The sequence below is a fragment of the Lygodium microphyllum genome, chromosome 15, assembly GCF_053477565.2.
Source record: "Lygodium microphyllum isolate KBCC chromosome 15, Lygodium_microphyllum_v1.1.10, whole genome shotgun sequence".
Taxonomy (NCBI): Eukaryota; Viridiplantae; Streptophyta; class Polypodiopsida; order Schizaeales; family Lygodiaceae; genus Lygodium; species Lygodium microphyllum.
This window is the reverse complement of record NC_141149.1, coordinates 109,900,079-109,972,167: the sequence shown is the minus strand read 5'-3', so window position 1 is coordinate 109,972,167 and position 72,089 is coordinate 109,900,079. Positions and strand designations below refer to the sequence as shown.

General features: G+C 40.9%; 1 protein-coding gene across 1 annotated transcript; it reads right to left on the bottom strand.

Annotated features, from left to right (window-relative positions):
• Positions 1–15,405: 15,405 nt before the first annotated feature.
• LOC148024903 (protein TUNICAMYCIN INDUCED 1-like) lies at positions 15,406–61,153 on the bottom strand. Its single transcript, XM_087694575.1, has 3 exons — positions 60,831–61,153; positions 60,365–60,679; positions 15,406–16,386 (listed from the first exon to the last, which is right to left on the bottom strand). The coding sequence occupies exons 1-3, from the start codon at positions 60,957–60,959 to the stop codon at positions 15,589–15,591; spliced, it is 1,242 nt and encodes a 413-aa protein (XP_087550701.1). The 5' UTR covers positions 60,960–61,153; the 3' UTR covers positions 15,406–15,588.
• Between the last annotated feature and the right edge of the window lie 10,936 nt (positions 61,154–72,089).

Here is a 72,089-nt window from a genome sequence, read left to right as displayed (position 1 = left end):
ACTAGTATAAAATGTGCAAGGATGTGTATGTGCACACATTTAAGGGTATTGTTCCTTGTTGCAAACAAGATGACTTAATCTAAAGTCTTGAAACCAATCTTTTATAGGCCGTGGTTAAGTTGGTAATGGTTTATATATTTCTTTAAATTCCAAGTTATATTTGGATTTAAGTGCAATTGGTATAAAATGTGATCATATATGTGTGTGCACGAGTGTGTTGTGTGTGTTGTTTCTTGCAAACAAGTTGTTTTAATCTAAAAGCTTAAAACCAATCTTTTGTGAGTCGTAGTTAAGTGGTAATTGTTTGTATGTTTCTTTGATTTTCAAGTTATATTTGGATTTATGTGCAATTGGTATTCTTTAGAAGTTGATAAAATTTTGTAGTAGCATTGTGAAGAAACAAAATCTTAGGTATTGTTTTGTGTGTTTTTTTGCGGGTATGGGTAGATTAAAGAAACAAAAAATTTGTGAGGTTTCAAAGGGGGATATTGTAGTATTTTTCGACCATCCAATAAATACCCCTACAACCACAAATGTTATTAATGATTTGCATACATCAACAAATCAACCAGGTACATCTATTCTTGGAAATAAAGCAAATAATGAAACTAAAACACCATATCAAATAGCAAGAGATCAACAAATTTGTGCCACTACTAGTGTTGGAGTAGTTGAAATACAAGTTACACCAACTGTACAAAATGCTCCATGTCAACCTATACAAACAAATGAAGGAGAGATGTCAAGTTCCTTGAAAAGCACACAAGCTAGTGAGAAGAAAAATAAAAGAATTTGGAGCATTGCAAAGCATACATTTTAGCTAGATTGGGTTAGTAAATTTCCATTCATTGAGCCAGTTATACCAGCTGATGACTCTACTCCAAAAAAGGCTCGATGTATTAATTGCTCATGGAAAAAGGGAGTTGATTACACACTTCAGCTCAAAATCAATACCATAAAGAAGCATGTAGGCAAGGTATATGAAAAATCTATTATTCATGGGCAAGAAGTAAGTCAAGTAAGATGGAAGTCTAGTGAGGAGTGTCTACATCTAAAGAATGCAGGACTATATAAGAAACATTTGCTTGAGCAAGCACAACGTGAGAAGTTATCAATTAACAACATGTTTAAAAAAATGCAAGATAAGACCTTGCAAATTAAAATCCTACAATTGAAGGTATCTTTTATCATTTATAATTATTAATATATTCATAACATGTTTTATATTGTGTGTAATATCAAATTGTAATGGTTTTTTTTACGTGCAAACTGTTTTTTATATCTTAAGGCGAGGAAGACCAATGGTGGACTATCCCGAGTATAAGGAATTCTTGTCGCAATTTCCTATTGATAATTTTCCACAATCGCATTGGTCACGAGTAGTGGATGGGATTTGGTGGAAGCATTAAATGAGGTTGTTAAGCAAGATTTGAGAGAAAAATCAAATCTTCTCAATTTTTTGTTCTCTCGCTAGATGAGGCCACATCTAGAGATAATGCTAGTTGTGTTTGCATGATTGTTTATATTATGGAAAATCGTGTTCGTCATGCATATTTTCTTACAATTAAAAAATGCAAAAAGATGCCACAAGAGAGAACCTATTCTTGTTACTTAAGAAATCTTGATGAGTATGTTGCAATTAGCAAGGGTGAGATTGCAAAAAAACTAATTTGTGTGGGAGTTGATAGAGCAACAATTATGCGCAAGGCCATCGCTCAAGATTTTGTGTCTACCTAGCACATTTCATGTTAGGAATTCATTATATGGCACATAGAATGAACTTGGCCTCTAAAATAGTTGATGAGTTTAATATTGTTGCAAAGATGGAGCAATTGGTCAATACATCTAGTAGTTTTTTTTGTAGGAGTTCCAAATTATATTTAAAGTTCTAAGAGATGGCAAACGGTTTAACATAGGGTAGAAAATGGTCTATGTCATAGGAAATAAGAGAACGGTTTCCAAGAGATGAACTATTGGAGGCAATGTCAATAGTTTATCCACAATTTTGAAACCATCAGCAAGACATGTGTGCTCTTCAAGTAGATTTCAAGAAAAGAGTTCATATTCTTAAAGATCACTTTGGGAAAATGTCACAATTGCAAGGGTCTAATGCAACCTTCTCGGTAATAGATGGAGATGCACTTTTGCAACAATCACAATGCTTTGGAGATACCATGTGGCATCAATTTACAGAACTTGTAGAGCCTACAAAATCCGATGCAATTACTTGATTATGGAATAGGTTGAGCATGAGTCAAGTTCTCCAAGATCGTATGCCTGAATATTTTTGACTTGTTGACTTGGCTCAAACAATGATTTAGGATCCGTGGAGGATGAAAAGTGTTATGGCGTTTTTAAAAAATAAAGTGCGCAACAAGTTAAGTACAAACTTGAATACTTGCATGAGATTGTATGTTTCCCATCAGCACTCAGTAGAGAACTTTCCCTATGACCGAGCTTTGGCATATTGGATATCAGTCAATACTCGACGAAATCAATTGGATATCAACACAGGGTCGACATCAGTACCATCTTCAGCATCAACAAAACTACATGAAAATGATGAAGTTCCTAATATTGATGGATGGCAAGCCTAAGATAATCAAGTTGCTCTTTGTGTAATCAACCTGAATGGTGAAGCTTTTGTATAGACAATCCAAGTGAATGTTGCACTGTGGCTCACCAATACATTATTTATAGGTATTTTCTCATAGGAAAGTTGAGCTTTAATCAATGTGTATTGACTTGATTTACCTTACTTTAGTTGTACTATTTTCTTTGCAATAACACGATCATTTATTGAATTATCTTTCATTCAATGTTTTTTCTACGTTATTATTAAGAAAACTTTACCATCTTGAGTTCAAAAATAATACTTTAAAACTTTTATTACTTTATTATTTTCATAAGAAATATTTTCCAACCAATTATAGGATATATATGGTTTAGAAAAACAAATCGCCACACTTTCGAAAGTCTAAAATACAAGTTTCGCCACATATTCTATAACATGAAAGTATACAATGGCTCTTAAAATCATCTATGTTCTTTATTGTTAGACAACGCATCCTAGGGTCAATCCTTGGGATGTAGGAGAGTTGTAGGGGTTATAGCATTCAATTGGGGGGTGCCCTCTATGTGTGTAGATCAAGGTGAAGTAGTCACATATGTATGGGAAGCTCCTTGTGCTTGGAGTTGGGATGGGCAAACCATTGGACTACAGTTTGAAACTTATGTCTACAAATGCATTAGTCAAATAAACCATTTTGTATTATCCAGACGCTCTTGGCCGTGAGGCCATGAGGATTGTATGGCATATGTATGATCTCGACTAGAGATAATAGAGTCAATGTGTCGGGTCCATTTTTGGTCCCGATAGGTGATGTGTTTGCCATGCGCTATTAACAAGTGGCAGTTTTCGAACCTTGGCTAATAGGTATCTAGTTAGTATATATCAAGAGCATCAAGATAGATCCAATAAGTCATGATAGAAACTATTAAGTCAAGATTCAATGTCAGGAAAGAGCCAAAATGGCTAGACAAAGAGCAGAGATCCTTAGGAGGTATTCTCCTAGGCGTAGCAGTCCAATATCGCTAAGACTCATAGGTCTTATTGACCCTACTACCCTAATTAGTCCATTAGGGAGAGGAGGAAGCTCTAGATTTCCTCTTTCCTTGAAAATTCAATCTACTTCGAGTGGAAGTGTAACCCCCCCCCCCCCCCCCGGCCCGATACAAACCCCTAAATCAAACCCGGTCATTATTATGGTACAACCAAGTGTGATACGTATAGGAATGGTGAATTTGCCAATGTTTAGTCTTTTCCTACCCATTTCTAATGGGTTAGCAAAGGAGGATGTGAAGTTCCATATTAGTGAGTTTCAAAAGTTAGTGTTTAATTGCTAGATTTAGAACAAAGAACATCTCATGATGTTCTAACTACAATAGGTCTATTTTATGATGCCTTTTGAAGAGAGTTTGCCCCTGAGAGAGGTGGTTAATATTGGCTACGTGTTTTGAATGTAACACATCAAGAGCCTCATGAGAATGCTTGATCTTATGCTAAGAAATTGAAGGAGGTGTTCCAAAAATTGCAAGCCTCTATTCCTATTCCACCTCTTGTCCAACTATAGTACTTCTGAGATGGATTGGATTTTAACATCCAAGTGCAGTTGAATAGTGTTCCTCTTCCTAATATAGATATTGCTATTACATGAGTGGAGGAGATATGTATTATCCAAGAAAAATTCTATGGCTAAGGGTTGAGAAAGGACCCAATTTGGTGGGCACTATGCAAGTGGATATAGTGGTAATGGCTATAGTTATAGAGGTGGTTCACCACCTAGATGTCATCTCTTTACTATGGAGCATGTACTTGGTAGTATGACACATCCCCCTAGAGAGGATGACTAGTTTTTGGATTCATGAGCAACAAAACATATGACACATCATGCAAAATATTTTTATAGAAAGCAATAATTACAAAGTGAAAAGTATGTGGCTAATGGACATGATACATTACATAAGATTGTTCATATTGATAGTGTTTCTTTGGTGATTAAAGATGGGATCAAAAATAAGCTTGGAGATATCTTGTATATGTCTATCGTCCACTAAAAATTTGGCTTCAATTGGACAAAAGGCTCTTGATCACGAGCTGCAAGTAAGGTTCAACAATAAAGATATGGCAAAAAAGCTATTTGGGAGTTACATAAAGTAGTTGAGATCAAATAATAGAGATGAATATATGTCAAATGATTTCTCTGACTATTTGAGAGATCATGGGATTAAAAGGAAAGTTACATACATATATACACCACAGCAAAATGGTGTTGCAAAAAAAAAAAAGCATGAGTAATGTTGTGGAAGTTACAAGGGCTATAATGAACCAAATGCATATGCCTTTGACTTATTATGCTAAGATACTATATACTACAATCCATATTATGAACAAGACATCTACAACATTGACTTATCATATGTATCTTCATAAAAAGATGTGCAGAAGAACACCTATAGTTGCATACTTCAAGTTGTTTGGTTGTGTATGCTATGTTCATGTGCCTAATGGAACCAATGGCTCTCAAGTGTATTTTCTTTGGCTATCCAAGTGACAATAAGGGTTAAAAATACTCTAATCCTATCACTAGATAGGTATATATAAGTAGAGATGTAAGGTTCAATGAATATGAGAGCAATGGTGATGATGGTTATGCGAAAATTTGGAGCCTTGGCATCATCTACTAATGTGCCATGTAATATGTGCCTTTGTTGTGTTATTATTCTACCATCTTTAACTATTTCAAGCTCGTATTTCATTTTTAATGGATTTTTCTAAATATCTATACCTTGCATTTTACACTTTGATTGAATGACCAAAGGTTCATCTATAGAACCAATTGAACATTTTGTGAGTTTCTTTTTCTGCGATCATCTCCATGGCAAGTGTTCTTGAAATATGCACCACAATCTCGATCATGTGACTTCTCCATACCTTGTGTGCTTCACATTTTTAAGGACCCGTACTTTTCCAAAAGTATGATCCCTATATAATCTTTTATACAAAAATATAAGCTATTGATATTAGATTTTCAATGGTGAATAGAAAATAAAACATACGAACGGAAGTTAAAATAGTACCATATACTGGGTGATGTTGGTTTCTACATGTGCATTGACAACTAAGTCTATACGATCTTCAACTACTTTATGGAATTTATCTTGAGTTAAAGGATTTGTTTAGAGTTTTAACATTATACGAACCAACTTATCGAAAGAAAACAAGCATTCTTAATGTTAGGATTTCTTTCCATATCCATATTGTATTTTCCTATATCTTTTCAATGCTCTTAATTTAACTTTGAGAACTTGTTGATCATGCTGCCTAAGCATCTCTCAACCTTTGTCCCACTCGTTGATATTTTTTGGACTACATCATGAGTTAGCCTTGATATCTTTTGGTCTTTTTGAATCTTAATCTTTTCTTCATGCACACCTATGGAATTTAATAACTCCTCAATTTTCTCTGTAGCTTCTTGGCACCTAGAGGAAGGTTTTTATGTGTACACATAATTGATATACCAACTTTAAAAGCTTGTCAAATATGTACATGATGCAATGTGGAGTGAAAAAATGAATATTGTCAATGTCAATTGAACATATGGATTTTCAATTCTTGTCAAGATGCAATCTATTAGGTGGCTACTTTCTATTCTAGATCAATGCTCCTCCATCCACATGATATGTTCTAGGGAGTTAACACAATTGTTTGTTTTTATGCAATATAGACCAAGTTGCAACACCAATGCATTAGTGTCACAATTCAACATATACTTGAGTATTTTAGGATCATCACCCAAGTGCCAATTAATATTAAATTCTTTAAATCCTTCTACACAAGGCTTCTCACTACTTGTATGTATGGAAATTTTGTCATGAGTTCATTAAAGGACCCATGACAACACATTGTGCATCTCCTCACTAGCATAGAGGAATGAATGTTAATATCTTAAGCATACGCCATTGCATAATTCATTAGTGTAAGACCTAGTCTCTCTAGCTACATCCCTTAATGATTTGGTATTCATCCAACTTCACAATAAACTGTCAAAATTATGATTGTGATAAATCTACTTTGCATAAACATATTAGAATAATTACATTGTATTAGGTTATCAATTTTAGGCAATACCTTCTCTACATTACATCTTGTAGAAACTCGCCAATGTGTACTGTAATGTGATTGAGAATGTAATTAGGTCAAAAAAACATTGTTGAACTCATTATATTCACATGAAAAAAAATTTGTAGGTTCAATTACTTTGGATTCCACATTCTCTTTGATGAAAATGTATTTTCCTATTGCTTCTCCAATTGATAAATACTTGATTTGTCACATAGATCCAAGTCCAAATGGATGAGGCAAAATGATTTGTGTTGTCTTATTACAAGATAGTGCATTTGCTTTAAGGACATCCATAAGAACCTTATTCAATAAGCTGGAGTACTCAATGTCATGTATCTCTAAAAATTGCAACTAGATGCTTGTATTTTAAGAAGATGTTTAGAAGCTTGCCCTTGCCTTGGCTTCTAATATCATTTTTAAACATTCAAAAAATATATATACACACTATCATGGCATGTAATTATTTTGTATTAATGGAGGATTACTAGTATCAATGCTTGCACACGTCTTTTTTGTGCTCCACCATTTATGGATAGTGATAGCATTGGTAGTAGTCCACATTCTTTCCTTGTAGACCATGGGAGTTTGCTTGCGCCTTTACGAATTCAACTCTACAATGTTCTTATCCTTCTCCATATTCTCAAGAATGGTCTTCAATGAATCATTCTTCTTCTTTAGCGAATTTCTTTATGCATTCTCTACCATCATGTGTTCCATATCTTTGTACAACTTTAGCTCTTTTTCAAGTTTATGTATTCTATTTTCTTGGAACTTTTTACCAAAATGCATTTCTTTGAATATCTTTGACAACTTTCCTTATGCCATCAGTGTATTGGGAATTCTATGCCACAATCTACTTGCAGTGGCCTCTTGAAGCACATCCTTTACCTCTTTCAATCTACAAAGGAACAAATAAGTGATAGCACACTACATGGCACAAAATATCATTAAACATTTAGCAAAGTATTGTCAAAATAATGCACATGTACATTGTTATTAAACATCACAATGATCCAACAAGGTAGGTTGAATGAATGCCAACTTTTCCACATCTTTCAACAATAAACTAAGAGTGTGAGCTCCACAATGAATGCAAGTAATCTCTGAATACTTAGCCATTATGTTTTTACTTGCACTCTAATAATCAAAAGCATTATATGATACAACAGTAGTGGCACTCTTTGGAACTCCCAATTTTGCTTTGCATTGCTCGAAGGTATTTTCAATGAAGCAATAAATATTTTCCTAAATAGATTTATATCTAGTGCAATTGTACATATATATAGATGCAAAGAATCAAATACTTGGTGCTTAAATGTGTCACTAACTCCATATTAATTCAAAGTATTCAATGTCCATTTTATTATAATCTAGCAAAGTGAATCCCCCCTCCTTGATATGCAATGTCCATTTGATGGTGGTGGATTTATGCAAGTAGCTAATATTCTGTGGTATATTTAAGTGATGCTCCTTGATATGCAATGCTCCACCTTTAAATTCATTTCCCATGTAAAACACAGCCCATTTGGGAGTTAGTGGGAACTCAATATAGCCCCTTTACATATTTCCACTCAATCCACATCTTGTCATCTTGGGACTTATTTGCTTTTTGAGTCCAACCTTATTGTTTGCTAATATACCAGGTATTATCTATGCATTGCACAATAGCTTAATGTTAGTTCCACATGTAAAGTTAGTATACCAAGTTTTAAACCAAAAAATCAAAATACTATTTGCACAAGTATACTAAAAAATCATATGATTTCAATAAAGTCAATATTTTCTTCATAATTCTTGTAACTAGTCATGCATGTTTACTTAAGTCAGACTACCTAATTCATTAAGTAGAGGTGCTAAAGTTCATCCCATTCTAAACAAGCCTACTTGAAGAAAAAATTCATCAAGTAAAATTGTTAAGAGCCTCTAAGTCTTATTTACTCCTAAGTAGGTCTACTTGAATAGTAACTTTATCAAGTAAATGTATACAATTTTCTAAGTTTTCCTTTAGTTCTAAACAACTTTGTCTAAAGAATATATTTGCTGAGTGAAGTTGTTACTATCTTCTAAGTCCTAACTCCTAAACATGTCTATTAAAAGGATAATTTCATCAAGTAAAGTTGTTACTATCATCAAGTTCCCATTTAAACCCAAAGGAGGTCTACTTGAATAATATATCCATCAAATAAAGTTGTCACTATTCTCTATTCTCCATTTGTAAGTATTTTGACTTGTTTAGTTTATTAAAAATATACATTTAAAATTAAAATAATTATTCTCAACTCTTTATGAAGCAACAAGATATGTCTTTTGGATCCTTGTTTAATTTCCTACCTTGTTCCCCTTTGAGCATGGAGATATCAACAATATGTAAGGATTTTTTGTTTTTGGGTTTTAGCATAGCTTCATTCCATACATGGTCTCAAGGGCTTAGAGAGGATCTTGAACAATCAAATCAACAAGTTTAAAAGAAAACCCATACTTCATTATCTAATAGGAGGTTGAATAGTATGGATGATTTATATTTATAACAGTATAGATTATGTATATATTTATGAGCAATTCCATGACAAAATTTGTGCTTTGTGCATAGACAAAAGAGCCTATAAATGTTTGTGACATATATAAATACTTAAGTTAGTATGCATGACAAGGTCTTCCAATTTCTTAACACACAATACAATAACTACAAATTATTATAGTTATATTAAACAGGTGCAAGAATTTACTTCTTAGAGCTAAAATGGATCTATAAATTTTTACTTTTCACGAGAATAACTTATAGTATTCTCATGTGTATATGCACATGCATGTTTGCTTCATTTGTATTGAACATTAACTAACAATAGCTAAATAAAAAAATATTTAGCTAGGGTTCAAGAGGAATATTTCCAATTAGTGAAACATCATCTAACTATGAAAATTCCTCAAAATACCTAAGTTATCAAATAGCATAGCATAATAAACTTCTACCATCATCATAATGCTTTGAATAAAAAGAGATTAATCTTTACACTGTCAATATAAATGAGGATCCACCCAAAAGATATTAGAATCATCACCTTAATCATGCAATCTTGGACTACTAGTCATGAAACCCCTATATACATCTTCAACACCCAAGGGTATAGATATTTAATCAAATGTGGACCCAAGAAGTGACTTTTCTTTTGCTACTTCTTAGAACATGAAGGGAAGATGGCCTCAATGAGTGCTAATACCAAATTAAAAAATGATTCTCAATTCCACCTAAATTTACTTAACCTCAATATAGTTATACTAATTAAATTGGATGCACATTCTTACCCCCTCCCAAAGTTAAGATTGACAAGGTAGGGAGAAGAACCCGTTAAAACACAAGCCAATTAAATACCATTCAGAGAAATAAGTAAGCATGGTAGAGGCTTTATAGTAAAAGAGTGGAAAACACATTCACATCATCAAAGGGGGAAAGCATGCAACCTAGGAGGAGTTTATATTCTAGATGAAGGAACAAAATCATTGGTGCACATGAAAATTTGGTAGATCAACAAGATTTCTAGGAGAGATGGGGTGCAAGATCTTGTTTCTTCTCCATGATTGACATATTCCATGTAGATGACTAGGCTTATGACAAAAGAGGTCTGATGGGATATTAATTATGTACTAATTTTGGGTCATTCTTTTGTCTAATTGATTCTTCTTGAGAAAAACAAAGGGCCCTAGTCAAGATTCTTGATCCACCTTTCTTATGATGATGACCTTAAAATTCCATTGCACATATTTGGTTTGACAATGGACTTTTAAGCAATTATCTACAACACTTCAAAGGATGCAAGAGAGAAGTCCAAGGTGCAAATGGGTGATGAAAAGAATGCATGCCACCAAAGCAAAAATAAATGTGATGAAGTACAAATTTCATGTGAGAGCCCCCTAATGAACTCACATATGAGACAAGGTTTATGAAAACTTATTTCGTGTGGCATGTCCTAGACACTTTGAGAAATGGGCCCAAGAGTCTTGAGAGGAAGAATGGATCCTCCCACTAACTACATCATGTTGCCCATTTGACACACTTGATATATAAAGTCAATAAAGTCAGGAGGGCAGATGGACCCCAATGACTAGAATTGACTATAATCATGTTGCTTCCTTCTTTTTCATTTCTAAGTGGAGGGCATTAGTTCTTATATGATCCACATATATGGGAGGATGATATTTCCCATTGTAAAGTTTAATGAGTTCCTAGATGTGAAGTTCAGATATGAGATAAAGATATACTTGGAGATGGGAGCAACATCAAGGCTTTCGTATTAGCAAGATCATAATATTTTGGGTATACAATACTCTATAGCTAGATTAGAGGTAGATTAGAGAATGAGCTCCTTGTAGAACTTTAATGATATAACTTGAATGTCATTTAGGGGTCAATATCACTTTAGAGTAGCAACCAGTACCATTACTTTTGAGCATTAGACAAAAGCTCCTCTATTAAAGTGCAATGAGGCACAATGTTGTAGGGTGAGTAGTAGATAAGACACTCAAAACAAGTGGTGCTAAAAAAATCTAGATGCTTGTACTAGGGAGGGTAGCAAACAAGACACTTGCAAGAAGGGTGGTAGTGGGTAATCAAATCCTTCTAGAAACTATGTGTTATAGCACTTCTTGCTAGGATTTCCCTCACCTCATCAAGAATCTCATTTTTTCATGATGAGGTGCAAGTGTCATGACAAGATGGGAGTGCAACTAGGGTAAAGGTAACTTGGAAATTCATCATTAAGCTCAAACTCAAAGGAGGTGTGGGAACAAAATAGAAGCAACCCCTATCTCCACAACTCAATGCTCCACCACACCAAAAAAAAAAAATACCGAGAATCGTGCAAATAAACTCTTCAAGGATTGAGCAATCCTTTTACCATGAATAAAAACACCAAACACTACAAATAAAATCCAATTTTTTTCAATCACTCCATTACTTTGTACTTGAATTACTAGTCACTCAACTTTTAACATTCAATCTCTTAGTGCAAGTAAGGCCTCAAATTTACAACCTTTATGGCCCAAAGCCCAAGGTTTTCCACTTGATTCAACTTCTTTGGCAAGTTTACAACGAACCCTCTCAGAACTTTTCATAAGTTATGTTATTGAAACTCTAAGGCTCTTGTAAACCAAAAACGAGTAAAAAAGAGCAAACGCAAACAATAAGCCTTAAAGGAAAATCACAAACTTTTGTCATTTAAACATTAAGCTAAAAAGCTCAAATATTGAAGTTTAAAGCTAAAAGAAGCCGTGATTCTCCAAAAGCTCCTCACAAGCAAGATTGCAAGTCAACACCATACTTCCTTGCCATGAAAACCCCACATCTATTGCAATCTAACATGTCCTCAAACCCCATACATTAGCCATGTTGATTGAATATCTACCATAATCACCAATAGCCTAGATAATTATTCCATGCAACACTTAATGTTATTTGCCAATATGTCAGCCATAAAATTCCACTTAGCAACTCCACCTTAGGATATCATTGTCAGTCTAAAGTCCATATGAAATACCAAAGCCATTTTATTGTCCAATGTAGGATTATATGTATAGTTCAAGGAAAATGATCTTTTAAACATGAGTTGCAACTACATCTACTAAAAATCCTTGTATCCAAACTAGAGCCATTAAGCATACACAAAGACCCCATGATACAGTGAATGTACACATACATAGACAAACTAACCCAAATTGGTGATATAGTCATAATCATATAGCCTTCTTCTTATGGAATCCACACTAATGACACACTTGCTCCTAAACAAAAGATATCGATCCTCAAACCTTCATATTGACAATAGTCAATGCACAAAGTCCCAAAACCCTAGAACATATTTGCAAACAGCTAAAGCTCCATGTAAAACCTTGCTAGTCATGGAAACACCCTAAAACAAGATCCCTAGGATAACAACAAGGATTCAAGCAAAGTCCTCTTTCAAACTTGATGAATCAAAAATGTGTCTATATACAATCTATATAAAATCCATAAATGTAAAGTATAATCTATAAATCATTTTTTAAACTCGATGAATCACAAAAATATCTATATAAAATCTACTAATATAATTTGGAAGTTCATGATACAATTAGTATAAACATCCTTGAAGAAAATAATATGAACCGGCCATTTAACCTTCTTGCAATGAAATCCAAGTCAATTTTCCTTATATCACTAGAATTTACAATGTTTTTCATGACTCCCAACCAAAGAAGTATGTGGGTCTTGATGTTAAAGTACTAAGTTGAGGAATTGCCTCGTATGGATGAAGATAGTTTGATAGTCTATGAATCAGAGAATGGCATTGGTAAAAGAGAGAAGATTTTAAGAAATTGTATAGTGTTATTGTATAGTGTTAGAATACCTTATTAAATGGTGTAGCCTATCCATGAAAGGGTCTACTTGGTAGCCATCCTCATATCTTAACTCTTTTCCATGGCTTTTGCAAGAAGATAACTGAAATTCACTATGTAGAACAACTTCATGTATTATAATTTGTAATGAATTAAAATGCCATCTCCATTAGATTTAGATTTTAATACTTTGGAAAGTTTTCTTATAGTGTCTACTAGCAGCAACATTTATTATAAATTTGAGAAATACAAGTTATCTTACAATCTTGGATAGTGGACACCCTGTTGGCCCCAAAACTGACACCCCTTTCGATATTTCTTTAACTTAATTAAAGAAAAAGAAGATGTACAATGAAGTTTTCCCAATCCCTTTTGATATTCCAACTCCCCTTCTTGTCCAAAATGACCAGCAAGTCTTTAATTTGATTTGCCCCTTGATTCGCGCAATCAATTGACATTCACCTACTTTGATGCATATAGAAAAATGCACCAAATTCATTGATTTGCTAGGCTCTCCACTTGAATTTGATTGAAAATAGCTTCAACCTTGTTGAATCCAAGTCTTGAAGCTTCCAATTTTTGGCATGTTTCCCGAAGCTGATGCTAAACCCTAATTTTTGCTACAGGTTAGGGTTTATAGTAGAGAAATCCAAAATTTCTTAAAAACTTATTCAATCCATCCTTGTCTCAACTTACACACGTGTCATTGCACATCCATCAACTCCTTTCCACATTTTCCAAAAATCCTTCACAACTATTAAGCTATTTTCAAGCCTAATTAGCCACGTGACACAAAACCTATTTGATCCATCCTCTTCCATGCTCACATGTCATTGCATTTTCCTTAGCTTCTTTTCTATTTTGCCAAAAATACTTCACAACTTGGGGATTGTAGACCTAGATTGTCAAAGGAGTCTTATGAGTGAAGTTCATTGTTAGGCACACATGTTTTAGTATACACATTGTGTTACAACCAGGTCTTATTATCAAAGAACCATAATGGCTTTGCAATATTGTCCTCTCCATATATATAGCTACACATAAACAATAAAATAAGTGATTGAAATGCATAAACATGTAATTAAAGGGTCTAGAGAGACACCATCTTTTTTCTAATTGGATACGTTTAGCTAATGATATAACAACATTGCCAAGAAGAATTTGTTGCAATAAAATTGCTTATGCACTTAACACAATGCAAGTGTACAAGTAGATAGCCAAGAGGTGCAAAGATAGTCATACATAAACAAGAAAAAACATGTTCAAGAGGGAAGGGTATCGCCTATTACTTGCAAAATTAAACAGGTAGTTTATTAGTAAGAATTAGGTAAACATACATGTGTTGTAGGTGTTAATGACAATACCCAATTGCTATCCTTGTCACCCACATAAAACATGATTTACCTTGTTAATATCAATGAGGCAAAAAAGCCATAACGAAAGGAATTATCATCCTTTTGACTTCGAAGTATGCAAGAAGATGAATTGTTGAAGGTGTTTTGTTTTGCTACATGCCTCAAGTATATATAGGCCAAGAGCATGAGGTAGAAAGAGTGGTAAATTTCTTCACCACAAGAACCAATAACTAAGAAAGAGTATATACAATTACTCTTTGTTGAATAGGCTAGCATGGTAGAATATAGTTATCCCATTGATCATAAGTGGCCATCCATTAGATGGTTCAATCATCCAAATTGGGGGATTTTTATATATGGTGTTTTTCCCAATAGAGTTATTCGTGAAGACTTGATTTGGGGGTCAAATACTAGAAGGGCACCGAGGTAAATTTGTGCCCATAACGAGTCCACATTAACCCGTGGTAGTTTAAGAACGACTAGTAAGGGGTGAAGTATTTATTTTTCGATTTTTGATTAACTTTATTGTGTGCATGTGCCCGCACGTGTGTATGTGTGGGGGCGCATATATATATATATATATATATATATATATATATATATATAAGCTTAGGCTAGAATAGGGATCAAAGTGCATGACTGAATTGAATAAGGAAGGTTTAGAGGTTCTGGTACGCACTAGAGGATAGCAAGAGGTGTTCTTCAACATATATATGGTAGCAGGTGTATGATAATCTTACCACTTCTAGGCATGTGCTCACGTGCAAGTGCATGTGCAGTTTTGATAGTTTCATACTGTGTTTTATAAATGCTTCTACCACAATGATGACCCTCCTTGTGATTAATCAAAACATTTGTTTCATACAAAAAAAAGAGTTATGCCATTTGAATATGAGAGAGAGAGAGAGAGAGACACACACGCACACACAAAGATTTGTCATGGCTTTTTTCCCACATCTTTTATTTGACCTTTTTGTTTTAAAGAAACAAGCACCCTTGATTGAATGTCTACTGAGAATTATTGAAGTATCTGGCCTGTTTTTTTGGCAGGTCAAAAAAGAATTCACTTACTATACATGAATGCAGTATCAGTGGCAAGGCCCTTCTCTTAGTAGAGATCCAGTGTCAAAGGGCTGGAAGGCACAAGAAAAGGATGCAGTATCAGGCAAGGCCCCTCTCTTAGTAGAGATCAAGTGTCATAGGGCTAGAAGGCACAAGAAAGGAATGAAGACTTGAGAATGATACATTGGAGGTGAAGTCCCTCCAGGTGAATGTTTCAACATTATGGTAGTGCCTTTTTGCAGGTCGCACACTGATTGGAACAAGCCTTCTGTCCCACACTTTAGCTAAGACTTGGAACTTGTATGTTTGGACTGAGGGCCGCGTCTGCCATTCTGGCCATAAATCCAAGTCGAAGTTCTCCTCTCTCAGTTCTCTCTCTATTTCAAGGTCAAACCGAACAAGCGTCAACACAGCTACCTTTGCATGTGACACTGTAAACCTTCTGCTTTTCCTGAGTAGGCTGGAGCCTAGGTACAGCTTCATTACCTCCTCCAGCATTCTGAATTGAACATCAGAGCTGCTTAAATTCGGGAATGGCCAGGATGAGGATACGTCGGAGGCCTCTCTGGTATCTGACTCAGATTGCTTCCCAGATTTGAATGAATCCCAAGCCCCAAACTGAACTTCCTCTGTCTCTATCCCTTCAGAAGATGCATCAGGCATTGTGATACGAACTGCCAAAGCACGGCCAACTATATGTAACGAAAGCTTAGGAGCATCCTCGCCTTTCATAGCATAGTTTTTACCTGCAGTTATTAATGATATACTGGCTGCAAGGCCACTAATTAACGAGCTCCTATTTACAGGTAATGGCAATTCCACTGGATAAGCAAGCCTTACTTCCTTTGCTCCCTCAACTCTTACTGAGCTTCCAATTTCCAACTTTACTCTTCTCAAATCTGCATCTTGTGTCCCCTGGAAAATATACAAGTTTGCAGATTCAGGCCTCTTCATCGACACAGAAACGCATGCAGTTCGAACACAGCCATAATGGGAGTACTTAATATTATAGAAATCGACAGCTTGAAACACATACTAAAAGAAAACTAAACTAACAGATTCCTGGTTTTCACTTCCTAATCAACCGCACATGGAAAGCATGCAATAATCAATTTCCATAAGCCTTAATAAATTTGGCTGAATAAAAGATATGGTAGTGCTGTCAAAAGTGACAAAATAATATTAAATTTACACTTACCATCATCATCTATATTGAACGTTCAATTATATGAAATTATCTACTATGGTCCTGCTAAACTGAATTTAAAAATCAAACTGCATCATCATTTTCTTCATGCCTGAATAGAACTTTGAAAAAGAAACCTTTCAACCAAAGATTGCCAAGAATTAAAATTCTTCAACCGCATTTATTTGTAGATAAAGCAACCAAAAATAGCCAGATCATTGATTTAAATAATTTTACATCACAGCATTGGCTTAATACCAAACCTGTGGTGTCTATAATCTTGGCCTTTTAGCAACTATGAAAGTGACTGCTAAGTTGTTTTTGACCCAAAATAGATTGCTGTCATTCATGGCAGCTGCTTCAACATCATCCAATAGACAAGCTATCAAGATGATGGTAGAAACTTGCTGCTGTAACTGTCAGTTCCTTATATTGTTTACCCTGGTGGTATCTTCAACATAGTCAGAGAGGAAGGAGCAGGGCATTCACCTTAAGAGAGGAAGAAGCCCCTTGAAATGGGAGTGGGAACACAAGCATATAGTGTATATGATATAATGTAACAAAACAATAAGAGTAGCAGCACCCTTTGACTTCCTATGGACAGGGACAAGATAACTTGAGATGCAAGACACAAGCAATATTTGTTCAGAAAACACAGGTACACACACACACACACATCTATGTATGTATGTTTATTAGGTCCTTTTTATGTTTTTCCTATAAGGCAACTGAAAGGAAATCCAGAACCTATAAAGCACCACCTAACTATATGACCAACAAAAATGTGCTTCTTCGACTTGGTTGGAGCTTACCCCTATGTTTCTTGTGTGCATGGACATAGAAGATGCAGAAATGGGAAAAAGAGGTTACTTCCAAAGAAAGTCTAGCATGGAGTCATGTCCTTCAAGGCTGTTATCAGAGACCTGTTGCGGATATAGACTCCGACAGCAACTACCTGCCCCCAAATTGTATGAGGAGGTTTGACAATGGTGGGGAATATGTGTCCAAGGCATTTCAAGCATTTTGTGACAGCAAAGGAATAAAGAGGGAGCTCACTGCCCCTCATAATCCACCCCAAAATGGAGTTGCAGAGCGTATGAATCGGACCATACAAGATAAGGTCCGTACGATGCTGTCTCATGCTACATTTACCCATGGTTTTTGGGCAAAGGCTGTTATGACAACCGTTCGCTTAATTAATCAATCACCAAACAAGTCTTTTTTTTTTGTGGTGATGGGGGGCGTTTCCCCAAGAAACGTGGTCGGGCAAGCCACCTTCATATGCTCACCTAAAAGTGTTTGGCTACAAGGCTTTTGTAAACATTCGTAAAGAAAAACATAGCAAACTTGAGCCAAAGTCCTGTAAATGCATTTTCCTAGGATATGGTGACGAGGGTGAAATGGGGTATAAATTGTGGGATCCCGAGAAAAGGAAAGTAGTACGTAGCAATGACGTTATCTTCCAGGAAGATCGCATGCATAAACAGCCCGAAAAGACTAAGGAGGTCCATAGGGTTGCATTCTCGGAAGAAATACCGTTTGGACAGCAAAATGTGCCCGCTGTACAACAGCAAATACATGTTGCAAATGAACCTGTAAATGCAGAAAATCATGCTGGAAATTATCAGCCAACTATTGACCATGATAATGAGCCACCACATGTGCAAGAACAACCAGGACAACAAGCTGTTAATGCTGATTTGCAGGCTGAAATGCTAGGATAGCATACTGAAAATGAAAATTTGCAAGAACAGCCAGCAAACAATGATCATTGGGTTAGGAGATCGTCTAGGGCTACTAGACAACCTAACAAATTTGTTCTTAGTGCAAACAATGTGGTTGATTATGTCATGTTGACAGACTGTGGTGAACCGTCTTGCTTCAAGGAAGCAATGGACGGACAAGACAGCAAGAAATGGTATAAAGCCATGTTGTCAGAGATGGAATCTCTTGAGAAAAATGGCACTTGGGACTTGGTGCAATCGCCTAAAGGGCAGAAAACCCTTTCATGCAAAATGGGTTTACAAGATGAAGGTCACTTCTGGTTCCTCACTAAAGTACAAAGCAAGATCGGTTGCAAAGGGATACGAGCAGGAGCATGGAATCGACTTTGATTAAATTTTCTCTCTTGTAGTCGAGATGACTACATTGAGAACCATTTTGGGCTTGGTTGCAGTTGAGGATATGGAACTCATACAAATGGATGTAAAGACTGCATTTTTAAATGGTGATTTTCATGAAGACATATATATGTAGCAGGGGTTTGTGGAAAAAGGGAAAGAGAAGATGGTATGTAAACCCAAAAGGAGTTTGTATGGACTAAAACAAGCACCAAGTGAATGGTATCATAAGTCTGACACATTCATGCAGTCCCAAGGCTTTCATACAAGTCAAGTGGATCACTGCTTGTACACCAAGAAGACAGCACATGGCAGTCTAATTCTCTTAGTTTTGTATATTGATGGCATAGTGATTGTTGGCAGGGATATTCATGCCTTGGATTCACTGAAGCAAAGTCTTCATGGCAGCTTTGACATGAAAGATCTTGGTGATGCAAATCACATCCTTGGCATGCGAATACTCAGAGATAGATCAAAAGGCTTACTCTATCTATCTCAACAAGAGTATATCTCTAAAGTTTTGTAGCATTTTAATATGGAGGGAGGGAAAACGATTGGGGTTCCATTGCCTCCATATGTGAAACTTAGTGCAGAGGACAGCCCTACATCTGATGATGAGAAGGCTGAAATGGCCAAGATACCATATGCTTCAGCTATTGGCAATTTTATGTATGCTATGGTTGCTACACGTCCTGACATTGCCTTTGCAATGGGAGTGGTTGGCAAATACATGGCAACCCCTGGCGAGAAGCATTGGGATACAGTGAAAGGTATTATGAGATACCTCAAAGGCACAAAAGAGTTGTACATCTGCTTTGGGAAGCAGAAGGCATTTATTGTTGGCTTAACGGATGCAGACTATGCTGGTCATGCGGATTGCAGAAAGTCCACTTTTGGATATGTGTTTACTTTCACAGGAGGAGCAATCTCTTGGATCTCCAGGCTACAAAAGTGTGTTGCATTGTATACTACAGAGGCAAAGTATGTGGCTGCCACTGAGGCAAGCAAGGAGGCTTTATGGCTTTCACGTCTGGTGGGAGAGCGTGGCATCACAGAGTTACATATTCTCCATTGTGATAGTCAGAGTGCTATTATGCTAGCACGGAATCCTATCTTTCATACAAAGGCAAAGCACATACAGGTGAAGTACCACTTCATTAGAGATATACTTGACAACAAGAGCATTGAGCTTGTCAAAGTGCATACAGATGATAATCCTGTAGATCTTCTCACGAAGGGTCTTCCAACAGAGCGGTTTGCTCATTGCCGACACATGATGGGAGTTGGATAGATATATGTATTTCAGCTTTGTACATACCTAGACTTAGCTGATTCTTTTCTCCTCTTAAGGCACATTGCCTTTAGGTGGGAGGTTGTTGGAAATAAAGGCCCTCGTGCCTTTAAATGTGCTCGGGTGTAAACACACCCTTAGCACTTGTACCTACACATATATATATCTATCTAAAAACCTAAAGGTATACACTCATCATTGTACCTAAAAATACGCTCACTCTCTACTCTGTTCTCTCTCTCTCACTCTCTTTGTCTTTCATTGCGCATAATGACTAACTGTCTCGATCTTCGTGCCTCTCCCGTCACTACAAACTCTTGCTAGAAACCCATTGGATACATTTATAACTTATGTTTCTCAACTGTGAAGAGTGCAAGAGAAAGCACTCAAGAAGTGTGTGCGTCAATCAAGATGTGTTCAACTGAGCAATGCAGTGAAGGTGAAGAGTTAAAGAGCTAGGTGTATACCAATGTGGCACACAAAGAATAAAAGAATGTATTTATACTTAGGGTATGGTACACTTATACCTGCAAGGGTGTGTTCACATGTGTAAATAAATATATACACAGGAGTAGCGTAAGGACCTTTACACCCAACAACCTCCCACTTAAAGGTCCTAAGCGAGCCTTTAACCAACCCACACTAGGCAATTACAATGCTCATGTTGAGCTTTTGCAAAACTCTTTAGTGAAAACATCTACAAGGTTATCTTGTGTTTTGATCTTAGTGAGTGTGAGTCGATCATCATCCAAAACATGTCTAATAAAGTGATATCTCACATCAATATGTTTAGTATACGCATGAAATATGGCATTCTTAGCCAAGCATACAACAATTTGGCTATCACATCCAAGTATAGGTGTTTTGGTGGACAACCCAAAATCCTTGACCAAACGACCAAGCCAAACAGTTTCTTTCGCAAGCTTCAGTGGTTGCTGAAATATATTCAGCCTCAGTGATAGAAAATGCTACTATCTTTTGCAATCTAGAGCACCAAGAAATATAGGCTGAAATATATTCAGCCTCAATGATAGAAAGTGCTACTATCTTCTGCAAACTTCAGTGGTTGCTGAAATATATTCAGCCTCAATGATAGAAAGTGCTACTATCTTCTGTAATCTAGAGCACCAAAACATCTATTTGATCAAGTTCAAGATCCATAGATGCTACGATAGCAAACAATACCCGAAGAGTGGTCATTTTGACAACAAGTGAAAAGACTTCTTGAAAGTCAATCCCCTCTTTTTGTGTATAGCCCTTAGCCACAAGCCTGGCTTTGTATTTGGGTTTGTCATCCACACACTTGAGTTTATAAACCCATTTGTTAGAAATAGCTTTCCTATCTTTAAGTAATGGAACCAAATCCAAGTATCATTCTCATACAATGACTTCATTTCTTCTTGCATAGCTAGCTCCCACTTTTTCTTTAATTCACATGATAATGCCTCTTTATATGTAAGAGACTCACCCTCATCTGTGAGTAAAATGTAGTCCAAAGAGGGATCAAACCTCTGTATAGGTCTCCTGACACATGTAAACCTTCTCGCCCAATGATCTGCGTTATCGGACAATGGATCCACATCCAAGGAAATGTCAATGACCTCATTATTGGGCTATTGAATTGCATGTTTAGATTACTGTAATATATTTTCAGGCTGCTGTAATTCATTTTCAATATGCTGATTTTGTTGCCCGAGCTTATTTTCAGTATCCTTTTGCTACCCATTTTTATCTGGCTCAATGATAATACGCTGATTATCAAAACCAGCATCAAATGGAGCTGAATTTTCAATGGTTGATGGCAATCCATATGGTTGATCATGCTGAAATTTTACTTTCTTTTTGTCTAAATCACTAGATGTGGCATTTTTGAGTAGCTTTGACTCATTAAATACCACATCTCGGTTGCGTAGTACCTTTTTCATGCTTGGAACCCAAACTCTATACAAAAGCCGCAACAAAGCTCGAACAAAGCATGTACAAGCACCAGTGACAAGTGTCCAAGATCAAGCATCAATGGTACATCCCAGACATGTAGGCGATAGAGCATCCGTATGTAGCATCCATAAGCATGTAAGACATCAAGTACATCCCAAGATACAACTCTGGCAAGCCAATAAATAGCTCAAGTAAGCTCCGGGAATCCAAGGTCAAGCCAAGACCGAGCTCCAATAGCAATAGGCTCCAAACAATGTAACTAGCATGTAGTAATGGCATAGGCTAAGCATGTCAAGACCGGTCAAACATAAGCAACATACATGCCATAAGTACATCCAAGACGGAGCATCCAAATGCTTTGCAAATAGAGCTCAAGCTCAACCAACAATCCCGAATCAAAACCAAGCTCTATGTTGAGCCCCAAGTGTCAATACATCACCATATATGCCTGAAACATAGCCCAAAAAGCATAGGCATAAGCATACATGAGTAAAAATGACTTCAGCTCAACTGTGTACAGCAGTGATTTACTATTCAAAACTGAGAATTTCAGCACCAAAATCAACTCCAAATGGTTGCCAAACAATAGGCATACATTCCCCTAACATCCAGGTATCAAACGGGACCAACCGGGCATCAAATGACAATGTCGGACAAGCATAAACATCAAATGTTACTGTAGCACTGTTTGTGGACTGTTATAACAATCCTGAAACTGAGGTAAATCAATCCAAATGCTATGCCAATACATCAACCATCAAAACCAAGCATCAAAGCATGTTCATATGCCCGAAATGGAGCCTTTCCAAGTGTCAATGGCTGCCCAAGAAGTGGTAGATTGTTGGAGTGTGTGTGCAGTCCAAAACAGGCCAAAAATGGCACAAATTTGTTGATGTTGAAAGGGCTTCATGCTGATCAACGTTTTGTAGATTGAGACGAAAGAGAGCTCAAGGAGGGCCTGCGGAAGACACACAAGAAGCCTCAAGAAGCCACAAGAGGTCTATGCCAAGATATGAAGTAAAGAAGCTTCAAGGGTTTTGGGCTATGGTTACCCCTCTTTCAAGAGACCTCAAAACTGAGGTAAACCCTGTAAAGAGTGAAGCAATACCTCTGTGTGAATGCCTTGAGGAAGCCCAAAGGGGCTGGGAAGGTGCTCGGGAAGCCGGGGAGTGACAAGAGCTCGAAGGAGTCGGATATGGCTACCGGGAAGGAGACCCAATGCGAGTGGGGAGTCGATGGGAAGCTGAGAATGCCATGAACCAAGCTCAAGAGTCGGGAAGCCGAGCTCTGATACCAGTTGAAATGTGTGAAGGATCGAAGCTTGCATGCGAGAGCTATGGCGGGAGAGCAAGAGCAAGAAGAGAGACAAGAAATGGAAACTCCAACAGTCACAATGTGTGACCGGGCCTTCCTTTATTCAAACTGTCACTAAAAGAATAAAGAATATAGTGACGGTGACGGGCACCCGCCACCTGCAGTGTGCAGTGGCGGTGACTGTCAGTGTAGTAATACACGGGCGGCTAGGCGAAGGTGACTTTACCCCCAACAGCATCAAATCTGGGAAAAGCCCCAAATTTTCGGGTATAAATCTACACACATCTAGACCCTATGCTTGCACACGTGAACCCTCATTAATGAACAAGGGGCCTAAATGTCAAAAAAATGTCAGAAATTTGACAAACAACCCAGTTGTTGACCTGTGGCGTGTCACCTGCTGCCCATCGCCTGCTAAAACTGTGCCACTGGTCGCATGTCCGTCAGATGTGCCACCCGCTGCTGTTAGACCTGCCTACAACTAACCCCACTAGCCTATCACCTATCCCGCCAGCTACAATTTGTACCTGCCAGCTACTCCCAACAATTGGCACCTTCAGAAACCTGCTATGCTTGCCTATCCCTTCATGCCTACTGTCACAATGCCTGCTGGTCAAACTAACCACCGATTGACCATGACTACCTGTCCTGGACCTCGAGAACGCAAACTCGTTTTGCCAATGCTCCAAAACCACTTTGAAGAGTGCGAGAGGAAGCACTCAAGAAGTGGTTACGTCAATCGAGGTGTGTTCAGCTGTGCAGTGCAGTGAGAGTGAAGAGTGGAGAGCTAGGTGTGTACCAATGTGATACACACAAAGAAAAAAAAAATGTATTTATACTTAGGATATGGTACACTTACACCCGCAAGGGTATTTTCACATGTGCAAATAAATATATACATGGGAGTAGCGTAAGGGCCTTTACACCCAACAAATTGTTCTGACTTTAGAACCATAGTAAAGCATATTCTCAGCACAAACCATGGCTGCAACTATCAATGCCATTTACTAACATGCTTCTCCACGGAACCAATTGTAAACCATTGAAAACTGAGTATCAACTGATCATAAACTAATCACTTTTTGATCTGAGAACTAATTATAAACTGATCGCAAATATTGATCAATAACTAATGCAAAACCAATCTTAAAAGTGACCATAAATAGTTCTCAAACTAATCAAAAACCAAGCTGAAACTGAACCGAATTTTTGTCTCAAACATAAGGCAAAAACTCATGCCAAATTGATCATAAACTAACGCAAAGGTATAGTTTCAGTGCCTGGGTGAGACTCATACTCATCTGCATACATCTCACAGTGACTAGTACACTTAGTGATCTCATGGCAAACATATTGTCAGCACATTACCTTGGATGCATGCTAAATACATCCAAGATCCACTACATGCGAGAGCTGTCCACAATTGGCGAAGTGAAAGTGCTACCTTCCCCTACAGCATCAAGTAATACTCCGGACCCTTGCTGTACTAAACCTAACTGAGTCCGAGCTGAAGTCGATTGTAATTGAAAGGCATCTAGGTAAAGCTGCAACAACTAAGGATGGTCTGCCAAGTCATCCTCTTCCATCCACTTTGTATCTATTGGTGAAGCAATGCTAAAGCTTCACCAAGAAGCATACGGAAACTTTATCTTTCGCTTTACTTGCCTCAAAACCTCCACTAGGTTATAGGCCTTTCTTTCCCTTAAGAATTGCGAGCTTTTTACTTTCACGTTATTGCAATTCCAACTTAACTAATATGCCACATTGCATCCAATTGACTAGCCTCTCATGTGTACCTAAGTTGCTAGAAGTACCATATGCATTAGGAAACATTCTTGTTTGCATAGTTTTGGACCATTGCAATGTGACTATGGATGAGAATATACATTTTAGTAGCCATACCAAGATACATTTTCCCATACATTGCATGCATTAATAGCTGCATTTTTTCTCATGACCAATACTGTGTGCAGCATTTGCATGACCAATATTAATACCATGAGTCCCAAACACAATGGGCTGCATATATACTTTGCCAAACTTGCCACTTTATTCCCCAGCATCATACCAACATTGCTATACATGGGATTATGCATATTATTAACCACACCCAAATACACTAGGCCTTGCACACCACGCATTGGTTACTGCATACCATAAGGAGTTGTGTCATACATCCCTATATGAGGTCCCTGACCACCATAGCATAGAAACTAGTGCCACCACCATAAGTATTATGGCTGCCCCATCATTACATGCATGTCCTATTGTCCAAAAAAACATTGGATTGGCACTTCCAAGTTGGCCTTGCATATGCATCAATTTCCCTACTAGCATCATTTTCTTATGCTTGCTACCCACATTTGGAACATCATGCTGTATTGGCTCTTCCTTCACTGCATCTTGATGTCCTGAAGCTCTCGAAGACGATTTCCTCTTCTTGCTATAGCTACCCTCCTTTAAGGGTTCAAAAAGCGCATGAACTGAGGATCATTTGCCAGTTGCATAAACATTGCTGCTATTGTCCTCAGCTAATCTTAAATTGGTCATCAAATTTCTCTTCTGCTTGCCGATCATCAACTTCTAAAGGCCTAAAAGGACCCACATTTTAGTCTTAACCAACATTATCATTTTGCTGTCGATGCTATGTGCCTTGTCCAAGATCAAGCATTGCCTTTTCGCCAACAATTTGTGAATCTTCAATTCGAGAGGCATCATCCTTGCTTGATCCCATCTCACTATCTGAAGATATTCTTGTTGTAATGCTCAACTAAATACAATTTCAGCACTAGAGCAAAGCTTCTGACCTTCAATCAAGTGCTTCAAGCCCACCAAGTCAAGGGAATTCATTGTATCCCAACAATCAAACCATGAAACCAACCTTTCTTCTCAGATAGGATGGTAAATAACCTGATTAAGCACTTAATTACAGCAATTAACAAATTCACATAAATAAAAAATGCACACTTTACCACTTTAATCTTGGACATTGAACCCCAATTCGCCTCAAAACTGGTACCCCTTGCGGTATTTCTTTATCATATATTGCAAATGAAAGAAGTACAACTAAGATCCTTTGATCTCCTCTACTAATCGAAGTGCCTCTTGCCGTCAAAACTAACGGCAAGCCTTCAAACCAATTTACTCCTTGTTTGCTTGGGGATTGGCCTTCGCCCTACTCCTTGAAAGACATTCAACCCCAAATCTAATATTGGTTGGTTGGCCTTTTGAATCTCCCTAAAATTCTCAATTTCAGCTACTGGAATTCAAGTCCTAGACCCTCAATTCTGAGCACATATCTCAAGGCAACTGTCAAAACCCTAATTTCTACTATAAATTAGGATTTACAACAAAGATTGACTGAAAGCTCTCTTCCTCTAATGGCTCAAACTGCTGAAAAATGTTGAGATAACTTGAGAGATTACTAGGGGATGAGAGAGAATGCTGTGGAGAGAGAAATTTCATAGTTTTAGCATAAGAAATGTTGAAAAACTGCTACTGACTTGCTCAAACAGCCATGGAAGCTGTCATCTACAACTTAGGACCACCAAAAAAACAATTGCTCCCTCCTGTATACTGTCACTTGCATCATAAGGACCTTGGACTGCTATCTCCTGCTCCCGGAGAGCTCCAAATTTATGTCCCTTACTATAGGACTGGTCAATGGTGGTTCCAAATCACATCAATAGCACCTCCTTGCTCTCTAACAACCTTTTTCTCTCTCACAATGGCTGAAATAGACTTCCACAAGCCCCTAGAAGAGTTTTTCCCACTTGCATGGGCAAGTTTTGCAAGTGACAACCTTCTAATTCTCTTTTTCATCATTATCTAGCTTATTAAATTAATTTTTAGAATATTAATTTTGAAAATTAATTTAATAATCATTCTAGTGCTTAGAAAATTAATTTCACAAGCCAATAATTAAATTGGCTAGGCCAATTTGTGTTCCAAGTATCCCTGAGCGATTATTGACTCTTAGACTAGCATTAGTTAAATAATTAATACCTAGTCTCTAATATCATTACTAATATTAGTGGCCAATAAATTGATCTAGGCCCAAATTTGGCATCGCGTATCACCTCGTACCTATCAAACATAACTTATTACAACTTTTACATTTGGCATCCACTACATCATGAGATCCTTGGCCTGTTACTATGAAATAATTGCCATGTATATCACATGTGCTAAACAACCTTGCACATTTGATTAATAATTTAATCAAATGTTATTTTCAGCAAGATTAAAGTATCTCAAAATTTCACATCCCCATGACCTATACACTACAACCCAATCTCCCTCTTCAAAGATCTTCCTTACGTGCTTGTTTACCCATGCTTGCCTCCTAAACTATATGACACTTAATACATAGGCAGCTAATACCTGATCCTCTTCTGACTTCAGGAGATATTCCAACCTATGTTACACTGACCATTCAGGATCCAACTTATGCTCTATAGCAATCCTTAAGCTAGAAACTATGAACTCCATGGGCACAACAGCCTCTAAGCCATACACCAACCTAAAGGGTACGAGTCCAGTTGTTACCTTATACACAGTCCTGAATGCCTATCATACACAATCCAACTTTGCATCCCAATCCTTTTTGTTATCCTCGATTATTTCCTTGAAGCATAGTTGCACTAGTACCACGTACGAAAGGTTTGATACTATACCATACTTTAGGTATCGTATCTTACGTATTAGTACCATAAGGTACCAACTTAATGGATACATCTTTCCCATTCGAACTGCACTCTGGGACGAGCTAAATGCTCCTTATATTAATATGATTCTCCTATGAGATTAGGTTATTTAAGATTCAAACAATTCCTCTCAACTTTCTCTCTCAAGCCCATACTTCTCTTATTTGTATGATCATGCATGCATGATGTATCCACTCCCATCTATGTAGTTGTAAGTTGTAGGAAGAAAAAGCGCATATTGCACATGTAGCATTAGGTTTTTGCATGTTACCCTCAAGTATTCATCTTATATACTCTAATAGCATTGCTATTTAGACTTGAAATATCTATTCTATTATCTTTAGTCCAAAATAATAGTTTTTTTTTCCATACTAATATCGTACCATACCTTATAAAATCTTAAGGTACCATTTAGCACCGTATTTTATCGTACATGACAACTATGCCTTGAAGATACAGAGTAGAATCTTATTGAAACTCTCTGCCTACCTTTTAGCTTCTGAATGGTATGGGGTTTCCTGTGTAAAATTATGTATTGGGTTGTCAATTCCTAAACGACCTAATTCAAAAAGTGCTTGCACCTATCACTAACCAGCTCTATAGGGCATCCAAACCTAGTCACGATGTTGGAATATAAAAACTTGGCTACATTGTCTCCCTTATTATCCTTTAGGGCTTAAGCTTCTACCCATTTCATACAGTGGTCAATGCAAACCAAAATATACTAATTATCTATCCTCTATGCAGCCAGCCTGATAGGTCCAACAAAATACATCCCCCATTACTGTAATGGTTCAAGCAATAATCCAAGATGATCTTATATCCTATCCTTGTCAAGAGACTGACCCTCCTTCAAACATCACATGCACTCTTTCGCACATCGGGGGCATCCTTCAAGATAGTAGGCCACCATAAACCTACCTGTAATCTCTTTAGAAAAGTGATCTCCTAATAGTTCGGCAAGGGCCTCATGAAGGATTATTGGCTATTCATACTGAGGCACACACCTCCTCAATACATTATCAACTCCTCTTCTGTATAATGTAATCATGATAACATGAAATGATCTACCCTAGTGCCAACTTCCTCCTTTGATCAGCTATAAGGTATACTGGCATAACTCCTTTCAGCAAGAAATGTAGTAGCTGGTCATAGTATGAATTTGGGTCTACAATTTGAACTTCAAAGTGTTCACATCAAGTAGCTAATGAAGAACCCCTGCTTTTACATCATTATTTTCCAATCTGTTGAGATAATGAGTCACTGGTTGTTCCTTCCTAGAGTATGAATGACTTTGTAGTCAAACTCTTGTAACAACAATGTCTATCTAGCCAATCTGCATGTTAACGAGGTTTATTGATCAAGAACAAAAGAGCCTAGTGGTCCACATGGAATATCACATGATTACCCGACAAGTAATGTCTAAATTCTGCAAAGATAGCCCAAGAGCACTCCCCTCTTTACTGCAAAAACCAACTTGAAAGGATTCAGGGATATGCCAAACTTCCTACATCTCTCAAAGCAAACTCTAAGATGCTTCAAGTGCTCATCCCTCTTGCTAAAGACACAAAAGCCCTCTAAACACTGTCGTGAAGGTTATCAAGTATGGGTCAAATATCTTTTGTGCAGCTCCTTGGAACTCTAAAGGTCCTATCTTAAGGCCAAAATTCATTATAGTATTGACGTAGACTCCCCATTTAGTGATGAAAGCAGTCTTATCCATATCATCCGGATGCATCTTGATCTAATTATATCCTGAAAATCCATCCAAATCCTATACGTCTCATGTCTTGCTACATCATCAAGCAAAGAATCAGTCAACGGTATCAAGAAAAGATCTAAAATTGTGGTTGCATTCAGCTTCCTATAGTCCACACATACTCTAATCTTCCATTCTTCTTCGGTACCACAACAATAGAAGATAATCATGTCACCTCATTAACTGGCTTGATGAAATCAACCCTCAACAACTTGTCAATCTCTTCCTTGACATGCTTAGCATAGTTTGGGTTCATCTTGACCCTCTTCTGTATGATTGGCTTACCATCCGTCTTCAAGTTGATTCTATGCTGACATACTGTAGGATTAAACCCCTTCATATTAGTATAGTCCTAAACAAACATATCCTGAAACTCCTTGCACAGCCTAATGAGATCTTGCTTAAAGTTCTCCTCCACATGTATGCTAACTTTTATAGGTTTAGGCTCTCCTTCCAAATCCAAGTTAACTTCCTGCACTTCATCCTCCACCACTCTTGTAGACTTACTCATGGTGTATTCATATCTTTGCTCAGCCTGAATGATAGCCTTCTGTCCTCCTTCATCCTACACATCAGAATTATCCATACACTAAGCTTCCTCAATTTCCTAATTTTCAAGTCTCCCTTGCAACCCAAATTTAGGATGGCTAGTTCTAGGATCTTGAGCCACCTTAAGCTCCTCACTTACTGGCCTCTCCTGAAATTCAGAATGCTCTTCTCCTACAAAAGAACCTTCAGGATGTTGTACTCCTAATCAGGTTTGACCAGGAGGTTGAACAGTTTGCCATTCAAAAAGTGCATTTCCAACAATTCGAGGGTGCTTCTAATACCCCTAAATGATACTATCAACACCTATCTCAAAAACTGAAACTACTGAAGGTTTTGCCTGAAGAAACAATTCCTCCTCATCATCTTCCACTTCTTCAACAAGATTGATTATCAGAGCTATCATAGGTCTAAAAATATTCCTCAAGATTACTTTATTAACAGTGGATAATCCGATCTCTTTGGGTCCTCTGGGGATGCATACATTATTAACCCCCCAGTCTTGCCTCAACTTGGCAAGCTTGAACCACGGTCTTCCTAGAAGCATGTGGTAAGAATCTCCAACTTCTAATATTTTCAATATGACAAAACTTACCCTGAACTTCAGACCAGCCACCTTTATTTGCTGATTCTTGAGGATACCAATGGCTATAGCCTCCTTTGGTCTGCCATCTTCACCTGAATAGGATTGGTAGCAATTCTCCCTACTTGCTGACTAAATATCTCTTCAAGAAGTATACTCACTCCAGAACCACCATCAAGAAAGACATCATCGTGCTTCTTTCCTAATTCAGAAACTGCCTAATCCTGAAATGATTTGTCTTCAAGAACCTCTTGTTCCTTTCGTTGGATTTTCAGGAGTAGCTTTTCTTTGAACCCAGGTATCAAGTCTAAGATTTGATCTAGAGTTGATTGCAAAGAGCATCTTGCTAGTGCTTGAAATAACTCTTCTGAACCTCCTCCTTGAAACTTTCTTGAAGTCCTATCTTCAAGATGTTGATCCTCTTAATCAAGATTCAAGGTACTTTGTCACTCCCGATTATCAAGCTCCTTAAGTACTACTTTTACTACCACTTTCTGTAACTCCTTGACTTACTTAGTTGCCCTTTTCCTGGCTTTCCCTTGTTCTTGCCAATCAAGTTTCAAACTAGCTTGACTTCTAGCAACATCTAGTACCATAGCCTCTTTAGGACAATCTTGCACTTTAATGCAATTAGAACACTCACATTGAACATATATACATCACTTAGGTTACATGACACCTTCTACCCTTCTTGGATCTTGCTCTTGAGGAATATTCCCATAACCAGTAGTCCTTGCACCTTCAGGAGGTTGCCTTTGCCCATCTTGGTCAAGTAGCTCTATGAGGACTGCTGCTACTAGGACAAGCGGATGATGTTGATGAGGTGCTCCTACAGGTCTTCCATCATTGCAAGTCCTTGCTATTGGCATTCTCTCTCAGTACTATGCCTTGGCCATAGTTCACAATTTGGCCCTGCGAAGTGTCCTTGACCTCCAAGTAATGGCACACTCTTGTTTAAGCAATTTGCTATTGTGCTTGAAAATTTTCCCATGGTTGTCTTGCTGCAATTCTTCTAGGCCCCCTGAAAGGTCTCTGGGGCATTGTGTCAATAGTTACCTAATTAACTGTAGCGGACTGCATAACTCTTGGCCTAGGCTGCATCACTGGCATCTGCTCTGTTGTCTGGACATTGGGGTTGTACCAACAAGTTCTGTTTTCATGAGTGTTCCTCTAGCATATTTCACATTACTTCTCCTCCTCCTTAATGTTAGAAAGACCTAAGTCTTTCAGCTTCTACTTAATTTAGTTCTCCTTTATCTTCTTCTTCTTGCTCTTTCCTAAGCTTGTTTTCTTCTTCTTCTTATGCCTTTTCCTATTGGTTTGTTCATCATCTGAATCACTGGACTCATCTTCTGATTATTTGAATCATTGTCTTCATCCTCATGATTACTATTTGAGTTTGCATCTGTATCTCAATCCGAAAAATCTTCATCCTTCCTGCTCCTTAAATGAGAAGTACCAAGCCTTCTCTACACCCTCATAGAAGCTCTAATCATGGTACCCAATGTGTCATTAGGTGCTAACTCCACACTAGCTATAGGGCCTTTGATCCTATTCTTTAAGCCCTTCACGAAACAAGAAATCTGCAACTCTATTGATGGCGTATCTGCTTGAGTCAACCGGTTCAGTAGATTCCTGAACTTTTGAGCTTAGTCTTCAACTATGCTTCTATTTGATATCCTTAAATCTTCCTTAATATATCTCTTGGAGTTTTATCTTTTCTAAACCTTCCTAAAAATGCCACCTTTAGCTCATTATATATATTGAAAGTACCCATTCCGTAACTGCTAAACTAGTCCATGGCTTTACCCTAAAAAGTTGCTTCAAACCATTGTTTCTTAACCTGATCACCATACAATTGATTGAAACCACTAGCTGTCCATCTTATTTCAAGTTAGGCGCAATCAAGATCTTCCTTCTTTGTACTTAAAAACTTTGTTGCTTTGCCTGAACCTTAGGGTTCTACGATGATGGTACTTGAGTTGACATCATCTTCTTTGTTTAAGCACCAAGTTCCAATGGATTAAACAACAATTGTCTCTGTGCAGGTGGACCAAAGAGAGCGGTTCCTACCAAGAGGACATCCCATACTCTCCTTATAAAATCATCAGGGGGTGTTTGAACATCCGGATCCACTTCAAGATTGGCACCGGCCCTAATGTACTTATAGAGGAAACATCTTCGGGAGTGAAATCTTCAGGTGCTGCTTGATACTCCAGATCTTCATCAGCCTACACATCTACTTTTGCTTGCACTCCATCCACTTGTACTTCAACTTCTACCTCATACAAAATTCATTGGGTTTCCCTTCTCAAATACTCCTTGAATTGACATGCTCTTGCTCTTGTTACAATCCAATTCCCTTACTGAGGGTATTGGCCTGGCATAAATGCTACAACCCCAAAGCACTTCAACCATGATCGTTGCCATTACAGTCCTATACGCCACAGCAAATTCCTAAACTCGATTTTCTCCAAGCCTAACACCTAAATCATGAGCAGCATGCACACAAAATTGGCAGGAGCACCAAAGTGTAATGGCCCTTCATGAGCAAAAGAACACAACAATCTGCCCGAAATACCCTCCTGCAGCATATGACTTCCTAAATCGATTTACAGCCATAATTAACTTTTGATTTTCAGGATGATATGGAAACATACAATATACATCATAAGTGTTCATATCACTCTCTTGAAAAATATCCATCAGATTATTCCTAAACAAATAACTCATCATAGGCAGCATTAAATTTCAGGAAACAAAAACAAAATGATAGAACTAGACATGCGCAAACCTTGGGTGGACACTATCCTAAGGATCTTTGTGTTTCAAATTATGATGGATATGAAAAGATACAACTAAAGTAATCAAGACAATCGCCACCTTTCAAGTGAAGTCACATGACATATAAGGGCCACTACACATATGTTGATTCCAACCACCTAAATGCATGCATAAATACCAAGGTAAAAGTACTAAAGTAATGGTGTAATCCATGCCCTAACAATGACTTCAAACATTTCTTTACTGCTCCAGACTTCCAAGCCAAACACATTGAGAAACAAGTAAGAGTGGCTCTCATAGCTTGCTCTACAAGGATCCGATATGGCCAAAGAGACATCAAACTACCACAGAGTCCCCACACCTTGTGAGATTTTGCAAGGACGGAAGCTCCACTTGCAATCCCATGGTGGAAACTAGTAGTAAGTATGAGCTTACCATTTCTACACCTCCTAGATCTACTCCAAATTAGAATGCTACCAAGTACGCAATCATGCACTTCTCAATCTTTTGCAAATACTTCCTCTTTTGGGCAAGATTTGGGCGACTCTTATGATGAACTTTTCAAAGCAAATATTGGTTCATCAGTCCTAAAGAAGATAGGTATCTTTCATGAACACAAAACAAGGTGAGGAAATGAAAAAGTTGTTCCCACAAGTTATAAGCTTTCCTTCATCTTTCTTTTCTTCAATTTTTCCTTCTCAAGGTCAATTTGAAGTTTGTAAATCGTCTCATTCTTCCTTTCAATTCCATCCATCTAATAACTAGAAGAAATCTAAACATTTTACATCCACAAGTTCATTTCAAAACCCACACTTCCTAACATAAGAACAGGTATTTTTAAAACTTCACTTAACATGTGGATTAATTTTTAACCACAAGGTTAAGTAAATGTTGCACATGTGAGGTGTAATTGGGGTTAGAGTAAATTTACGAGCTCAGGACCCAAGGAAGCCACGGGATGTCAAAGGCAAACGTTGCTACAAGTTATGCCGCACAGGTACTTGGTGGTATTTGGTGCCAGTTGTTGGCCTAGGTCATTCATTTGGCCATAAGTGTCAGTTGGCGACACTAGAGAAGAGGCATTTAATGGTACCTAACTGTAATGGGCCATAGGAACCCTCCCCTAAAAAATTAAAAGAAAAGAAAAATAATTCTTTCATTAAGCTCAAATTTATTTACCCCCCCCCCCTCTCTCTCCGCCGACAGCAGTCGGGGAAGGGGGGGAGAGTGGAAGTGGTGGATTGGGAGGGGAGGCATGCAGTCTCCAGGTGGAGGGGTGGCCACGCCACCTACCTTCTCCCCTCCCCTTAAATGGCTTCTCCCCTCCCGAGGCAGAGGTGAAGGAGGATACCGAGAGAGGCTATGCCCTTGAAGACGTCGCCAACCTTCCCCCCAGCCGCCGCACAGGGCCTCCGTTAAAGGCCGTTTCCCCTCCCATCTGCAGTGACGGCGCCAACCCCCCCCCCCCCGGGCTCTCGGCCGTAGCCTCCCCCATCGCCTAGACAACAGGCGCTGCGCCACCTCCCTGGGCCCTCCCGGACGAGGCCTCTCCCCTCCCCCCTGCGATTGACTGCAACAGCAGCCTCTGCCGGCGGCCGCTCCGCCACCCAGCTTCCCACGTGACACCTCCCCCCCCGTCTGGGGAAACGGCCCAGGGGCCAACAACGATAACCAACCCACACCCCCCTCCCCAGTGTCAACTAGCGGACGACGGAGGCTACGGCCCTCCTTACATCACCCCCCTTCTTGACTGAAGACGCGGGACCCTCCCTGGGCCCTCCAAAATAAACAGCCTCCTTGTTTGGCCCGTGAAGAGAAAAAGTAGAGGGAGAGGATAAGAAGAAGAGGGTGGGAGAAGAGAAAGAAGGTGAGAGAGAGAGGAGGAGGAAGAGGGAGAGAGAAGGAGAAGGTGAGAAGGAGTGGAAGAAAGAGAGAGAAAAGGAGGAGATGGAAGAGCAAGAAGGAGGGAGAGGGAGAAGAGGAGTAGGAGTGAAGGAGTAGGAGTGAAGGAGAAGGAGTAAAGAGAGAGAAGGAGGAGGAGAGGGTAAGAAGTAGAGGAAGGAGAGGATAAGAGGTAGGAGGAGAGAAGCAGGAGGAGAGGATGAGAAGTAGGAGGGAAGAAAAAGGAGGAAGAGACGAGGAAAGAAGAAGTGGGTAGAGAAGAAGGAGGTAGAAGAGCAAGAAGAAGGGAGAGAGAGAAGAGAAGGAGGAGGAGTGAAGGAGGAGTGAAGGAGGAGTGAAGGAGGGAGAAAAAGAAGGTAGTGAAAGAGGGAAGTAGAGGGGGAGTAGTAGAAGAAGAAAAGGAGTAGGAGAGAGGTAGAGAAAGAGAAAAAAAAGGGAAAGGAGGAGAGAAGAAGAAGAAGGGAAAGGAGAGAGGTAGAGGAAGAAGAAGAAGAGGTAGAGGAAGAGAGGTGAGAAGTGGTAGAGGAAGGAAAAGAGGAAGGAGCAGAAGGAGCAGAAGGAGAAAGAAGTGGGAGAAGGACAAGAAGAGAGGTAGAGGAAGAAGAGAGAAAAAGGAGGTAACCGCTACGAGTCACCCAAACCACTCTCCTGGCAACGAACCACGTCCGGTGGTCTTCCCACCCGATCGTGTCTAACTGAAACCGTTAAGGTCCGGACTGCCCAATCTCCACGAGGCGAATGGCTCCCAAGAAGAAAGTCGAGGAAAGCATAGGCGCCCAAGCCACCTGTAATGCTGGAGGGACGAGTGGAACAACCAACGCAGCGCACACGAATCAAGCCCAGGTTCTAAGCGTTAAAAAAATTAATTTAGGATTTAATTCTCGTGGAAGGCATAATGTCGTGCATAAGGTTTTGTTTATTCTAAGAACTAAGTTGCATGTGCGAAACGGTTATAGAGGTTGACTTCCCATAAGATTTTACGCACGCAAACTGATAAGGTTAACACCTTACCTCACAAGAAATGATAGCTTTTACTTACATAAAATGATAAGGTTATCGCCTTATTTCACATAAAATGATAGCTTTTTAACCAGTTCAGTGCATGAATAGTCATTTAGAATTCACATTTCGCAATCATGGTTAAAAGAAACACATGAAATGTTAATTTCTATTCATAAGATACACTTGCATTGTTAGGAAAAAAAAAAACCTAGACTTCCATAGACGCAAGTCACATATGATCCAGTGCATTAGAGATAAGTACTCATTACCAAGAATAAAGAGAGATAAAGGCCGCTTAGGGGACAACTATACTGAACGCACAACGTGCATTATAATTGGAAAATCCTGCATAGAACCGCACTAAGAGAATCGGAAGGATCACATGCATCTAAACCGCATCTTGAAAGTTTAAATGAGAAATCATGTGTTGCCTGAGCTTGGCTAGAATTAGAGATTAAAAGACCCTAGGTTGGGTTGCGAATAAGGCATGTCCATTGCCTTGACTGACCAGCTAATGCTTGAGTTAGGGACTAAGATACCCTAAGAAAAAAAACCCAAGGAAAAGGGGCAAGTATTAGCCAACTTACCAAGACCATTTGCTCTTGTTGAAATTATTGGAATCTCGCCAAACCGTGGAAAGACCCAAGATTGGGTGTTGGAAGCATCCGGAAAAAAGGAGTCATACCTTAGCAGTTGGTCACATAAACGACCTCCGAAATGTTCGTGCGTATACTTAGGTACATTATTTGATCTCTTTGCTCAAAGAACTAATTCAAGGAAAAAAAATTAATGCTCCAAGTTGAAAGCCTGGAGGGAGAGACAAGATCAGTTACCTCCGACGGCTTGCCTGGCCCTATCCAAGGGGGTTGTTAGCCATGCCGGGTATATGGACCTAACCCGCCGCGAGAGGTCTCTCCGTGGGTCTTGGAGCGGGAGGATGCTTGGATGCCAGGGGAGGCTTTGGCTGTAAATCCCTTGCCTCCAGATCCCGTGCAAGGGGAACCGACGTGACTCGAGATGGGATCTCGAGGCCCGTGAACTAGTCAACGGGCGAAACTTGGAGTAGCAATCCTGTAGATTGCTGGGCTAGCCTTCGGGCATTATATTGGATGTACTCCAGGATCTTTTTTTATAAGGAGCAGTTATTAAAGGAAAAGGAACTTGCTTGGCATTGTTTTTGTGTCAATGCCTAAGTTATGTGAAGGAACCCATGATTAATTTGTTTAATTAAGGAAGCTGATTTTGCATGTCAAAACGTAATGTGTTAGGTAATTAGATAACTAAAGCAAAATGAGGAAAGTACGGTGGACGTGACTCAGGTCTATCCTACAGAAGGGTGGTCCCGGTTAGCTCGCAACTTTTCTCAAATCTTGAGATAATAAAAGACCTAGTATCAGTGGATGTAGAATCTTCGGTTTATCCTATTTTAGGACAAAGGAATGGGTCTATGCCGTTCGGTAGAAAGACTGAGACTTTGCTGGTAGGAAAGGAACCCTAACCTCAGGTCAATCCCAAGTGGAAACGGCTGGACACTTCCACTCGGGGCAAACTCGGGAAGACCTAGATCGCAAACCCTGTGTCATTCCCTGCGAGTGCCAGGTGAAGCCTTCTAGACCCTCCTCCCGATGGGCTGCTAAGACCTGTCCCGCAAGCGAACAAATGGACACGTTACAGTTGGTATCAGAGCGAACCAACGGAATCTAATATTTACAAAGGAACTTAATGAAGGAAAGTAAAGGGATTAAGGGGTCAGCCAGGAAAAGGTAAGGGGAATAGAGCAGTGTTTGCTGTTGAGAACATTTCCTTACTCACTCATGGATGATGGGCTGCAAAGTCACGAAGCATAGAACAAATTCTTGGTGTTTCAGGTTATGTTTATGACTGCAATGCGTGCTTCGGATTATCATCGGAGGCTAGGCATGATGAATATTCTAGACCGCATCTACAATCCTTCACCCCTGTATGCAGAACAAAGATGGACGGGAGAATCAAGAATATATTACATAGCAGCCCACCGACTTGCGTACCTTCAGACCAACTTGAAGAGAATCAAGTGGATGGAGGATTTAAAGATCGTGAAGCTGTTCATCTTTGTCGAAGCTCACACAAACACAACCCTGCGTGTTGGCAGTCGGCACGTTGAGCAGAACAAGTATGTGTATGAAGAAGCGACTCGGGTGATCCCTACCAACAGAATCAAAGTACTGGGACGTTATGAGAAAAACGGATATCAAAGGAAGGGATACCCCAAGCTTCCTATGACTTATCGATTCCTGAAAATCCATGACCCCTCTCCATATTATTACTCAGTCCCTGTAGCCAATTGTAACACAATCCTATTTTCCCTAAACTGATGTGCCAATCAGCTTGTTCCACTTTCTCAAAATAAATGTACTCAAAGAGCTATGTCCTCATGAATGAATAAGACTTCTTACTATTGTCTATCCTAATTGTAAATGTGGCAAAGGAGTTAAGAGATTAGGTCACTTGACTAAAAGCTATGCTGGTCATATTAACGTAATATGAGAAACGTTTGATAAGTTTTTAACATAAAGAATCTTATTGCCCAGGCACAACCCCAGGTGCAGGTTCCAAGTCCGACCCCTGCACTAAGTACAGCTGTGATTCAAGAGAAAAAGTTTCTTCTCAAACAAATCAAGCCACCTGAATTCAATGATAAGGGAAGGATTGTTCAAGCTGATGCCGAGATCTAGATCGAGTCCATGGAGGACTATTTTGAGGCAACAAGAACTGCACCTGCTAACCAAGCTATGCTCGCCAAACTTAAGCTTGCAGGCAAAGCAAGACTTTGATGGAAACAGTGGTGCAGAGACCAAGGGATCTTGGAAGGGACAGTCACTTGGGAGAAGCTTAAGGAAGCTGTGCGAGGGAGGTATCTGCCACTTGCCTACCGCATACAAAAGATGAACAAATTCTATGAATTGAAGCAGCTTGGACTATCCCTTGATGCATATTATTCAAAGTTCGTCTCTCTCTTAAAGCACGCGCCACAAATGGATATGACACAACAAGTGTCAGTTTTGCGCTGGGCTAAATCCACCCATAAACACCTGCTTGGAATCAATGCGCCCAACAAACCTACAAGACGCACTCATTCAAGCTGCACCAATAATACAAGATGTGCAGACCAAGCCAGGGAACAACAGGACTTGGCCTTACAGGGATCAGAACAAGGGGATGTATAGGGCTTAGTCTAAGAGAGCGCAAGGTCAAAATCAGGAACAAAGGAAGAAAGCCAGGACCAATGCTGTCAACAACTTTGTTCCTACACGAGGTAACGACCGCAATCTACGTTGCTTCCATTGCAACGAGCCCGGACACTTCAAGAGGCAGTGTCCCAAGCTTAGCAGAGGACATCGCCAAGGGCCATTCCAAAGAGCTGCCCATGGTCAAGGAACCACTGTCATGGCCAGAGGGAGAACCTCCAGTGTTGCCAACAAGGAGCTGGGTGATGAAGAAGATCCATCCATGGATGCTGACATTGAGAGGACAACCGTTCACACCGCTCTTCACAAGAAGGGACCGGATCGCCAATTCTCGGTGATCCAAACTCCATCGGATTATGAAGGTAAAAGCTTCAAAACCCTAATCGATTGTGGCAGTACACATTCCTTCATTTCACCAATTTGTGCAAAAAGGCTAGGGATAGCCACAATAAACGCACCTATTTTACTTGTGGAATTGGCAAATGGTCGTGAGGTTTCTTGTACTAGGCAAACTACTAAGGTGAAATTCCTATTGGGTGGGAAGCCGACTTCGGTGAGATTCGGGGTAATGAACCTAGGTGTCCACGAATGTGGCTAAGTCTCCTTCCGAAATTTTGAAGGGAAACTAGTTACAACTCAAGGAGAGGCTGGTAAGCCAAAAATTCATCCTTTATGGTTAAAGGAATATGTAGACGTATTTCCTAAAGAGCTGACCAAACTTCCTCCTCAAAGGGAAGTCGACCATGAAATCAAGCTAGCGCCAGGAGCTGCACCTGTCGCAAAGAGACCGTATAGGATGTCTATCCCGGAAGCTATTGAACTGAAAGAGCAACTCAAACAACTGTTAGACCAAGGCTACATCCGTCCTAGCAGTTCGCCATGGGAAGCTCCAGTGCTGTTCCAGAAGAAGAAAGATGGAACTCTTCGGTTATGCATTGACTACAGAGAGTTGAATCAATCGACCATTAAAAACAAATACCCCATTCCAAGAATAGATGAACTACTTGACCATCTTCAAGATGTAAAGATCTTCTCTAAGATAGATCTCAGGTCTGGATATTATCAGATAAGGATCAAGGAAGAAGATATCCCGAAGACTGCATTCAGCACAAGGTATGGACACTTTGAATTCCTAGTGATGTCATTCGGGCTGACAAATGCTCCTGCTACCTTCAACAGGTTAATGCAGGATATCTTTAGGCCCTATCTTGATGACTTCGTACTCGTCTTCTTTGACGATACCCTAGTCTACTCTAAGCAAGAAAAATATCATGAACCCTAGCTTCGCATTGTTCTTGAAACAATGAGAGCACACAAGCCTTATGCCAAGAAGAAGAAGTGTGCATTTTTCAAGCGATAGATTGAATGTCTGGGATTCATTGTATCAACGGAAGGAATTTCAGTGAATCCAGCCAAGGTCAAAGACGTTCTAGAATGGCCAACACCAACTTCTGTCAAAGAAATACGTAGTTTTCTTGGATTGATAGGATGGTATAGGATCTTTATCAAAAACTATGCTTTGATTGCAGCACCTCTGACTGATCTACTAAAGAAGCAAGTAGCAATTGTATGGTCACATGCTGAACATACCAGCTTTGACAAACTAAAGCAAAGCTTGGTATCAGCACCCATCCTGAAACTTCTTGATCTTAGTAAGGAGTTTGAAGTGGTAACTGATGCTAGTGCACTTGCCTTAAGATGTGTGCTTATACAAGAAGGTCATCCTATAGCATACTCTTCAAGAAAACTGAAGAGCCATGAAAGGAATTATGCTACCCACGATCTGGAGCTGTTGGCTGTCATCCATGCTCTCAAACTTTGGAGACATTACTTGCTGGGTAACAAATTTGCCTTAGTGACGGACCACAAGAGTCTTAAATGGATCTTCACCCAGAATGAGCTCAATATGAGGCAACGTCGATGGATCGAAGTGCTGGAAGAATATGATTTTGAAATCAAATACAGGCCTGGAAAGGAGAATGTAGTTGCCGATGCACTCAATTGCAAGGCATTTCTAAACTCTCTTATTTTGCAAGATCCATCAACAGCAAGATCTCTAGCCACAAAGGTATCAATGCCAAACAACCCAATCCTTGAGCTAGCTAGAGAAGAGGCATGTCATGACCCAGTCTATCAGAAATTGCTAAGGGAGATCCCCATCAAGATTAAGACCCGAAGCTAAAGACGAAGTATCAAGAATTCTCTGTCAGTAGTGGACTTGTCTACTTTAGGACAAGATTATGTATCCCTGCAACCCAATCTCTTAAGCAGAAGATACTTTGGGAAGCCCATAACTCCCCTTTCTCGGGACATCCTGGCTATGCCAAGACCCTTAATACGATCAGGAAGAGCTATTATTGGGATAGGCTCAAAGGTAACGTTTTGAAATATGTCACGGAATGTTTGTCTTGTCAAGCATTACGGCGGAACATCTCAAAATGCCTGGGAAATTGCAGCCACTGGATATTTCCCAAATAAAATGGGAATTCATTAGTATGGACTTTGTTGTTGGCCTACCCCAAGTTCAAGAAGGATACAACTCTATTATGGTTATAGTAGATATGCTCACCAAGGTTGCACATCTCATCCCTGTCAAGACAAACTATAAAGCCTCAGACATTGCTAGATTATTCATCAAGGAAATATTCAAACTGCATGGATTACCCAGAAGAATCATTAGTGATCGTGACTCTCTCTTCACATCACACTTCTGGAGGGCTATTTTCGAGGCCATTGGGACTCAACTCTGTTTCAGCACAGCTTACCATCCCCAAACTGATGGTCAAACGGAACGAGTCAACCAAGTCATTGAAGATATGCTTAGGGCATACTGTTGTCGCGAACCCAAAAAGTGGATTTAAGATTTGCCACTGGTTGAGTTTGCCTACAATACTTCTTACCAACAAAGTATTCAGATGACCCCTTTCCAAGCATTGTATGGGCACGATTGTCGTATCCCTTTGAGCTTCTCGGATCCAACCTTGAGGGTAGAAGCTTCAAGGCAGATGCTGGAAGACATGGATGATCAAATCAAATCAATAAGCCAAGACATCCAAGCCGCCAAGGACAGACAGAAGGCTTACGCGGACTTGAAACGGCAAGATAGATCCTTCGTTGAAGGTGATATGGTCTTCATCCGCGTATGCCCTAAAAAGAGTTCACTATTCTTGGGAGAGTACAAAAAGCTAAGTCCAAGGTATTGTGGACCTTATAAGATCACTAAGTGCCTAGGACATAATGCTTACACACTACAGCTACCCGCAACCCTAAAAGTTCATAATGTATTCCACGTTAGCCTATTGAAAAAGTATCTACCTAATCCAAATCATGTACTTGATGATCAGCAAGTTGCAATGCCTAGCAAAGGAGTTCTTGAGCTACGGCATGATAGAGTCCTAGATGTCAAGGAGAGGCATTTGAGGTCAAGGACCTTGAAAGAATACCTCGTCCAGTGGAAAGATTATCCCAAAGAGGATGCCACCTGGATGGACGAAGATACTCTCAACCAACAATACCCCCGGTCCTCTCTAGATGAGAACATCTCGATTCCTCTAAGGGGGAGAGAATGTAATGAGCCATAGAAACCCTCCCCTAAAAATTTAAAAGAAAAGAAAAAAAAAATCTTTCATTAAGCTCAAATTTTTTTATCCCCCCCTCTCTCCCCGCCGACAGCAGTCAGGGGAGAGGGGAAGAGAGTGGGAGTGGTGGATTGGGAGGGGAGGCATGCAATCTCCAAGTGGAGGGGTAGCCATGCCACCTACCTCCTCCCCTCCCCTTGAATGCTTCTCCCCTCCCGAGGCAGAGGTGAAGGAGGATATCGAGAGAGGCTATGCCCTTGGAGACGTCGCTAACCTTCCCCCCAGCCACCGCACAGGGCCTCCGTTAAAGCCTCCCCGATCGCCTGGACAACAAGCGCTGCGCCACCTCCCTAGGCCCTCCCGAACGAGGCCTCTCCCCCCCCCTGCGATTAACTGCAACAGCAGCCTCTGCTGGCGGCCGCTCCGCCACCCAGCTTCCCACGTGACACTTTTTCCCCCGTCTGCGGAAACGGCCCTGGGGCCAACGACGATAGCCAACCCACCCCACCCCCACCCCCCCCCGGTGTCAGCTAGCGGACGACGGAGGCTACGGCCCTCCTTACGTCACCCCCCTTTTTAACTGAAGACGCGGGACCCTCCCTTGGCTCTCCAAAATAAACAACCTCCTTGTTTGGGCCATGAAGAGAAAAAGTAGAGGGAGAGGATAAAAAGAAGAGGGTGGGAGAGGAGAAAGAAGGTGAGAGAGAGAGAAGAGGAGAAAGAGGGAGAGAGAAGGAGAAGGTGAGAAGGAGTAAAAGAAAGAGAGAGAAAAAAAGGAGGTGGAAGAGCAAGAAGGAGGGAGAGGGAGAAGGGAAGGAGTAGGAGTGAAGGAGGAGTAAAGAGAGAGAAGGAGGAGAGGGTAAGAAGTAGAGGAAGGAGAGGATAAGAGGTAGAAGGAGGAGAGAAGTAGGAGGAGGAGAGCATAAGAAGTAGAAGGAGGGAAGAAAAAGAATAAGGGAGAGAAGAGGAAAGAAGAAGTGGGTAGAGGAGGTAGAAGAGCAAGAAGCAGGGAGAGAGAGAAGAGAAGGAGGAGTGAAGGAGGAGTGAAGGAGGGAGGAAAAGAAGGTAGTGAAAGAGGGAAGTAGAGGGGGAGTAGTAGAAGAAGAGAAGGAGTAGGAGAGAGGTAGAGGAAGAGAAAAAAAAGGAAGAGAAGAAGGAGAGGAGAAGAAGAAGGGAAAGGAGAGAGGTAGAGGAAGAAGAAGAAGAGGTAGAGGAAGAGAGGTAAGAAGTGGTAGAGAAAGGAAAAGAGAAAGGAGCAGAAGGAGAAAGAAGTGGGAGAAGGACAAGAAGAGAGGTAGAGAAAGAAGAGAGAAAAAGGGGGTAATCGCTACGAGTCACCAAAACCACTCTTCTGGCAACGAACCACATCCGGTGGTCTTCCCAACCGATCATGTCTAACCGAAACCGTTAAGGACCGGACTGCCCAATCTCCGCGAGGCGAATGGCTCCCAAGAAGAAAGTCACAGGAAGCATAGGCGCCCAAGCCACCTGTAATGCTGGAGGGACAAGCGGAACAACCAACGCAGCACACACGAATCAAGCCCAGGTTCTAAGCGTTAAAAAAATTAATTTAGAACTTAATTCTCGTGGAAGGGATAATGTCGTACATAAGGTTTTGTTTATTCTAAGAACTAAGTTGCATGCGCGAAACGGTAGAGGTTGATTTCCCATAAGATTTTACGCACGTAAAATGATAAGGTTAACGCCTTACCTCACAAGAAATGATAGCTTTTATTCACATAAAATGATAAGGTTATCGCCTTATTTCACATAAAATGATAGCTTTTTAACCAGTTCAATGCATGAATAGTCATTTAGAATTCACGTTACGCAATCATGGTTAAAAGAAACACATGAAATGTTAATTTCTATTCATAACATACACTTGCATCGTTAAGGGAAAAAAAAAAACTAGACTTCCATAGACGCAAGTCACATGTGATCTAGTGCATTAGAGATAAGTAGTCATTACCAGGAATAAAGAGAGATAAAGGCCGTTTAGGGGACAACTATACTAAACGCACAACGTGCATTATGGTTGGGAAATCCTGCATAGAACCGCACTAAGAGAATTGGAAGGATCGCATGCATCTAAACCGCATCTTGAAAGTTTAAATGAAAAATCATGTATTGCCTCAGCTTGGCTAGAATTAGAGATTAAAAGACCCTAGGTTGGGTTGCGAATAAGGCATGTCCATTGCCTTGACTGACCAGCTAATGTTTGAGTTAGGGACTAAGATACCCTAAGAAAAAAAACCCAAGAAAAAGGGGCAAGTATAAGCCAACTTACGAAGACCATTTGCTCTTGTTGAAATTATTGGAATCTCGCCAAGCCGTGGAAAGACCCAAGATCGGGTACTGGGAGCATTTGGGAAAAATGAGTCACACCTTAGCAATCGGTCACACAAACGACCTCCGAAATGTTCGTGCTTGTACTTAGGTACATTATTTGATCTCTTTGCTCAAAGAACTAATTCAAGGAAAAAATTTTAACGCTCCAGGTTGAAAGCCTGGAGGGAGAGACAGGATCAGTTACCTCCGACGGCCTGCCTGGCCCTATCCAAGGGGGTTGTTAGCCATGCCGGGTATTTGGACCTAACCCGCCACGAGAGGTCTCTCTGTGGGTACTACTTGGAGCGGGAGGACGCTTGGGTGCCAGGGGAGGCTTTGGTTGTAAATCCCTTGCCTCCGGATCCTGCGCAAGGTACCGACGTGACTCGAGATGGGATCTTGAGGCCTGTGTACTAGTCAACGGGCGGAACTTGGAGCAACAATCCTGTAGATTGCTGGGCTAGCCTTCGGGCGTTATATTAGATATACTCCAGGATCTTTTTTTATAAGGAGCAGTTATTAAAGAAAAAGGAACTTGCTTGGCATTGTTTTTGTGTCAGTGCCTAAGTTACGTGAAGGAACTCGTGATTAATTTGTTTAATTAAGGAAGCTGATTTTGCATGTCAAAACATAATGTGTTAGGTAATTAGATAACTAAAGCAAACTGAGGAAAGTGCGGTGGACGTGACTCAGGTCCGTCACTCATGAACTGTCTCATAAACAATAACTTTATCATCCTGCAAATCATGTGCATCCAACAAGTCACCAATCTCCATTTGAGTCCCTGCATCATGTAAAACATGATCTTCATAAACCTCTTTAGGTACATTGAGAAAATCTACAGATGCAATGGCTGAATTTTCCAGTACAGGATCTTCCAAGGCATCTATGCCTATCTCAATATAAGACTACAACTTATCATGAATGCGGGCTATTCCATCTCCCACTTAAGGTACAGTGCCAGTATTAACAATTTCCATTTCTGGGGATCGGATGGGTCAAAAACAGCTAATTCGTGATCTTGGCTACTTGCTCTTCTTTTTGCTCTCTTGTTTGTTATCTTATTTTTACCCCTAACTGACCTCTTTCATAACATGCTCAGGAGGTGGTTGATTTGTAGCTTTAGGTTGATTCGCACTTTTTCTTGTCACTCTTTTAGATGTTCTTGCATTATCTTCATCTCGTTTTCGTTTCTCTTCCACAAGTACATCTGTATTTTGTACCTTTGCTAAATAATGAAGTTCATGAAGAAGAGGATGCCACTAATGAAGGATTCTATGATCCCATGGATGGGATTCCATTTGATCCGAGTGGTACTCATGGTTCTCATTCTTCCTTATATACTATTTCACATGATACATGGACCGGATGCAAAGGGAAAAATACACTTAGACTCAAAGGTATCATTAATGGCAAGGATCCTTGAACAGTCATCAATAAATGTGACAAAGTATTTGTTGCCACCAAGAGATACATTCTGTGTAGGCCCCCAAACATCTGTGTGTACTACATCAAGTATATTTCTGCTCACTTCTCTATCATGTGAGAAGGGTTGTCTCGCTTGCTTACCAAACTGGCATGCTTCACAAATTTTATGCAATTTTGCAACTCTAAAAGAGGGCAACCCTGTAACCAATAGGGATCAAACCACAAGCCAAAGCCCAACATTATTCTAACCACCAAGGCATTGTAATGCATAAACTGAGCATAAGTAGCACCTCATAGCAATGATGTATCACATGATACTCATGTAAAGTATTCATCAACTGGAAACCACATGTAACTTATGCCATTATACTTCTCTTACATCACGTACAAATATGCAATGCATACTATCCATGTATCCCATGCATGCCTTGTAAATGTACATCACATCCAAAGATACATTCCATGTATTTCATACGTACTAGCAGCCTTGCAAACATATAGTTTCAAAAGCCTAGGTGCAAACCATACACAGCTGCATACCAACTCAAAATGACTATACATTGAATAGTGATCCACTACATAACCAAGCTAACCATCACTAGGGGTATGGACATGCAACCTCCCCCTTGATCAAGCCACGACCAAGGTGCCTTGGAGAGAACCTAAGGACAATGCCGATCATACCAACTCCTAAAAATAGAGAAGGGTCATAATAGATCTTAGTGCCTATTAATGTCTCGTAGTAGCATACAAAATCATCTTATCAAAAATGCCTCTAAACATATGTGACCATGGATTCCCCGCCTTTGGCCAAGACCGCCGAAGTGTCCCCTCATGTAAGCTCAAGACTAGGAGCCAAGCCTACTTGTTGTCAAAGAAACACCTCATCATGAACCTGGATGTCAATCCCAACTCGAAGATTTGAATCTGCCAAACTTCGGTCGATGTGTTAAGAACGTCTCTCTCTAGAACCTGTGTACCTATATACATGTATAGATAAGGCTTGGCTGCCCCATCTCACCACCCTCTTACACTCCCTCTCTAGCACTGAATAGTTGTAAGGAATGACCACATCACCTAGACTAGAAAACACCTGAGAAAGAAGCAATCAAGCCCTTCCCACACGATCTGAAGAAGTGGATTCTTTCTGCGTCCTAGACTTTGCCTTGGCCGAAGTATCAGAGAGTCAGTCTGAGGAAGAGGATGATGTGCCGAAGGAGACCCCATCTTGCTTCTTCTTCTGCGAGGCTGCTAACTCCTTGCAGTCCTTCCGCAAGTGACCCTTCTTACCACAGTGATAACAATGGATCTTTGACTTCATCCTGTCACCCCTCTCTAAAGTTGTAAAGGCCCCACTGGAACCACCATAATGAGATGGAACTTGTGCATCTATATACCTGTATAGATGAGGCTTGGTTGCCCCATCTCACCACTCTCTCACACTCCCTCTCTAGCACCAGAGAGTTGTGAGGAATGACCGCATCACCTGGACTAGAAAGCACCTAAAAAAGCCCTTCCCACGATTTGAAGGGATGGATCTCTTCCGCGCTGTGGACTTTGCCTTGGCCGAAGGATCAAAGTCGGAGTCTGAGGAAGAGGATGACGCATCGAAGGAAGCCACATCCCGCTTCTTCTTCTTCCATAAGGCTGCTAACACCTTGCAATCCTTCCGCAAGTGATCCTTCTTACCACAGTGATAACAATGGGTCTTCGACTTCTTCCTGTCACCCCTCTCTGAAGCTGTAAAGGCCTCAATAGAACCGCCATAATAAGATGAGAGCCTCCCCTATAAACGCAAAGATGTCTCATGCTCAAGCAGCATCGAGAACGTGTAAAGCTCACAGGTGTAGAGGATGTCTTCGCCCTCAAAGCATTCGGCACTCCATCAAACTCTAGTGGAAAATGAAAACTTCTCCGAAGAATCCTTGGTAAATTGAGCCATATGCTCCATGACTTCCTTGGTCTGCATGTTTGATTGAACTAACAATTCAACCCCCTGATCCAATTTAGAAACAAATTCCATATGTCTAATGGAATGCCTAGTCTCGTGGCTACAAAGAGTAGCATTAAGAGTACTATAAGCGCTATATTCTTGTGAATCTTCCTCATCTTGATGTGCCTCAAGTATTGCCTCACAAGCTTCTCTAATTTGTTGTTGAGCATCATCATTAGGCTTGTTACCAATTCCATATGTCTAATGGAATGCCTAGTCTCATGGCTACAAAGAGTGGAATTAAGAGTACTATAAGCGCCATATTCTTGTGAATCTTCCCCATCTTGACGTGCCTCAAGTATTGCCTCACGTGCTTCTCTAATTTGTTGCTGAACATCATCATTAGGCTTTAGTTCTTTTCTTTGTTTCCAACCATTTCTACTCACTAGTACACTGCAATCCTAGTAGACCTATTACAAAAATGGCTATAACTTTTGACCCAACATCGGAATCAAAAACTTTTTTATGGAAATCGAAGCCCACAAATAGCGCTTCATGATGAGCTATAGTACTCAAATTCAAATTCAAAACAGAATATTTTGGGAATATTCTTTTACTACTCTCTAAAACAGTCCTGCACCCTGTAAAAACACTGTTTTAGTGTATCCACCTCTCCCAGGTCAAAGATAAGGCTCGTGATAGAACCCATCATATAAACCTGAATCATGATCTTCAAAATTTCAAAATCACTAACTAGGATGACCTTGAAGTGAAGTTGATTGAATGTCAACAACTTTTTGCTTAATTCTCCACCACATGGGCTCCTAAGTCCTCTGATGACCACGCCACTTTGTTCCTAAACAAGCGCCTAGAAAATACTTTCATTTTGTGCAGCAAGTGATTTCACAACTCACTATGCCCACATTCTATGAATTTGAGTATCGGTTTATACATTACACTAGCCTCTTCGATCAATTTTATAGCATGTCCTCCATAGAGGGGACTCTCACTGCTGTTTCTCACAAGGGGCAGCAAGAAAAAGGCAAGAAACCTCAAAATTCCACTCAAAACTCAAATCAAAATCAAAATTAGAACTCCTAATCATCCCTTGAACTTAGTTAGCAAAGTATATCTAAGAAAAATGGATATTGTCAATATTGTCAAAAAATTGGCCATTTTAACAAGAAGTATCGATCAAAGGCCAGAGGCACACAACCTAAACCCAAGAATCAAACCCCCACCCCTTAGTTGAGTAACCCCCAGCAAGGAAGGTAAGGTAGTGGCAACCAAAATTAAGGGCAGTAGCGAGGCCAAACGCACACTGCCTTCGATCAACCATTACAAAGATGCCCTCGTTTGTGGATAGTGGAGCCACTAACCATACAACTCCTCATAGAGTGGTTACAAGATGTCCGAGATAAAGGGGGATCGGTCACCATTGGTGACAAGTATTCAATGCCAGTTTGTGGTATGGGCATCATACCTCTATTACTAAACCATTAGGCCAAAGGTCAATTTCATCCTTTATAGTCTAGATTTTGGGTCTAATCTTCTTTCTGTTTATGTTATTGCACTCCCCTTTCTCCCCCTACCCTCCCTCCCTCTACCCCTCTTATCTCTCTCTATGTGTGCTCACAGGTGTATGCTGAGCTAGAAATTGCATTATATACTAGCTCTTTATTACATCCCCAAAAAAGACTTATTACTAGAAATATCATTAAATGCTTTAATCTTGCCGATAATATTTAATTAAGTTATTAATCAAATATGCAAGCTTATTTAGCAAATGTGATGCACATGATAGTTATTTCGTGGTAACAAACCAAGGATACCGAGGATACAATGGGTGCCAAATGTAAAAGTTATAATAAGTTATGTCTAACCGGTACTAAGTGGTACTCAATGTCAAATTTGGGCCTAGACCAATTCATTGGCCACTAATGTCAATGGTGCCATTAGAGACTAGGCATTAATTAATTAATTAATGCCAATCTAAGAGTTAATAATTACTCAAGGATACTTGGAAAACAAATCGACCTAGCCAATTTAATTATTGGCTCGTAAAATTAATTTTTTAGACACTAAAATAATTTTTAAATTAATTTTTACAATTAATATTTTGAAATTTAATTTAATAAGCTCGATAATGCTGAAAAATGAGATTAGAAGCTTGCCACTTGGCAAAACTTGCTCATGCAAGTGAAAAAAACGTTTTTAAGGGCTGATAGAAGTCTATTCCAACCATTGTGAGAGAAAATAAGGTTGTTAGAGAGCAAGGAGAGACTCCTAATGTGATTTGCAACTAAGAAGGATCAATCCTACAACATATGATAGCAATTTAGAGCCCTCCAGGAACAAGTGACAACAGCCCAAGGTCCTTCTCAAGCAGGTGACAGCAAACAGAAGAGGGTAGCAATCTTTCTAGTGGTCCTAAGCTGTAGGTGACAGCTTCCATAGCTATTTGAGCAAGGCAGTAGTAGCTTTTCAATGTTTCTTGCAATGAAACTCTGAAATTTCTCTCTCCATAACATTCTCTCTCATCCTCCAACCATTTCGCAAGTTATATCAGCATTTTCCAACAGTTTGAGCCATCATAGGAAGAGATTTCGGTCAATCTCTGTTGTAACCCTAATTCACAATAAAAATTAGGGTTTTGACAGCCATCTCAGAATGCTGCTCAAAATTGAGGGCCTAGGACTTGAATTCCAAAGCTGAAAATGAGAAATTTCAAGGAGATTCAAAAGGTCAGTCAGCCAATATCAGATTTGGAGTTGAATTTGTCTTTTTGATTTGAGACAGTATGGTTGGTCATCTGAAAGACACAACTCTATTTAACATTGCCAAGTTGGATGGTACTAACTATGGGTATTGGAAGTCCCAAATATGACAGGATTTGGTGCAGAAGTTGCAAATTAAACCCTTGCGTTTCAAGGGTGTTAAACCTAAGGATATGGATGATGATGTTTAGATGGAAGTTGATGAGCTATGCAAGTCTACCATTATTTTATCACTCTTAGAAGAGGTCCATCATAATGTTGTTGAAGATGAAAATCAGAGTGCATGGGATTTATGGGAGAAGATTCAGGGAGCTCTATGGGTGAAGGCCAATCCGCAAGCAAACCAAGGGGTAAATTGGTTTGGAGGCTTACTAGCCAATTTTGACAACAAGAGACACTTGGATTTGTTAGCCTGCTCTATTTCATTGTCAGTCTGTCATCTCCTGGTTGTGAGCTCCTATCAGAGTCTGGCAAGAGACAGAGGAGCTCTGTCAGTTTGTGTGTTGCTGTTTTTGTTGTGCGTTTCCTTGTCGGGTGGCAATCGGCCATTTTAGGTCTCTTTTGTGGTGCAATCGGCCAGTTTTGGACCAGGTCGGCCAGTTTGTAGGCTTTGGGGGCTAGATATAGCAACCCCCCCCATCAGTCCCATACACTGTTATGCAGATTTCAGCACACTCCCTCCTCTCCCATTCCAGCATTGGTGTTGCCATTGTTTACAGACTGATCTGGTGCCCTCACTGACGCTCCGGGCTGAGTGCAGGGACTGATCAGTCCACGCCTTTGTATTCAGCATTCATCTCAGTCAGTGCAGATTTTCTTCCTTCATTTTCTGCTTTCTCTCTCTTCCTCTGTGTTCATGTTTCTTCTTCCGTTGCGCACTCCGACATGGTATCAGAGCCTAACTGAGAGCACGGAGGAGCTTCCATCAATAGAGAGACACCATCCCCTTCGTCTACTACTGCCAGTTCTTCCCCATCAGCCAGACGGCTCTTCCTGCAAGTTCCAACCCTTGCGTTTGCTGCAAGCGCCTTCTCCAATGGCTGCCACGTCATCGTCTACCTCCTGGTTGCATTTTGCTGCAAAGCGGCCTTCTATCAGCTGGGTGACACTCCTCCTGGTGGCGTTTTGTTCTTCAGGCGGTTTTCTCCTCATTTGGCAGCCCTATTCTTGCAGGTAACTCCACCCCAGGCTGCATTTTGGTGTCTGACGACTTCTACATCAGCGTTTGCATCATCTCCAGTTGCGTTTACAGCTTCTGGTGTTTGGCGACCTCAGTTTCTTGCCGTTCACAGTCTAATTGGTGGTTGGTGACCCTTCTGGTGGTTATCACTCGGCATCGGCAAACTTTCTTTGGTGTGTTTGGTGTTTGCAGATTTGGAAGATGTCTTACCAGTTTTCAAGCTTCGATGACTCAGAGGATGAGCTTCTTTCTCCTCATTCCTCTGATCGGAGACGGGATTATCAGGAGTTTAGTGATCGACGACGGGAGGAGTCTCCTCGCACCCGCCGTCCTTCTTCAGTCCATGTATCTCAGAGGGTTCCATCTACCGTGAAGGTTCCATCAGCAAAGACTGCTTCAAATGTCCGTATGGCTTCCTTGATTCCCTCAATACAAGTGCCCATTCTCCCTTCCTTTCCGAAGGAAGACAAGTTGGATGGCTCCAACTACTCCCTCTAATCGTGCAAGGTGGAGTGCATCCTAGACACATTCGACCTATGGGAGCTTGTTTCTTCACCCATCGACCGTCCCCCAGTGGATCAATCACATGGGGCATCTATGGACCGTGCAGCCTTGTGGAATAGGCTCAACTCTCAAGCCCGTTCCTTTCTCTTTATAAGTCTTCATGACTCTGTTCTTGTTCATGTTCACACGCTACAGACCGCGGCGGAAGTGTGAAAGAAGCTTGCATCTTTGTATCAGCATAAGACGTTCACCCACAAGATTTCTTTGGAAAAGAAATTGTGAATGCTCAGTCTTGATGATTCTTCTTCCATGAAGGAGCACATCACGAAGATGGAAGATATGCGAGGCGAGTTGGCCTCTCTTGGTCGGGTGATTTCGTCCGAGGATATGGCGATGATTCTCTTGACTCAACTACCATCACCCCGGTATGATGTCTTCTATACCAGCCTCATCACCTCAAGGACCCGTGAGAAACTCCTATGGGAGGAACTTTCCCCGCTTGTCTTGGGGGATGACGAGCGTCTCAGAGAGGTGGGTGCCAGTGGCTCCACCAAAGCTTTTACTGCAGGTACTGGTGGCGGCAAAAAGAAGCAGCAGCCGAAGGGGAAGGCCAAGGACACGAAGGAGGAGGACAAGAAGGACGCGAAGGAGAAGAAGCCCAAGTGCCCACACTATGGGAAGGGCACTCATCCGGAGGAGAAGTGTTGGCAGAAATACCCCCATCTAAAGCCCAAGGAGAAGGACTCGAAGGCGGGCCACAGCCACGACAAAGTCTGCTTTTGTACATGTCTTTGTTGAGGAGGATACAGCCCTAGCTTCTACCACTCAGGAGAAGCCTTGGCTAGTAGACAACGGAGCATCTTCTCACATGACCTTTCGGCAGGATTGGCTTCAAGATCTTCGTTCAAGAGGAGGCACTGTCACCATTGGTGACAACTCTACAATTCCTGTTTGAGGCGTGGGGACTTTACCTATGTTTTCAGATAGGCGGTCTTCTTCCGCCAAAGTTCTTTATGTACCTGATTTGGGCTTTAACCTATTGTCTGTGCATGGTCTTACTCAGCTAGGTAACCAAGTCATTTTTACCCAGGATGCGGTCACAATGAAGGATGATTCTACCGGCGATGCTCTTTGGATAGGTACATAGGAGGGTGGGCTTTATAAGCTCACAACCTTGGCTGCGAGGGCTTCCCACGAGCTTGGGCTGCTTTGGCATGCTGGTTACGGGCATCTGAACCTTGATGGGATACGGCGGGCTTCTAGGAGGAAGATGGTGGAGGGACTTCCCGATTTCCCTCCTCTTCACACTTTATGCCCCACCTGGTTAAGGGGCAAGCAGCATAGACAGCCTCACCCACAGGTTGCTTCCAGGAGAGCTTCTTCACCACTCGAGTTGATTCACACCGACCTTTGCGGACCTATGGGCACGGCCTCCCTTGGGAAGGCCAAGTATCTGATACTAATTGTGAACGACTTCAATCGTTACGTGTGGCCTTATTTCTTGGAGTACAAGAGCGAGGAGTACTCCTGTTTTTGCAAGTGGAAGGTGTTTGTGGAGACACAAACTACTTCCAAAGTTCGTGGCGTTCGAGCTGATCACGGTGGCGAGTTCACTTCTCACCTTTTCTCTCAGTTTTGCAGGGATCACGGCATTCAGATAGAGTATTCCCATCCGAACACACCATCAAAGAATGGTGTGATGGAGCGTGAGAATTGGACCATGGTGGAGATGGCCCAATCCATGCCGGAGCATAAGAGTCTATCTCATTCCCTTTGGGGTGAGGTGGTGGCTACAGCGGTGCATATTCGCAACCACTCTCCGACTTCGGCACTGCAGGACATGACTCCTTATGAGGCTTTCTTTGGGAGCAAGCCTTCCATGTCCCACTTTCGCATCTTTGGATGTGATGCTTTTGTCCATGTGGACAAGAACACGAGACAGACGAAGCTCGACTCTAAGTCGAGACAGCTTATCTTTGTGGGCTATAGCACGACCACGAAGGGATATCGGCTCTATGACCCGGCGACACAGAAGATTGAGGTGAGCAGGGATATGATCTTCGATGAGGCTTCAGCTTCCGAGGATCCAATTGATGGTTCTTTTACAGGTGCTTCTTCGTCATCAACAGACCCTCCCCATCTTCTTTCCCTACTCTTCCTTCCAGGATGCCTCTTAGCACCCCTCCTTCTTCTTTGGCTCTTCCCCCTCCTATTCCTCCTTCTGTTCCCTCTACTTCAGCTTCCCCTCCCCCTTTGGCGGATGTGACTCCTTCGAGTACTTCCACCCCTTCAGCCTCCCCTCAAGAGTCTTCTAGCAATACACAACCATCCAATGGGGAGCCTTCTTCAGAAGAGGAGGATCTCCCTTCCCTTGGTGAGGGGGAGTCCCTTTCTCTGACAGGTGCTTTGCAGGTTCCGGAGGCTACTCGGTCTCCCTCGCAGCAAGAGGAATCTCTCAGGCTTCCTTTGTGGTATCGCCGGCTTATGCAGGATTCAAGTGTTACTCACTTTCCTGCTTCTTCTACAGGTCCACACAGATCAGCTCGATTGCGGGCCCCGCGGGATAGTTCACTTTGTGTAAACTATGCTCTTATGTCCCACATTCTTCAAGATTCCGAACCTTCCACTGTTGAGGAGGCTCTTGCACAGGATGTTTGGAGACAAGCCATGCAGGCATAGCTCGATTCCATCGAGCAAAATCAAACTTGGGACCTTGTACCGCGTCCCAAGAAACGGAAGGTGATAGGTGTGAAATGGGTCTTTAAAACCAAGTATCTTGCAGATGGCTCCTTGGACAAGCACAAAACTAGGCTTGTTGCCAAGGACTTTGCACAGCGGGCGGGTTTGGATTACTTTGAGACTTTTGATCCTATAGCTGGGATGTCCAACATCCGAGTTCTTTTGGCTCTTGCAGCTCACCACCGTTGGCCTGTTTACCAAATGGACGTTAAGTCAACCTTTCTGAATGGCATCCTTGAGGAGGAGATCTATGTTTCACAACCTCCAAGTTTTCTTGTGCACGGAAAGGAGGATCATGTCTACCGGTTGCGAAAGGCCCTTTGTGGCTTGAAGCAGGCTCCTCGTACTTGGTACTAGGGGATTGACCGCTTCTTTCTACAGAGTGGTTTTCAGTGCTCCGATCATTACCCCAACCTCTACTTTAGGGTTTTGGGTGACCTTTGTGTTTTGCTGATCTTGTATGTGGATGATCTTATTATTACAGGGAGCGACACTCAACAGGTGGAGCACACTCGGTCTATTCTACGGTAGGAGTTTGACATGGCGGATCTAGGGATCCTTCACTTCTTTCTTGGTCTGGAGATCTATCAGATGGCACAGGGCATCTTTATCTCACAACACAGGTATATTTCCGAGCTTCTTTCGGAATTTGGTATGGCCAAGTGTCGACCTATTTCATGCCCCATGGACCCTGAGTCCAAGCTTTTGGCAGATGGAGTTCCCCTTACAGATCCCACCCGTTACAGGTGCCTTGTTGACTCACTTATCTGGCTTATTCACACTCCGCCGGATATCTCTTTTGTAGTGGCTTTGTTGTCTTCTTTTCTGAAGACTCCTACTCAGGATCATTGGAGGGCAGCCTTGCGTGTCCTTCAATATTTGCAGGGGACTCGATCCTATAGAATCATGTATGGAGATGGAACCACTCTTTCTGGCTAGAGTGATTCTAATTGGGCAGGTGATGTGAATTCGCGACGATCCACTAAAGGTTATGCTTTCACCCTTGGATCCGGTGCAGGCTCTTGGAGCAGCAAGAAGCAGCCTACTGTGGCACTTTCTTCTACAGAGGCTAAGTATCGGGCCTTATGTTCGACCACTATGGAAGCAGTTTGGCTCCATTGTATGCTGGCGGGGATTGGCTTTTCCTCAACAGGACCTACCGAGCTGCGCATGGACAACCAGAGTGCCCTTGCTCTAGCAAAGAACCTGGTGTTTCATGCTCGCACGAAGCACATTAAGGTTCAATACCACTATGTTCAAGAGCGGATCATGGATTCAGAGCTGGCGGTGGCCTACTGTCCCACGATGGACAATGCAGTTGATCTCTTCACGAAGTCTTTACCTCAGGCTTCTTTGCTTCATCACATGCCGATGTTAGGTCTTCAGACCCTCCCAGGATCTGAGAGGGGGTGTTAGCCTGTTCTATTTCATTGTCAGTCTGTCATCTCCTGGTTGTGAGCTCCTGTCAGAGTCTAGCAGGAGACAGAGGAGCTCTGTCAGTTTGTGTGTTACTGTTTTTGTTGTGCATTTTCTTCTCGGGTGGCAGTCGGCCATTTTAGGCCTCTTTTGTGGTGCAGTCTGCCGGTATAGGCCAGGTCGGCCAGTTTTGGGCCAAGTCAGCCAGTTTGGAGGCTGGGGGGGCTATATATAGCAAGCCCCCCCCTCCCATTAGTCCCATACACTGTTATGCAGATTTCAGCACTCTCTGTCATCTCCTGGTTGTGAGCTCCTGTCAGAGTCTGGCAGGAGACAGAGGAGCTCTGTCAGTTTGTGTGTTACTGTTTTTGTTGTGCATTTTTTTCTCGGGTGGCAGTCGGCCATTTTAGGTCTCTTTTGTGGTGCATACAGTCGGTCAGTATAGGCCAGGTCAGCCAATTTTGGGCCAGGTCAGCCAGTTTGGAGGCTAGGGGGGCTATATATAGCAGCCCCCCCCCATTAGTCCCATACACTGTTATGCAGATTTCAGCACACTCTCCCTCCTCTCCCATTCCAGCATTGGAGCTGCCATTGTTTCTAGCCTGATCTGGTGCCCTCACTAATGCTCCAGGCTGCGTGTAAGGACTGATCAATCCACACCTTTGTATTCAGCATTCATCTCAGTCAGTGCAAATTTGCTTCCTTCATTTTCTGCTTTCTCTCTCTTCCTCTGTGTTCGTGTTTCTTCTTCCATTGCACACTCCAATAGAATTAGCAAAGGAGATCAAAGGATCTCAATTGTACACCTTCCATTTGCAATATAAGATAAAGAAATACCGCAAGGGGAGCCAATTTAAGTGTCCAATGTCCAAGATTAAAGCGTTAAAAGTGTGCATTTTCAGTTTATGCGAATTTTATGCTTGCTGTAATTACTGTTAAATCAGGTTACTATCTAAGAAGGAAGGCTGGTTTCAGCTATCCACACCCATTCCCAATGGTTATCTCAATTTGACTTTGTTGTCCATCAGCTAGGTGCTGGCTACCAGCCTTGCTCCAGCCATTGGTGGCAGTACTCAGCCCTCACCACGGCATGTGTTTACTACTGGCCAACTATGCCTCGCCTATCAAGCGGCAGTTTTCAGGCTTCATCTTCTGCCTACGAGTGATCTACTACCTACGTTTGCTTCAGCTAAGCATCCACAATCTGTGTTTGCACTTCGGCTGCTATCGCCAACCCGTCAAGTCATCTTCTTCAGCTGTGTTTTCAGATTACAGCAGTCACCCATATCACTTTGGCAATAGAATGTTCAGCCTGCTGCCCATTATTCAAGGTGTGCCTCACGTGTTTGGCCTAATCAAAACTCTCCATATCTATATTTGTTGCTGCTATACACATTTGGAGGCTGTCTGCTGCATCTCGGGATCCATACAGAGAGTACTGCACACTCTTTAGCTCATATCTTTTGCCTCTGAATTCAAAGAAACAAGAGTTCGAGGTTCATGGTTCGCCTTGCATAGAGTGTTATTTGCATTGAGCATTGTATTCATTTATTTATCGTCAATGTTCATTGTCTTTGAGTTAACCTAATCCTACCATGTTCTTTTATCAATTTGTGCTTTGTCATACAATTGTGTCTATATTCTGTGTTTGATTATTTCTATACTATATGTGCCCCCCTCTCCTTCCCTTGTTATCTTAATATTATCCAATCATTAGATTGTTGGGCTCTCAACTTACAATTTGGGTTCAAATCTCCCATTTGTTCTCATTTTTTGCATTCTATATGCCAAATGGGCTGCTTTACAAGAGGCTGGTGGCCTAGGTTCCATCTCCCATTTATTCTCATCTTTCATATTGTAATTGACAGCTAGGATGCTTTGAGAAAAGAATCTAAGCTCTACCCAAACTTGAGAGTCAATATGCCTTACTTTCATTGCTTACAAGCAAAAGCAAAGAACAAAATGTTTTTTCAAATCATAGCTCTTTGAAAAAATCAAATCATTAATTGTTGTACATATGAACAGCACCATCTTTTTTCAATAAATGGAAGTTATAAGGAGATTCTATAGTAATTTGAAATATAGTTACCTGTCCTTAACAAAGAGCTGCCAAAGAAACCTTGCGGAGATTCTAAATCGCTGTCACAAACCTCACAATCTCTCTCTCAAAAGGTTGCCTTAAAAGCTTTTCTCTCAAGGACATGCATATGTTGTCCCTTTGGCATCATCAAGTTCCCTAATATCTACAAGAAGCTACCAACCAAAACAAATCTACAGCCCATGAAGATCTCTAAACGTAAGGTAGAGACTTCATTGCAGAAACCCTCCTCAATTGTGATCATCCTCAACCAATACCCACAGCGTGTGCTGGTAGAAAGTTGTTCCCAAAAACAAGTCTGCAGCACATACATGCAGATACAATGCAAAGGCTGGGAATGTATGATGACGCTTGATGACATTCTGATTGGAGTATATGACATTCTGATTGAAATAATAGTCTAGCACTTGCCCAAATTTTGGGCATTTCACATGATACAAACACAATAACAAACCGGAAAAAAAATATATGTCATTGTGAAAATGGAACAAATGAAGGAGGTGCCACTAGATTAAAAAGGCAGCTGAGGGTGGTTTCAAAGAAGCACAAACCTGTAGATTGTCAAATGACACCTCTATGGGACCCTTCAGGTGAAAAGGGTCCAGAACTGATCCGAGGATTTCTGTGTTCCATAAGGCTTCCGCAACCTCGATTCCACCACCATCGAAATCCAAATTCAAATCACCAAGACGCTGCCAGGCTTCTACTTCATCTAAGAATTTTGCAGGAAAGACACGCTTCCCAATTTGCAACTCCAGCTCATGAAAGATGGTCCGGGTGAACCTGGCATTCTCAATGTCAACATTAGATATGCGAATGCCTTCAAGGTCCCAGTTTTTTATCACGCTTATTTTCTCGACTACTTCCTGCAGCGATCAAAGACGCCTGTCTGATGAAAACAAAATCACACAAACCTGAAAGACAATAAAGATTTGTTTTCTATACGGAACAGAAGACGCACATGAACAGGAGGAAAGAGGCATGGATGCACAATTGTTCAATGAGAAAATACTGTACCGCTACAGAGTTATATGTAAAGGTGAAGGGCGGGGCTGCTGAGAACGAAGAGGACCGGGCAGCGAAGGCAAGGGCAACTTCCCCACACCACCACCACAGTAAACACAGGAATCGGCAATAGCAAGTCATCTCTCTCTCTCTATCTCTCCACGGTCGTCAGAGCTTCCATAAGTGTCGTACAGGCAAGGCATAACAGCGTAACTTACCCATTCATTAGCCAGAAAATGAAAATCTCTCAATCTCTCTCTATATATATATATACATATTCTTATTGTGTCGTGCTGTGCGTGCATAAGCACGAGAGACTAGAGTAGTACCTTCGTTTCGTTTTCTCCAAATGATCCGATCCATAGAGTTAGGCCACATTTAAACCCTTCACGGGGAAAAAGGGGGGATAATGGTTAAATTTTTTGCAAATTTTTTTATTAACCTCTCTCCTCAGCCGATGCATGGAAGGGAGAGGGAGTATGAGTGTGGGAAAAGCTAGAGTAGTGGAGTGCATGGGGGAGGGAGGAGGCATGTAGAGCCACGTGTGTAGCTATCTTCCCCCCCCTCCCCCTCCCCCCCCCTTAAGCTTAAGGAAGGGAGAGGGGATCATGGAGACTGCGCCGTGCTGCTGCCGCCATATCGCCGCCACAGGCCACTGTCGCCAGGCCGCTACTGTCACGCCACCTCCACCATCATCATCATCGCCATCAACATAATCATTATCCTCATCATCATCTCCTCCATCAAATTCTTCTCTCTCCACGTTTCTGTTAGAAGACAGAAACTTAGAAGCTTCTAATTTTAAGCTTCCTTAAGTCCCGTTCCCTCGTGCCTTCCCTGGGAACTTTAAAGCCAAGTCTCCAAGCACTGTGTCCTGCACGGGAGAGGGAGATCGCAGACTGTGAGACTTCAGGACATGCGAGTAATCAAAGGAGGAGTTGCTGCAACAAAATACACTGCATAGATGGCTCCGAAGCTAAAGACGCGAAGCGCACATGCGGGAGCTTCCACTCCAAGTTCGCGTGTGGATAACACCCCGAACCTCAATGCCCAGGTTTCAATTGTATTCTCACATGAGAGGGATGAGGAAAATTTAAATGCATTTATCCATTCATTTTACAAGGTTTAGTGCATGCCGATTAATTGAAATTGCTCGCACTCCCGTCAACAAGGGTAGCTACAATCTTCTTGAATGATAATGCATAAATTAGAAGAGGATATCGTGCTAAGAAAGATAGAGCTTATGTCGCATGTTGCACTTATGATTCAAGTTCATGGACGTGATTCGTATAGAATATAATCTTAGACGCCCATTGAATGCCCAAAGAATCGCAATGCATGGAAAGGAAACTATGAACTTTGCAAATTGCATGCGAGGATGCTTGCATTTTAAGTCGGTTAAGTGCTAAAGGAGAGATAAATTAAATGTCGGGCTCATGGTATTTGATCATGCATGGACTTCTTTTATCGAAGTTTGTATTTAGAAAATGATGCATTTCATATTAAGGCTTGAATTCAATGCATTAAGCGAACGGTTATGAGCATAGTTCTTGATGAAATTCAACGTAGGTTTTTATACGAGTTAGCCCTAAATTGTCAATCATTATAGTTTAGGCAAGGAAAAGAAATGGTCATTGTACATCTTATAGTTGCATAGAAGGAAAAAGTCTATGAATCGCATAATTGCATGGAATGTTGTATCTTGAATTTATTTATTTACATCTCTTAGGAGAAGTATTTGCATCTCTTCTCAGGAAATATCACCTCTTGTCGCGCAAGACAATTAGATCGATCTAGGTAAATCGCTTGTAATAGTATAACCCACATGGGATTCATAAAAGCATAAATAGTTATAGTACGACAAATACCTCAAAGTGCTAGGTAGGGTTTAGTTACGTTAAAAATTCTGCCTAGTATCGCATTTGGGATGCCAAGTCAAGACTTTCAATCCCAAAGGTCCTACCCACATTCACGGAATGTTAAGGTTAGTTAGACTCCCATGCAATAACGATCTAGGGATTTTACCCTAAAGATCTATTGACCAAATACTAAACTTCCATTTGAATTTAGAAACCCTAGGGCCAAACGTTGTCGGCCTAGTAGAGTTAGGGTTGGGTTGGGTTGGGTTAAGAGGACATCCCAAATCCTACATCTTGACCCAAAGGCATTTTTGACCAAGTAATACCGTGTGATGGGAAAAATAATCCCACAAGATAGGTGCGACACCTATGCAACAAGTTGCAACGTCACATGGTTTTGTGTTAAATCACAAAATAGAAGTGCCACTCCTTAGAACGAGGGTTAGCAGATTCTAAGTGCAAGTCTAATTTTCTAGAGGATGAGTAGATATCCTACTACATCATCCTTCTTTGAGGCTGATTTGCCAAGTTAGGGTAATTATGAATTGCCTAGCAAGAAATTGATCAATCAAGTTAGGGCGACAAGGTTGCCCAGGATTTATTGTCTTTAAAGGAAACCTAAGATATTTGTTAATTTAGGTTAACAGGGTATGAACTCTAACCCAAGGATAAAAGGCTAAACAAGCAACGACACCCTTGGGATCTCGCCAAGTTGCAATTGATCCCGGATCGAATGCTAGATGCATTCGGAGAGAAGGAATTATACCTTAGCAGTTGGCCAAACAAACGACCACTGGATTGATTGTGTTTGTACAGTTAGGAGCATTGTTTGTACTTCTTTGCTCAAAGAATTAAAGTTGGAAAAATAATTAATGCTTCAGGTTCAAGGCTTGGAGGGAGAGCCAGCATCAGTTAGCCCCGATTGTCTGCCTGACCCTATCCAAGGGGGTTGTTAGCCGCGCAGGGTATGTGGACCGAACCCACCGCGAGAGGTCTCTCCGTGGGTGCTACTTGGAGCAGGAGGACGCTTGGGTGCTAGGGAGGGCTCTGGCCGTAAATTCCTTGCCTCCGGGTCCTACACAAGAGGCCGACGTGACTCGGGATTGGATCTCGAGGCCCGCATACTAGTCTACGGGCGGAAACTTGGAATAGCGATCCCTGAGGATTGCTGGAATTGCCTTCGGGCGGATTATGGAATTGCCTTTGAGCGGATTATGGAATTGCCTTCGGGCGGATTATGGAATTGCCTTTGAGCGGATTATGGAATAGCCTTCGGGCTGGATTATATGATGTATTCCATAGACTAATAAATAAGATCAATTGTTGAAAAGGAACTTGTTTAACATTGTTTTTTTGTGTCAATGCTTAAGTTACGTGAAGGAACCGGCGATTAATTGGCTAATTAAGGAAGTTGTTTTTGCTTGTCAAACTAAATGTGGTAGGTAATTAGACAACTAAAGCAACCTTGAGGAAAGTGCAGTGGATGAGACCATGGGTTCGTCCTACGGAAGGGTGGTCCCAGTTGGTTGGGAACTTTTCTCAAAGGAATTGACAACGACGAAAACGATTACCTAGAATCTAGGAAGCTAGAGTCCCGATTTATACTATTTTAGGGGAACCAAATGGGACTATGCCTTATGGGCAGAGAGGTCGAGCTTCGCATCCCTCTCGTTTTTCATTCTCCTTGAACCAAGTGCAGCATGAATCCGCTTCGACCCTGAGGTTTCTGCGTAAAGTAGTTCGCATGGGGTTCGACGCAAGCTACCATTTTAGGAATTTGACCACTTGGAAAACCCTGATTCAGGTCAGTCCTATAAGTGGGAATGGCCGAAATGCTTCCGCTTCATGGCAGACTTGGGAAGACCTAGATCGCAAACCCCGTGACATTCCGTGGAAGTGCCGGGCGGCACTTTCTGGACTCTCTTCCCAATGGGCTGCTAAGACGTGTCCTACAAGTGAACAAGTAGACACGTTACAGTTGGTATCAGAGCGAACCAATGAGGATCTAATAATTTCATGGAAACTTAATGAGAAGAAATAAAGCAAATGTTGCTGTTAAGAACATTTCTTTACTTATTTACCGATGCTGGCCTGCAGAGTTACGAAGCATGGAACAAATTCTTAGTGTTCCAGGTTATGTTTATGATTGCGATGCGTGCTTTGACTTATCGACAGAGGATCGATATGATGAATATCCTAGACCGCATTTACAATCCTTCACCCCTGTACGTGGAACGGAGATGGATGGGTGATTCAGGAATTTATTACATAGCTTCCCATTGACTTGCGTACCTTCGAACCAACTTGAAGAGAATCAAGTGGGTGGAGGACTTAAAGATTGTGAAGCTGTTCATCTTTGTTCTAGCTCAAGCGAACGCAACCCTACATGTCGGCGGTCGAAAGGTCAAGCAGAACGCGTATGTGTACGAGGAAGTGACTCGAATAATCCTTGCCGACAAAATCAAGGTGTTGGGACGTTATGAGAAGAACAGGTATCAAATGAAAGGATACCCTAAGCTTCCTATGACCTATCGATTCCTGAAAATCCATGACCCCAATCCATACTATTACTCAGTTCCTGTAGCTAAATGTAACACAATCTTATTTTTCATGAATTAATGTATCAGCTTATTCCATTTCCCTAAAAATAATTGTACTCAGAAAGGGGTATGCCCATATGAATGAAATAGACTTTTTTTATCAATGACTGTCTTGGCTGTGAGTGTTGGTAAAGAAGTTAAGTGATTAGGTCACTTGACTATAAGGTGAACTGGGCATGTTAATAAAATGTGGGAAACATTTAGCAAGTTTTTAACGTAAAGAATTTTCAATGTCCAGGCACAACCTCAAGTGCAGATTCCTAGTCTGCCCCCTACACCAAGTACAACCATGATTCAAGAGAAGTTTCTTCTCAAGCAAATCAAGTCACCAGAATTCGATGGTAAGGGAAGGACCGTCCAAACTAATGCCGTCCATAGAGGATTACTCCGAAGCAACAGGTACTGCATCCACTAACCAAGCGATGCTCGCCAAACTGAAGCTTATCGGCGAAGCAAGGCTTTGGTGGAAGCAATGGTGTAGAGACCAAGGGATCTTGGAAGGGTCAGTTACTTGGGAGAAGCTTAAAAGAGCTGTGCGAGGGAGATATTTACCACCTGCCTACCGCACGCAGAAGATGAACGAGTTCTATGAACTGAAGCAGCTTGGTCTATCTCTTGATGTTTATTATTCAAATTTCGTCTCTCTTTTCAAGTACGCGCCACAAATGGACATGACACAACAGGTGTCAAAGTTTTGTGACGGGGATTAAACCCACCCATAAACACCCGCCTAGAATCAATGCGCCCAGCAGATCTACAGGATGCGCTCATTCGAGCTGCACCCATAATACAAGAAGTGCAGACCAGGCCAAGAAATAACAAGACTTGGTCTTACAAGAATCAGAGCAAAGGAGTGTATAGGTCTCAAGCTAAGAAAGCGCTAGGCCAAAGTCAGGCACAAGGAAGAAAGCTAGGGCGAATGCTACCAACAACTTCGTTCCTACCCAAGGTAATGGCCGCAATCTCCGTTGCTTCCATTGCAATGAGCCTAGTCATTTTAAAAGGCAGTGTCCCAAGCTTAACGGAGGACAACGTCAAGGACTATTCCAAGGAACCGTTTGTGGCCAAGGAGCCATCATCATGGCCAGAGGGAGAACCTATAGTATTGCCAACAAGGAGCTGTGTGATGAAGAAGATCCAACCCTGAAAGCTAATATTGAGAGTGCAACAATTCATGCCGCCCTTCACAAGAAAGGCCCGAATCGCCAATTCTTGGTGATTCAAACACCATCGGATTACCAAGGTAAAAGTTTCAAAACCTTGATTGATTGTGGCAGTACACATTCCTTCATTTCACCAATCTGTGCAAGAAGGTTAGGAATAGCCACAATAGATGCACCTACCTTACTTGTGGAATTAGCAAATGGTTGTGAGGTCACTTGTACCAGGTAAACTGCCAAGGTGAAATTCCTACTGGGTGGAAAGTCGACTTCGGTCAGATTCAAGGTTATGAACCTAGGTATCCACGACGGAATGGATTGGCTTAAACCTAATGATGCCCACATCCACTGTGGAAAGGGCCAAGTCTCCTTTCGAAATTCTGAAGGAGAACTAGTCACAACTCAAGGAGAGGCAGCCAAAAATTCAACTGGCCAAAGCATCTCAGATAATTAAAGGAGTTAGAAAGGGGCTACCTATCTATTTGATTAAGCTAAATAAGCTAGATCAGAATCACGAGTTTAGGGAAGAACCTTCATGGCTAAATGAATACGCAGACGTATTTCCTGAAGAGCTGACAGAACTTCCTCCTCAAAGGGAAGTTGATCACGAAATCAAGCTAGCGCCAGGAGCCGCACCAATCGCAAAGAGACCATATAGGATATCCATCTCGGAATCGATTGAGCTGAAGGAGAAACTCAAGCAACTGTTAGACCAAGGCTATATCCGTCCTAGCAGTTCACCATGGGGAACTCCAATGCTGTTCCAGAAGAAGAAAGATGGAACGCTTCTGTTATGCATTGACTACAGAGGGTTGAATCAATCAACCACTAAGAACAAATACCCCATTCTAAGAATAGATGAACTTCTTGACCGTCTTCAAGGTGCGAAGATCTTCTCCAAGATTGATCTCAGGTCTGGATATTATCAGATAAGGATCAAGGAAGAAGATATCCCAAAGAAGGCATTCAACACAAGATATGGACACTTTGAGTTCCTAGTCATGTCATTCGGGCTAACAAATGCTCCTACTACCTTTAACAGGCTAATGCAGGATATCTTTAGGCCATATCTTGATGACTTCGTACTCGTCTTCTTTGATGATGCCCTAGTCTACTCCAAACAGGAAGAAGCCCCAGCTTCATATTGAATATCTGGGATTCATTGTATCGGCGGAAGGAATTCAGTGGATTCGGCCAAGGTCAGAGACGTTCTAGAGTGGCCAACACCAACAACTATCAAAGAAATACGCAGTTTTCTTAGATTGACAGGATGGTGCAGGGTCTTTATAAAAAACTATGCCTTGATTGCAGCACCTCTGACGGATCTACTGAAGAAGCAAACATCAATTGTATGGTCACCTACTGAACAGCCCAGCTTTGATAAACTAAAGCAAAGCTTGGTATCAGCACCTATCCTAAAACTTCCAGATCTTAGTAAGAGGTTTGAAGTGATAACTGATGCTAGCACACTTGCCTTAGGATGTGTGCTTATGCAAGAAGATCATCCTATAGCATACTCTTGGTGCGCAGATCGGTCGCAGTATGCTCACGTAGTGAATCCCGGAAGGTCCCCAAGAACAATGAACTCTAACTTTTTGCACAAAAAACAATGTAAAAAGCATGAACGACAAGAGCAAGAGACCAATTGGGTTCAATCTCCCCCCATGCCTTGTATGAGCGCTTCACAAAGCATGTATTTTATGTATATTTTCATCTTCATGCTCAATAATAGCCCAATTTACAAAAATATGACAAGCTTTTAGCTTTTGAGTTTGCTTTTACAAAAATAGGAAATAAAGCTAATGGACGGTGCCCATAGAGTCTGGCACGCCCAACACAATGTCCCAAATAGAAATAACATATCCGTGCGCATAGGCGCATACAAAATAATAATCAATAATCGATGCCTCAATAGACATAACAAAATATAGGCGTGATGCCTATCAAAATATAATCCATAGGTCGAATACTCGCTAGACTCCAATGCTTTCCTCCGCAACTGCTGCTATCTCTACACATCAACTGAAGCTCACAATCGTTAGTAAAATAATATAATTAAACTGACAAAAGTGAATACCTAGCAGTCTTCAGCTACATAAATAAATCAACTGGTTAGAAATAAATCATAACCTTAATTTATTACGAGTGCGCACTCTAAACTCATAAACGTTTATTAATTTAATATGCATTTTGCGGAATCACCCGCTATGGAATCACCCATGTACACACTAAATTAATGAAACGCCCGAAAAGGACAGGCGTCCCCATCAACTTCTCGCACAAAGAGTCCACTTTGTGTATGAGCCCCGGTCATCTAAGTTTACGGAATCCATCGTAAAACCTCACGGAATCCACCGTGGAATATGCCTCCTGGCATCATACCCCCGGGATGATTGTCTTGCATTAGTACGGCTCCTATTCCTGATCCGCTAGCATCAGTCACAACTAGAAAGAATGGTCTATTAAAGTCAGGCAACTGTAGAATAGGGGCATTGGTTAATGCATGTTTCAGTAAGTCAAAGGATTTCTGTTGATTTTCGGTCCATTGATAAACAATTCCTTTCTTGAGAAGTTTGGTTAATGGTAAAGCAAGTAATGAAAAATTACATACAAACTTCCTATAGAAACTAGCAAGACCAAGGAATGAGCGTAACTCATGCACGTTTTTAGGAACATGCCAATTCAATATTGCATCAATTTTCTTAGGATCAACTTTAATTCCTTCAGATGATACAATATGACCTAAATACTCAATTTCTGTCTTAAAGAATTCACTCTTTTCAGGATTTGCATACAGTTGATTTTCTTTCAATAATTGAAAAACCAATGACAAATGCTCATAATGTTCTTTCTCATTTTGACTAAACACCAAAATATCATCAAAGAAAACAATTACACAGTACTGATATTTCAGAAAGATACAGTTCATCATTCTACTAAAGGTAGCACGTGCATTAGTCAATCCAAATGGCATGACTAAGAATTCGTAATGACCAAACTGTGTTCTGAATGCAATCTTAAATATGTCAGATTTATCTAGCCTCACCTGATGATAACCAGACTTAAGGTCAATTTTACTAAATATAGAAGATCCTTGCAGTTTGTCCATAAGGTCATCAACTCTAGGTATAGGATACTTATTCTTTACAGTGATCTTATTTAAAGCTCGGTAGTCAATACACATACGATAGGTATTATTCTTTTTCTTGACTAAGAGTACAGGTGCACCGAATGGAGAACTGCTAGGTTGAATTAAACCTCTATTTAGTAATTCTTCTACTTGACTCTGGATTTCTTTTTGCTCCTATTTAATTGTGCCTATATGGTGCTTTACAAGGTGGTTGTGTGCTAGGGATCAAATCAATCTTATGGCCTTCTGGACGTGAAGGAGGTAAACCTGGTGGTAGGTCTTTTGCAAAACAGTCCTTAAAATATGCAAGAAATTCCTTATGCCTAGGGTGCATATGATTTTCCTTTACTTGCAATTCATTCACCCAAATGAGATATGATTTACTACTCTTCCGTAATGCACGTTTAGCTTGAGTATGCGAAAGCAGTGGAAAAACATTAGATGCATGCATACCATATAATGTAATAGATTTTCCTTAAAAATTAATATTCATTGTGTGTGTAGAATAATCTATATCTAGATTATGCTGGTGTCGCCAAGGCATTCCTAAAATAATGCCACTCAACTGTAATGGAACAACTAATAAATTTCTTCTTTCAGTGTATGAACCAATTTGAATCTCTAAATCTTGCACTTCCTGTGTACCATTATACCTAGTACCTAAAAATGCAGCTTTTATGCGATAATGCGTAGGTACAGTCTGTAATTTCAATTCCTTTACCAATTTTGCTGAAATAAAGTCATGAGTACTACCGTCATCATGCAAAATAGTCTTTTCCTTTCCATGCACCAAACATTTCATAGTCAATAATGAATGTGGAGTAGGCATACCTGGTAAAGTGTCGGAAGTAGTAGTAGTGTCGTCCTTATCTTCAGTGAAATCAGGCATATCCTCATGTTCTTCTTCGTCCATGGCTCCAAGATAGTTGATATGAGCTGGTAGCTTCTTTGAATGACAATTTGCTGCGAGATGTTCAGGCTGGTGACATTTATAGCATACTATTGGCTTGCCTTTGGTTACATTATTTGCAATGGTGGGAAGTCTAGGTACATTTGGATTTGCTTGTGGAATAGGCTTAGGATTTGGATTGACATTGGATGGTAATGCAGGTGGTTTAGCCCAATTCTTGCGAAAAGATGATGAAGAGAAACGACCTGGATTAAATCTTCTAAAATTGGAATTGAATTGTTTAGATCCATAATTACCATTGGCTTGGAATGGATGTGGTCATCTGTCTCTACCTCGTAACTTATCTTCAGTGTCGTGAGCTAGTGAGATGGCGTCTTCAAGGGTAGCAGGCTTGAACATGTTCACTTCAGCATAGTAATGCCCAAGAAGTCCAGACATATACTTCCGCTTATGTGTCGTCTCTGGTACGTCTTCAAGCATGCGTAGCTATAAGAGTGCATTCCAAAAACGCTCTGTATACTGAGGAATAGGCTCACGATCCCGTTGTTGAAGTAGATCCCATTGCTTGATAGCCTTCTCATGAAATTGCGGTGGAAGGAAATTCTGCATGAACTTCTTCTTGAAATCTTTCCAAGTAGCAGGACATTCTATGCTCTTGCGTACTACAGTCCACCAAAGTGATGCTCTGTCTACCAAATGATTAGTAACACACTTGATTTTATCTTTTTCTGGATAGGTTTCCTCATGGAAATAGTCATCAAACTGACTAATTAATGTTAGAACAGTCTTTCCTTCTCGTATGCCATTGAAAGTGCGAAATTTGAAACTTCGTTTACTTATCTTTGATTCCTTACGAATGGTTTGAGCTTCAAGAGTGGCGTCGATGGTACGTCGAATCAAATCTTCAGCTTGAGGTTCTTCTTTGTTGGTAGATGCTCTTTGTAATTTTGCCAATTGCGCTTGCAATGCTTGCCTAGCCCTTCGTTCTTCTTCCAATTGCATCATGATTAAGTCCAGCTTTTGCTCCATCGTAGGCTCAGGTAGATCGTCTTCAGCCATAGGATCATCCATATGTGGTTCCGTCATCCTGTAAAACTCAAAAGACCTTTCTCACTCAAAATCAGGTTAGCGAGATGAGCGTAGCTCAAATTCGGGGTTACAAGGCTATGTGTTTTTGGGTATTTTTTTCTCAATCTTTAGAAAATTTGTGATTTTTCCTTCTTCGTATGCTGAAAATACTTCAGTGAACTTGCGTATGGGTAGAATACCTTCCAACGAACAACTTTGCAGTTCGGAGTTTCTGCGCAGGAACAACCCTTCTAGGAGTTTTGAGCACTAGTCAGTTCTAACTCCAGTTGACTAGTCTGACTTACAGACTTGCAGACTTAGGTGACTTGTAGAGTTGCAGACTTAGATGACTTGCAGAGTTGCAGACTTAGCCGACTTAGTGAACTTGCAAGACTTGATCACGGTTGACTTACAGAACTTGATTTCTGGAGTGCAGGACCTGGAGTTGCTGACTTGGAGAGTTAGGAGCTTTGAATGACTTAATGGATTAAGAAGCTTTTAGCTTCTTAATCCGTCGTTGATTTTTAGGACAAAAATATGTCCT

Excerpts from the sequence above, each read along its gene's own strand:
- LOC148024903 (XM_087694575.1), bottom strand. The coding sequence starts at position 60,959 with ATGACTTGCTATTGCCGATTCCTGTGTTTACTGTGGTGGTGGTGTGGG. Across the intron at positions 60,680-60,830 it reads TTACATATAACTCTGTAGCG|GAAGTAGTCGAGAAAATAAG; the intron begins GTACAGTATTTT and ends TGATCGCTGCAG. Across the intron at positions 16,387-60,364 it reads TGTCATTTGACAATCTACAG|GGGACACAAGATGCAGATTT; the intron begins GTTTGTGCTTCT and ends TATATTTTCCAG.